The sequence below is a fragment of the Phragmites australis genome, chromosome 1 (genome assembly GCF_958298935.1).
Source record: "Phragmites australis chromosome 1, lpPhrAust1.1, whole genome shotgun sequence".
In the NCBI taxonomy this organism is placed as follows: Eukaryota; Viridiplantae; Streptophyta; class Magnoliopsida; order Poales; family Poaceae; genus Phragmites; species Phragmites australis.
This window is the reverse complement of record NC_084921.1, coordinates 5,186,270-5,252,821: the sequence shown is the minus strand read 5'-3', so window position 1 is coordinate 5,252,821 and position 66,552 is coordinate 5,186,270. Positions and strand designations below refer to the sequence as shown.

Genomic DNA, 66,552 nt, shown 5'->3' with positions numbered 1-66,552 from the left:
TTTTGAAATTAATTATTAGGTTTTTCTGCCTGTGCTGTCATCATCTGCGTGCTCTGGTATAGTTTCTTAATCAGCTGGTCCTCTATTTTTTTTCTTACATTATATTGCTTTAGTGCCACCATCTGACTGTTGTAGCATCGGTATATCTTGCACATGCAAGTTTAGTTATTAATTAATTAAAAGATGAACAGCTAAAAAGTAGAGTTCATAAAAATTTAGATTTAAAAGTGGTTATAATTTATTATAAAAAGATGCAAATCTACTTATTCCAAAGAATAAGAGAAGCTCGCGGCACTACTTCGATCGTTTTCAAGAGTCAGGATCATCATATATATGTCTATCCAGTTGCATGCTCACATTTATTAATTTGCCCCTCGTGTATACCACTACTGCTGGGGTACGTACTCTCTCCAACAATAATGCATTCGATCATAAACCCTGGCTACTCCAATATGAACTAAAAAAAAAAGAAAAGAAGTCTATCAATTTGATTAGATTTTGATAATACTTTTGTATTTATACATAAAATGTAATACACTAAAAAAATATGTGCAAACCACTAAAAACTATATATACCATTTGGATGATCTTATATACTCACATGCTTCATGTACATACCATTTATCATATAAGATACTTCCTACGTAATGAGATACATATATGGGAGTACATATTCCTGGGAGTACATATTCCTGGGAGTACTATATATATATATATATACATAATATTTATCACATGAGATAATCCCATGTGATACATGGATACATAATATATATATATATATATATATATATATATATATATATATATCATGTTTGATGCTCCTGGGAGTATACACTACTATATACGTATATTATAACATAGGGATTATTCTATGTGATAAATATTATGTATATGGAACATATGAGTATATAAGATAATCCAAATAGTATGTATATTTTTTTTAATGTTTTGCACATATTTTTTTAGTATATTACATTTTATGTACAAATATAAAGGTATTATCAAAATCTATTAAAATTGATGGATTTTTTTTTCAATTTTTTTATGTAGATCATATCGGAGTATCTTAAAATAAGTATATAAGTATACTCATAGTGATAATAGAGTATATCCAATTCATTTATATGGTACTATATTATAGTAGGAAGTATGTACTTTTGAAAGTACAGACTAGCTTTCCTAAGGAGAGAGAGAGAGTAAACGTCTAGTTAGTCGGTTAATGAAGTGGGGTTGGGCAGTCGGTTAATGAAGTGGGGTTGGGCAGTACAATGATGGTAGCACTGGATGGTACTACGTGAACTGTTAAGTGTTAACCCAGGATGTGCCAGTGCCAGGTCTTGACAAACAAAGCGTGGCTTTTGGTTTTGGGCAGCTGGACCTCTCACCAAACGTCCTGCAGGCTTAATTTCCACTGCACTTCACGCTGTTTCTCCGAGACTAGACTGAACATATTTTGCCTTGTCAGCTCATCAGCCTCGATCGATCTCTTTGCAGACTGGTGATTACTGTATCCAGGCCGGAAATGAAAACTGGGGAAAAAAATCTAGGTTGGCGCGAGCTCTGAGCCTAAGTTTTAGTAGTAACCTCTAGCATTGGTGTGCGCATCGATCGTCTCCGTGAGTGAGTCTCGATGCAAGCCTCTATTGTTTTCGACATCCTCGATGCAAGCGAGCACGGCATCATGGAGATGGCCGCCGGTTCGAGATCAAGGTCATCCATATATACATTAAACCTTCCCCATACCCAAGAAGGTAGCACAGTTTCTCTTTGGCCTAGTGTATGCATGCCTGGACCTGAAACGGTGCACGCATTGGAACTGCATATATAGGTTCACGCAATATAATTTCAACTGATGAAACTCTGTCTGAGACACCGCAATCGAATGCAGTTGGAGAGGCCTAGGATATCGAGCTCTGGACATGACCATGTTGGCCGGTGCCGGCTATGGATATGGGTATGGCCATGCAGAGACGAGCTTAGACTAGGCCAACAGAGACGTGGCCCCCAGCCTTTTTGCCAAAAAAAAAAAAATATTGGGTATGCAGACCATATAAATTAATTTTATTTAGGTTAGAACTTACTTACTCCAGCTGCTTATAACAAGCGTCGCTGGCTACAGAACAAGATACAAAATGATTTTCTTATCAATAAGTTGCTAGTACGGATTGAGAGTCAAATTATAGATAAATATACTCTGAAGATATAATGAAGTACTTCAAAGATGAAAAGCGTTAAAGAGTTAATATGTAGTGGCTATAGACTATAGCTAGTTGTAATTTTGGTGTTTATATATAGTACTGTTTTTTAAGTTGTTTCTAGGAATTATAATCTATTAATCTCACTTGAATATATATTTTCAACAAGTATGGGAAATGATAGCTATAAAATGTACCATATATTAGTTCAATAATTTAGCACTCGAATATTTTCGAACTTTCTTTGTTTTAAGCCTTTTTTAAGCTCTGTTACTGTAGCCATGTCCTAGCCTTTATCTATATTATTAACTCCGTTCTTAAATAGATATCATTTTAGAATTTGATTTTATTTTCAAATAGATATCATTTTAGATTTTAAGTGGTGTTTTACTAAAATACTCATATTAAAGGCTATTGAAAAGTGAAGTTTCAATTCAATAAGTGTAGTGGATTGATGACTTATGTATCATTATTTTATATTGAAGAAATCAATAGAGGTAAATATGTCATGCATGAAAAAATTATTTCCTATATATTAAAAATTAAAACGATATCTAAAACAGAATGAAGCTAGTACAAGCTACTAAGGAGAGAGAGTGACTGCTCCTGTGCTATTGCGACCTGTTGCTAAAAAATCTGTTTGGAGCGCGCTAGGACAACAACTCATGTACGACGTGGACGACCCAAATCGCAAATGACGGTCCGAGCAAAACGGCCCGAGCGACATGGACGGCTCACGATAGGCAAAGCCCACACGTTCGTGCGCTCACGAGGCCACGTAAATTTTTTTCTCAAAACTTTTTAAACAAAATTTTTCTCGTTAATTTTTTTCTCAAAACATTTGAGCAAAATATTTTTCGTGCAATTTTTTTCTCAAAACCTTTTGAGTTTGAGTACAATTTTTTCTCAAAATTTTTTAAACCAAACTTTTCCAAAAAAAAAAAACGTGGAAGAAAAATATTTCCAAAAATAGAAAAAACAAAGGCTGTCGGAAGATTCACAGGGAAGCTTGTTAGTCCACACTAAATAGCAAGACTCCCTGCATCACCACTGACTCAGAGGCGGCCTGCCAAACTGGATGGCTGGATGGGCCTCAGGCCCACATTATCTTCGCGGGCTCCAAACTTTAACTTGTTCCAATGTTAGGATTCATTAACATCAAGCGTCGATATGTCCGAGTGGTTAAGGAGACAGACTTGAAATCTGTTGGGCTTCGCCCGCGCAGGTTCGAACCCTGCTGTCGACGATTCTCTTTTTGGATTTATTTTTCCCCATTTTTAATTTATTCTCATCCAACTATTTTTGTTTCTCTTAAAAAATAATTATCACAACTTCTTGACGCTTTTGAGGAATGAACTACTAAAGGGCCAAGGTACCTTGCTAACCTTGTCTTGGCTAAGGCCCTAAACTAGATTCAAAATATTGTCATTTTATAACGTCCTATTTTACAGCTACGCATAAATCAACAAAAAAAATTTAAATTTTTGGCAGCATCTTCTCTATAATTGAGGTATAATTGACGATACAATCACCAACAAACCATATAAGATATAAACGATATACAAAGCTCCTCACGACGCAATCATATCATGTCTCATTACAACATATACAAGATTAAATCTCTTTCAAGCAAAACTTAATACAACACAAACGACATACTACCAGAAACAAAGTTTCAAAACGCGAGTTTGGTTATTAACATTGTGGCAAAGTAGTGCGTGCAGCTACTAAATCCCATTTACAGGATGCATGTCAACACCTTAAGCGTACCTATAAGAGAGTTCACGAAAGTGAGATAAGATCAGCAAGTAACGACTATGAATATAAACATATCTCATCTAGTTAAAGAGTAATTTAGAAACAACAATTTACTCATAAAGAAAGGTCAAGACATAGGAATTAAAAAGGGGTATTCTTCCACATGACATAATATCTGTCAACACAACAACACAACAACGATCTCCAACAAAATCTCTCATATATCATAGCATTAAATTATCTAAGATTCTGTATTCTTCAAATATTATATAAATATATGAATTTCATGATGCAACTTCATTTAAGAGTTTTGTGTTGGACGATGCCAGCCTCTCATGTAACTCTACAGTCATGACACGATGACAGTAACCGACATTTATCTCCATATGAAATACAAAAGTGCATATGTATGCATGTGAATTGACGTCAATTGTTAATTTTCTCTTGGACTCCTCATGATGGATAACACCACTAATTCATGACGCAAATGATATGAATCAAATCATTAAAGTAGCATGATTTAATTCGTCAAATGCAATATCATCCATTATTTGAATAAATTAGAAAAGATCAAATACTTCAATCAATTTTTTTTAAAAAAGTAAGATATGAATATAAATATAGCTTTGAATTACACCCATATATTACTTGCCTTTTACTGAAGGCGGTGAAGGAATTTCGCTTAGGCACGATCGGAAATACTACTACCTGCACAAGTATATTTTTAGCATCAAAACGCATCAGTAACACATATAGTACAAATGCACGCTTCTTGCGTCCGAAAACATCGTATTACTTCAAAAGCACGCCGAACAGAATTACTCATACGACAGGAACAAAATTGACACCTCCACCTCAAGATCAAATTAGACCTCTCGTACTAACTAAACCTTACTCAATTAAAATGAAAGGACGAATGACTTTGGATGTCACATCTTTATCTCAACAACAGCTATTGTAAGCGAATCAAACTATCAATCACGTATCCGATGATATTTGATTGAATCAACTCATCCACAAGCATCTAAGGATTTCTTAGGAATCACCTTCATAGAATTGACGAGAATTTCGACGAAATCGGGGAATTTAAAAAAAAATCACTTTTCTTCCTTTCATCTTCCTCCTTCTTCTCTTTCCTCCTTCTTCTTTCTCTTTTTTTCTTTCTCTTTTCCTTCTTTCCCTCTTTTCTTTCCTTTCTTTTCTTTCTTTGTTTCCTGTTCTAACCTTCCGATCTCTTTTGGTTAGCACAAAGAGCAGTGAGGGGACAGGGGAGGAGGCACCAATGCCGGCATGGGGAGTATGGTGGTCGGTGGCGATGCAGGGCAAAGGCGTGTGCGGTTGGAGTGGCTGGGATGGCGGTGCGGGGCTAGGGCGACAACGGCTATAGTTGTAGTGTCGCGGGGAGGGGCGACGCGGCGCAACAGCTAGGTAGGCGATAACAACCGGTGGCAGGTCGGCAACTGGTAGCGACCAGCAGGGAGGAGGCGACGGTGTCGAAAGAGCTACGAGCCGACTCGGCTTGGGAGACGTCTGGATGGATCGGGGTGTGACCGATCCATCTACTACTTTGTCCCCTCTTTTTTTTCTTTTCTTTTTTTAATTGTAAATCAATTATGTAAGTTTAATGTGCTCGCTACCGGTCACAAGTTGTCCGAAACAGGCATTTAAAAAAGCAAAAATTGATTTGTCTCGTCACGGTCTACACATATGTGGTCTCCAATAGTTCATTTAAGCAACGGGTTTAACAAAATCAACTACTTCGTATTCATTCTTCTTTTTTAAACATTTGGTATTACACATTTCCCTCCTCTTTTCATTAGGTTGTTGCCCTGTTCGTAATGGACCTACCAGGCTACCATTGATAATCTCTAACACAGGAATATTCCTTGTCGGCACATCTATACCCCGTGGAACATAAACCATTAGAATCAGCATCTTCACATGGATCTATGGGCTTATCAAACTCAGCCCATTACAATGACATGCACCTGTATTATTATTAGTCTGTGGCTTGCAAAAGACTGTCCAAAAAAAATATTAATGATGGTCAGCCCTGTTTTGTCTAGCAACATATCTGTGCGATTTTATCTGAAATTTTTTACGCTCCATCTCCTCATGATTTTACAAAGGTACGAAAAAATTGTTTTTCATCTTAATATCTTAATAGGAAATCCATGTCCCGAAAATAGGAGATCCATTAAACTAAAAGCAAATTTATACTTATTTTTTGCTGCAGTCCTGTCTTTTCCACTCTACCCAGTTCACCTTACCTTGGAAGAAAAGATTCTTCCTTTCTAGCTCATCCAAGCCAGAACAGAAGCGAAGCCTTCCGCCCACTATTCTAATCTCTCGTGCACCCTAATTTAATCTCTTGAAGCTTAACCGAAGAGGAAAATTGTAATAGTAACTACTGGAAGACTCCTAGCTGCTCTCCTAATCTCATTCCATTCCATCCCAAGAACAGAGCGGACGGAGGCGAACGGAGAAGACAACAGCCAGAGTCAACCAGGTGAGCTGCCTCTTGATTTCCTGATCCATATTAGCTTCTTTGCTACCATCCGTTGGTTCTTGGTTTGCTCTGTCAAGTTCGACCCCTGTTCTTGAATCCATGGACCTTCGATTTGATTATCGCGTGCTATTCACCCCCCTCTTTCGCTAACGAAGCTACATGGAAAATGGGGAGGAAAAAATTGGAATGGAGGAAGTGTCAAGCTTGGTGAATCTGCTGCTTCAAGCATCTGGTTTGATGTCAAAAGAGTAATTTTGGGGTCATTTTAGCGTAGTTTTGTTGAGGGGATGTGGCCCTGGTGGTAGTAATGAGCTGTATCTGATGGGTTCGGTGCTCAAGAAGTGCATGTATTTTTGCTTTGGAAAAAAAAAGGAAGTGCATGTATCGCAAAGGAATAACACTTGCTTCTGATCCCATGTTACTGAGATTTTTGTGTGAAATGGAGCTTCAAATGAGCTGAGTTCTTCCATTACATTGGGCTGAATCTAAAATTTCAACTGATTTACATGGCATTGTGAGAGAGGCCTTAGGGATCTAGTTTAGGTTTTTTAGCCTTTTTGGGAGAAGCATGAGTTAAGCAAATGACTAAAAGAGGTCTCGAAAAGAATTTTCAACAAACTTGTCTTCATTTCCATCAACCTGCTACTAATTTTCGCTTAGTTTTATTCTACTTCTGTTTATCTAAACTGACAAACCAGTAAGCAGGTATGATGTGCCCAGCAAGGAGGCTTGTGTTTGCGCTTGCATTGGCTACAGCGTTTTCAATAGCGGTTGCAAAGAGAGGAGATTTATATAATATCTTGTGTAAGTTTTGAATTTACTTATTTTTATCCTGTTGTCATTTTTTACCCATAGTAATGGTGTTTCTGATGATAATGCTAAGTAGACCGAGTGCAGAAACGGTGTGCAATCTAAAGTGTGAAGGATTAGATTTAAAAAAAAGATAAAAAGTGCTGAAATGAACTACCTTTGAGTTTGATTATGTTGGTCTCCATTAGTGATTCTGCATCCAGTTTTCTGCTTTGATCCAAGTTGCACACTTGCACTGATAGGTAACAGTGTATATATGTGTGTTGGATTACTTTTTCTAAATGTTGTTTCCATTTGAGGAACTTGATTCACATTTGTAGCAATTCATTAAAGATGAATGTGATACCAATGTCACGTGTTCTGCGCACCATATCTTCAGCTCAGTTCATCTTTTTCATATATAAATTCAAGGTCCATATGCTCTGAGCTTATGATCAAACGGTTCTGTTGTATCCGGTTCAGCTAAGGATAGCTTGCCTGATGCAAGCAAGGTGACAGGCCTACCTGCAGCCAATGGAAAGCTGTGTCAACTATGTGAGCAGTATTCAACTGAGGCACTGCTCTTCCTCAAACAAAACGAAACCCAGATTGAGATCCTTAGCATTCTCCACCATGAATGTGCAAATCTTGCCCCTCTGAAACAGCAGGTATGGATACATTGCAATGCCTGCCTTTGATAGCATATTTTCAGTTTCATTAAATTATCTGTGTGTTGATTGTTCACTTCGCTACAGTGCATCACACTGGTCGACTACTATATACCACGTTTCTTCATGGAGGTTTCCATGGTTAACCCTGAAAAGTTCTGTGAATCGGTGCATCTCTGCAAGAAGGGGATGAAGATTCGTCTACCCACACGGGAGGATACTTGCAGTTTATGCCATCATGTTTTTGTTGAAGTTCTTATGATGCTTAAAGATCCTAACACGCAGGTAACAACTAGCAACCATCTTTTCAATTTCCTTCACCTATGTCCTGTGTAATGTCCTTTTTACTTTGTCCATGGTTTATTGCCTTACTACTTGTGCTGTAATTTGCAGCTGGAGGTAATCGACCTACTTGTCAAAACATGCAGCAAGGCAGGCAACTATGCACAGCAGGTGAGTTGAGTTAAAAAAATACCTGGATACATTAAAAAAGTGAATGCATCAGCCTGTAAATAAATGATATTGGATCATGTAATGATATGATTTTCCTGGTAGTTCATACAACAAAAATCAATGATGCGACCTGAACTGATTTAACACTTCAGAAAGTAAACACTTGTATTACTTCAGTACTTTTCTGTTTTCTCCTATGTGCTTAAGGATGTACCGTGTTCAAGACCTTACCTGTTCTTGAGAACTTACGCTTCAACACCTACATAATTATTACTGTAATTAGCTTGTTGCCTGCAGCTTTGTTTCAATCGAATGGAAACGCAAAACACGGGCTTCCTTCTGAAAACTTGACATTTGCAACATTTACAGGTACTAGAGCTAGTTCTGTTCTGTTCATAAGTCTTAACTATCTTCTGTTAACCCTGTGCAGTGCAAGCTACTCGTCTTCAAGTATGCCCCGCTGGTTCTGGTGAAGGGCCAGAAGTTCCTTGAGACGACGGACGTCTGCTCTGCAATACATGCATGCAAAGCAAGCACACGAACATCAACGGGAACCATTCTTCTATCTGCGACTTTGTGAAGATTTTGTGAATCTTTTCTGTAAAAAAAGATGATGTGAATCAGGATAAGGCTTATCTGTTTAGGAGATCGAATTGGGGAGAAAGGATGAAGGTCAGATGCCTGTTGGAACTCTTTCCTCTATTGCTGGTACACTATTGATTGGCGAAAAATTGGCTGTGTAAAAATCTTTGGTATAAATTTGGAGCACTATCTACTGTCTATGAACTATACAGCTACTGTGCAGCTACAACTATCTCCGAGCATTGGATTGAGTGTCATGTATTGTTTGATGCCTGTCGCAAGCAATTATCGCAATGTGTCATGTATTGTTTGTACAACTACGGTGATTTAATTCAGTGTTTCTCAGTTGCTCGGGCAAGTGGTCCGTATTTTTGGAATGGGATCCCCTGACGTAACGTCAGAGAGCAGTCCAATCAATTTTGGACGTCCGATCTGGAACCGACGGATCAGATGGTCTGCTACAGTACCACGGTAAACAGTAAAAGATATACAGTAGCCATGTGAACAGTAGCTAAAAATACTGTTTGGCACTGTAGCTACGTCAGAGAACTGTAGCACCAGACACAAATTACTGTGCTCCTCTGACGTAAAACGAGCTACGTCAGAGGAACCTTTTCCGTATTTTTGTGGGGCGAAAAGAAAGAGAAAACTATTAAAAGTTATAAGAAAAACTTCTAGCTTGCTTCGAAGAGGTTGAAACAAGATTTGAAATTCAGAGGAAGTTCATTTCATTTACCATAATAAATGTAGTGATCATAATTGCATTATTCATCTTCTTCAACCAAACTATAGGAGTGCATTTAAATTCTTGCAGAGTTAGCACTGGATTCGATTCTCTTTTAAATTTCCATGGAGTAATTCCAGTTTCGACGATTCTAAAAATACAAATCACAAATGGCAGTGACATGCCAATAGTTGCAAGAGTATATTTCACACTTGAGCAAGGGACTAAAGCACATCACAAAATTGAGAATAAATTGTCACATAACATTCATAGGATCACAGAAGTTGTTGCAGATCCAAGTCTTGATTCACATCCTAGCACTATACACATAACAGCGTGCCACTATGCCAAGTGGAGTTTAAAAACGCATGCTAATGTGGCCTCATCTCACTGCAACCTCTCCTTTCTAAGCCCCTCAAGCTCCTTCACCATCAGCCAGTGCTCCATCGAAAGACTCTTCTCACCAAAGCTTGAAGCCATTATTTGTGCCATTGTTAGCCATCTGCAGATCAGAGGAAGCGAAGTCAGCTCAATAAAGATTCATAAGCTTCCCAGTAAAACTGTAAGATCGTAGTGTATTAGACGTGCGGCATGGGCACAAACCTGCTAAGCTCGGAACAATCCAAGCTCCTATCATTGCGCATGGCGCTGACCATTTCATCTTGAATCATCTACAAATAAGATGCAAACATTATGCAACCCATTAATCATGACACACAAAATGACATAATCTGGAACTGCATAGAAAGTGAAAAATAAGGATGATTACCTGGCAAGTATCAGGCTCAGTGGACAGAGGAAGAGACCTAACTGTAGCCAAGTACCAACGCCAACTTTCAAGTTCCTCAGGACCTGCATTAACTGCAGGAACGGAGGATGGACGGAAAGGCACTATCAAGTCAGAAGGAAGGATGTTTGATTTTCCCTCAGAGAGAGTAAGTAGCTGCACATCAGTAGCCATTTCCAGTTTGTAGTACTCAAAATCGTACTCAACCTGCAAATAAAATCAAGAAACGTGTGCATTGTTGATAATCGATAACACCTTGCACCTAAGGCCAGCAAGTGCCAGTAACTAGAAATTTGGCTCAATAATGTAACTAGGGGTTAGTACCATCTGCGACTCAATCAAATTCTTGAGCAGCACAGTATTCTCAACACCTTTAGATGTCAATGATCCGGTCTGCAAAAAAGTCTCATCAAAGGTGAGATGAGTGCCTTGAGGTAGTTGCAGAACTCCGGTGACCAACCTGCAGCAATATTTGTGGCGAGTATAGGTTAAATTTAGCTTTAAATGACAGCTCAAGATAGTATCGGTACTTAGATATTCTTGATAGGATAAACAAAATGTGATTTACCTTCCTGACTTGTTGTCTTTTCTAGGTTGAAGTGTGGCTGTGTTGAGGTACTCAATTGACAGAGGGATAGTTTGTGAATATGGCACCAATCTCTGGATCAAAGTATACAATTGATTTCCAAATATGGAAGCACTTTCTCTGTTAAAGCCAGTGAAATTCAAGGAGAGCCTGCCGACGGTAACCATATCCACCCTGTTGCGAAGCTGCATGAAGAATATGAACAAAACTATATTAAATTGAATATGAATTGGTTTAGCAAGAATCATGCAAGGAAAGCAAAGTGTGGTGGTCTAACTATTGGATGTTCCAAACCATAATTTTTTGAATTTCTTAATGCTAGGGCAGATTATTAGTAACGCAACATACTCTGGATAGAAGATGCAATAGCAAACACTGCGCTGCCAGTTCATCTTTGCCTAACAACAGAGTGAGATGTGAGAGCAAAGATTGACGAATGCCTTTGAATAGGTTAGGTGAAGGCTGCATGATCAAAGCAAAGAACAGGATTAGCTCTATTAGCCAATGGGAAAGCTGTGTATTTTACTAAGAGGACAATAGGACCTCAATACATAGTGAAACCAGGAAGCCTACTTCGGATTTCATAATAAAGTTGGTGATATTTACCTCAACAACAGGAGGCCTTGAAAGAAAATCATGAGAAGATAGCTTTCGCCACACCAAACAATGAAGACGGGGTACCTATACAATCATTTTAAGGCAGTAGACGTTAAGGAAAAAAATAAAGCAAAAACACAATTTATTCATTGTCCCGGTTATATATCAGGCACTATGTAATGTGCACACCTTGCTGGGAGGCAGCTGAATTGTTACATCTTCTATGAGGTCCAACATTGTATCATTTTACTGTATATGGAGTCTAATCTTGTTCTTCACTTTTGGCATATTAGATTTCAATTCAACTTATGTCTTCTTATGTATTTTAACCCCAACTCACTCTTAAGTATAAAGCATATGAGTTAGTTCATAAAATTTTATTGATAATTGTATACCAAGCCAAAGTTTGACCATGCCCTGAAAATTTGTCCTCTGTTTGGTTTGAGGCCAAAATTTGGTCATACCCTGAAAAAAATTGGCTTGCCAAAATTTTCTATAGCGTTTCTGGGCAAATCTCGGGTGGCCAAATCGTCCACCAAAATTTTGAGCTGACCAAATTTTGGCTTGTCCTCAAACCAAACGCATTTTGACGACCAGATTTTGGCTTAGCCTGTTGGGGCCAAAAACCAAATAGCCCCTTAGCATTCACGCTTATCGTCAATCTTATATGAGTTTTTCTTTCTTCTTACGAGCATCATTAAGAGCTCATTCATCTTGATACATATGTCTCCTCCATACATCACCTATAAAACAATTTACTAACAAAATTAACAATATTATTAGTCTATAGGTATTTTTATTAATTACCAAAACCACATATAAGTGCTAGATGCACTTTCAGAGTCCTAAAACGTTTGAATTATCTACGATCTAGGTTCTTCCAGCATGGAGATAATCAAAAGAAGAAATATAGACTAACTCGTTGGGATATTCTTGCCAACCCATGGACCAAGGGAGTTTGGGAATTACCAACTTTTTGGTCAAAAATATATGATTCCTAAACAAATGGCTTTTTAAGCTGCTTAATGAGGATGGAGGTTTGGTAACAACTGCTCAGGAATTAATATCTTGTCTCCAAAAAGCTCACTCAAGTACATAGACAGCTAGTAGATCCACACTTCTGGTCTAGTCTTATGAAGATTAAAAATGATTTCCTCAAATGGGGATATTTTCAATACAGAATGGAAAAAAACTCGTTTCTACAAAGATATTTGGTTGGGAAAATACCCACTAAACCAACAATTTCCCATGTTATACAATGTGGTGAGACATAAACAAACCAAAGTTGCAGAAGTAATAAGAAGTATATCTCTCAATTTATCCTTCGACGACCGATCATTAGGGACAAGAGAATCGAATGGCAACAACTGACGTTGCAACTTGTTCGTATCCAACTTACCAATGAGTGAGACATTTACAAATGGGATATACATGGGATAGGGCAGTTTATTGTACAATCGATGTACAAACATGTGCTAAACCCCCCCCCCCCTCCCAATAAGTATACCTAACATGTGGCTTTGGCAACTAAAGCTCATATTAAAAATAAAAAATTTCTTATGGTACATAGTACGTGGGGTGATTTTGACCAAAGATAACCTGTCTAAAACAAAATGGAAGGGCAGCCTCAAGTGCTCCATTGGTAATCATAACGAAAATATCCAACATCTTTTCTTGAATGTTCCTTGGCTAAGATTATCTGGTATATAGTCAGGATAGCTTTAGGAATTAAAAATCCAGGAGATAAGAGCTAAGAAAAAGAGAAGAATCTTAGTTAGGATAGCAGCTTTTTTTTTGTTATATGGTTCTACCGTAATGATATAGTGTTTCATAAAAAAATTAAATGTCATTTATGCAGGTACTTTTTATAGAAATTTACTGGCTAAGATTCTGTAGAATACTACACAGGGAGGATCAAAGGGGAGAGTTTCTGAAGGTTTGCCATACTCTGGAGGTTGTGGCGATGGAGCTCTTCGCCAAACATGGGTGGCCATGTAGTTACATATTACATGCTTCATAACACTCCTCCTGGTTTTATTTATATTGTCCCCTGTATGATGCAGGCTTCATGTGTTTGGATATTATAATAATCAATCGTGAGCTGTATGCATCTCTTGATAAAAAAGCTAGATGTTTTATCTATTTTCTAAAAAATGACATGACTAATTTACACGTGAACCAAACATGCCCCTCCTTTTCCACTTTGGGTCGTGGGTAAGGATGGCAATGCGTCGGGTCGGGATTGGGTGGAGCAAAATCATACCCGACCCGAAACCCACCAGTCACAACCCAACCCGCACCTGAAATGAAAAACGAGTGAAAACTGGCACCTAAACCCGTACCCGTTGAGTGCTCGTCAAGTTTGTGTGCCCATTGGGTTTCTCTTTTTGTTGTCTCTCTTTCCCTCTGTTGTCTCTCTTTCTCTCTCCCTTCCCCTCCTTCACTCCCACCGAGCCAAGCAGCATCAAAGAGCGCAGCTGGCCAAATCTAATGAGCCCGAGTGCGAAAGCCGTGGATCCACCCCTGCTAACCCCAAGGAGCACGAAGGATGTTCGCGGGGAGGCTGGATTTGCTGTTCTAGTGGTCGGGCGATGCAGCGCTGCGATGGGGAGGCCGGGAGTTAGAGTGACGGCGGGGAGGTCGAGGGGGCGGTAGGGTGGTCAGGCGAGGTGGCACGTGGCGGGGAGGCTGGGTAGGGACCGAGGAGGCCGGATCTGCGACCGCCGAGTGGCAGTGGCGGCGAGGAGGCTGAGGGGGCGACGGGGAGGCTCAGTGGGGAGTCAGGGAGGTCGGGCAGGCATCGGGGAGGCTGGGCGGCTGAGTGGCAGCGGGGAGGCCGAGGGGGTTGTAGGGAGGCTGGGTGGGGCATCGGGGAGGCCGGCCGGCAAAGTGGCAGCGACCAGTGGGGAGGCCGAGGGGGCGGCAGGGAGGCTGGGCGAGGTGAGGGAGCGACAAGCCGTAGTGCCGCATGGGGGCCGTCAGGTGTGCGTTTGATGACCCGAGTGAGTTCGGCTGGCTTGACTATTTGAGTTGGGCTGGGTCTCTGTGTGTAAATGATTTTGGTGACTCGTGGGCAGCCGCGGGTGACACTGAAAATCCAATCCCGACCCAACTATTTTAAGGATCCGATCCGTCAAACCTATGGATAAAAATCTAAACCCGAACTTAAAGCCATCGGATACAAAACCTGTGGATAACTAGACCCACAAGTTCAATTGCCATTCCTAGTCATGGGCGATCGCATCTGCACGGGCACATGGTGCGGTCGGGGGTGGCCCAACTCTTGCCCGGGCACCAACGATTGTATGACGGCGCGAGATCCGACGGCTACAGATGCGCTGGCTAATGGGAATCGTATGGTGGGGCAGTTGGCCAGCGTCGGTTATAGGCACACATTTGTTCACAAACGCTCCTGAAGTTTTCACGACATGATATACGGGGCAATGAAGGGAAGAAGAAAAAACATTTGGCTGAGAATACATCTTCCCGTCTGAAGTGTGTAAATTCTTATACAGTAAATAAATGGTCCAATAAATAGCAAACTATAAGCCTCCAAACCTCAGCAAAACCCAACTATTTGGTACAAAAGAATGTAAAAACTACGTGTTGATATCATGTCCAGCAACCAAGTTACAGCGTGAAGCACATGCGGACATACGAAAATACAACAGAAATCTCCTGTGTAGCTAGTTCGTATGTCTAGCTTTCAGGCAGATCACCCGTCTGGAGCAGAGGTAGTAGAATCCTCTCAAGAGTGAGAACCATTTACTAACAGCATATATAAGCCAAAAAAAAGGGCCAAAAATGGAACAGGAACAGGGTTGGCTTCCAACCCTAGTATCTGCCTACTAAGCTGAATTCTGTATGATACCGTACACTAACAACAGAGCACAATCTTCACACCCTCGAGTACTTTGAACTCCACATTGATACCTTCAAAGGTTCATCGTCCGCTGCACGGCCTCCGTTTTCAACAGTGCTTAAAGAGTCTGAGATCAAAGGGTTCGATTCGCTGTCTTTCACCTGCAATGTGGATGACATGCAGCTTCTTGTTAAGTAAATTACTAGAAAATTAGAAAGAAGATAGCAACACTTGCACAATAATAGATGGAATCGGTTGAAAATGCTGCATATCAAGTGAAAAGAATCTGACAAAAGATTAATCAGACAATGAAAATTCATAGAGCTAAATCAGACAGTAGTTACACTGATATTCATGTTAAGCGGCTCATGTTTAATCTGTAGTCACCACACTAAAAAGATTTCAGTTTAAACTTCGCAAAATGTTATCTACTCAAAACATGATTAGAATATCCATGGAATTTAGTTAAAACTCAATCGCAGAGCGTACCTGAATGACTTGTGGAGAGATTTCTGCGGATTTTGGCTGAGTCTCTCTAGTGCAGAAGTATGAATACAATACCATCCCAATCACTGCAATCAGGATTCCAAATATATTTGTCCAGCTAAACGGATCGTGAAGCAGAGCATAGCCAAAGGTAAGAACCAAGCATGTTTTAAGATGGCCAAGGACTTGGTAAGTTACAGGTGATGTCTTCCCAATCACAAGAAAAGTGCTGAAGTTTACTGAGACTGATATCAGGCATGACAACACGATGAAAAACTGCAGCAACGATAAAAGGCAAACTTGGAATCAGATGAAGCGATATCAACAATTAACATAAATTTCCAAAACCTGATTTAACGCTTACCAGAACTTGAGGTGTGTAATCAAAAGCAAAGACATTTTGGTTGGTCAAAAATCCATCGAGGAATGGACCAACAAGGAACAAGGTCAATGCTTGGTATGGGCATGATTGGTACAAAAGCTGGGTTGAAGATACTTTGAACTTCTTCTGTATTGTATTTGTCATCTGATAGCTTGTTAAGGACTTGAGTGAAATGGTGGTTTAGCATTGTAAGAATTTTTATCCCTCAAAATGTGCTGGAAAACTGAATATCATGACATAAAGATGAGTCTACCGATGAGTCGATGCCAACCAGCATGGTATGGCACAAAACTGATCTTACCACCATTGAAAAGATAATGCTTTACAAGACACAATTTAACACATGTTGAAAGTTTATGTTCAAAGGGTAAACTAGAGATACAGTAGTGGAGGAAGTAGCTCTCTTGTTCAAATATTAGCACTCTGCCTTTTTTGCGATACTAACAACCTCAAAACATGTTGCAAGGTTTATGCAAAGTTTTCTGTATGCAAATGAATGAATGATTTGGCAAACAGACGTGTTTCACAAAAGAAAATACAACTACAGTTGAAAGGATACAATTTGAGCAATACAGGTTGTGATGATTGCCAGCAGGGACAGTACAGATCCCATAGCATTGAGTTGCAGATCAGTCACAGTTGCGACACCGACACCAACAAGGAGCACACCAAGGGAGAGCTTGATATTCCGGCTGCACAGTAAAGTCAGTAAAAAGATTAGATGATATATTATTGAGACGCATAAAGCACATGATGTATCATACAAACCTAAACTTCTTCCTGAAGAAAAGGGTCTCCAATATAACAGTACAGGGAATAATAGCCAGCTTTGTCATCTGAACATAAGAGTATTTCATCATGAGCTTGGTGGAGTGATTAGTATGCAAGATGGAGTGACACTAATGGCATTGAACTGAAAGTCTGTTCCTAAGTTATTGTTTTGCCTGTAGTGATATAGCCGTGACAGTGCATCAGGTAAAAAGGCAATTTATAGTTTGTACACCCAAGCAACCATTCGCCTCCCGGATAAGGAACTAGTGCCACACTACAGAACTAACTCGTAAATTTGGATTAATACAAATAGAACTAAAGCAAAAACAATGTATACCTGATAGAAACCAACAGAATTGAAACCTAGACTCAAGTTGAGAAGCCCGATTGAGATGCCATTCAGCACTCCGAATCCCATGACGGTCCTTGCATCAAAAGGTTTGTGCTCAAAGAGCTTCATACATAATGCCACATGGAGAGAACAGAATGTAACCAGGAGATGCCAGCTTGTCAAAGTAGTGGCTGCAAAACAAATACCCAAGTTGAGTAACATTTAGATGAAAACTTATATACTTCACTATTTATTAGCTGTATAGACAAACTATCACTTTGCCACACTTTTTTTTTGAAACCCGCTTTGCCACACTTTGTAGCCGCAGTAAGGCATAGTAACACCAGGGAGATGTACATAAACGTGATCAAATTCCAATACTGAATCAAACGAAAAACATATCCAAGTGTAATCAATCACAAAAGTACAGTGTATTTTACTTCAAACAGACTATTCGGTATCATTTAAGCTGGTCCCTAGCTTATTTTCCGAAGCATAACCATTCCAATAAGACACCTAAGCTATATCATTTAAGCTCACAGTTCATCCATTTTCCAGTAACACTATTCCAACTCACAGTCACAGCACCAAATATTCGACCCACGGCGATTCCCCTCAACAAGCAAGCTAATTTGCACTTCTCACTGAAATCAATCGCGACACCAATCTCCCCATACCAATTTACAGCACATACACGCTGTGTAGCACTGATTCCCACTGCTCCCTGAACACTCCTGCACTAAATCTTAACCTCGCGTTTCAGCAAACAGCGCGAGAGCAAAAACATGGAACAGAAGCATCCAAGAACCAAACAGTAGCTGGCTATCAAGAAGCAAAGCATATCAGGCAAGATTGGATCTCATACCAAAGGTGAAGCCGAGGGAGCTCATGAGGGCCTTGTTGCAGATGACGATGGAGACCGAGGACACCACCGAGAGGCTCAGCGCCCCCACCGTCCCCAGCTGGAACTTCTCCCCGGCCACCCCCATCTCCACCGCCGCACCAAGAAACAAGCACAGCGGGAGAACCAAAAACTTCCCGACCTAAACCACCGAACCACACCGCTGAACAGCACCTGCGCCACCAGAAACATCACATTTCAATCGAGCAGCCGCAGCCAAAACACCAAGAAGCAGCCAAGGACCGAGCTTCCCCGGTCAAAACTACCTCTTTGCTCCCAAGAACATAATTTGGAGGATCGAACCTGGATCTGGGACACGAGCTCGTGAATCTGCGTGGGGAGATAGCAATGGCGCGGGGATCTGAGAGGCAAGCAGGAGCAGTAGGGGTAGGGGCCAGATCGGGTGGGCTTGGCTTCGCGGCTGCTGCGCTCTTGGCCTGCCTCCCCCTCCCCTCAACTGCTCACCGGAGACGGAAACAAGAGCGTTTTATACCAAAGATATTGTTGTCCGGTCGTTTCAGGGTTGGTGGTGGCTGAGGGGCTGCTGTGTAATTATTTTTACGTCAAGGGTGATTAGTGACATTTTTTGGATACATTTGATTACGAGTAAGCATGATTCTTGTACACGTGTTTAATTTGATTTGTGATCGTTAGGCTTGTTAATTTGTCTGGTGTGTTTGGTAACACTGTTCGGTGGACTCGAATCAGGGCCGGTCCGGAGGGGTCGAGCGGTGCGACCTTGGCCCTAAAATTTTAAAGACTCCATATGTATATGTATATTGTGTGTATCGGTCTAAAAGAAAACTGAAAAAAATTAGATCTAAACGATTTATATTTAATAATGGGACCATATTTTTAATCTCGTCCCGGGTCATCGAAATGTCAGAATCGGACCTGACTCGAATCTAAATATTTTCTATCTTTATAAAAGTTTTGCAAGATTTACCTATTAATAGTAGTGGATGCAGCGAAGTTATATAGAAGAATTAATCTTCTTCCTCCTGCTCACCCTCCATCTCACCTCTTCCTTTCCTTTTCTTGCAAAAAATAGAGGAAGAGGAGGGCTCCAGGTCCTCCCGACATCTTAAAGATCTGTCGCTATCTATTGAAGATGGTAGGAAAAATTTATGATCATAGAGAAGGGTGATGAAGGATATATGATTTAATTCAATATAAGTATCTATGAGGATTATCTTTAGTTCGGTTAACTTTGATAACCACAGGAATAGAGTATTTCGCATCTTAATTCTAAAATGCACCCGTCCAAACAAAGACCTAACGCGCCTGATACTAAGTAACCATTCGCCTCGTACAACTTGAGGCCATCTCTTATGGGCGAATTATGGTGTATTTTCTATATGTAGTGGAGGTCATGATTTCCCATTTGCTGATTTGCATATTGAGTCTATTTGCATTTTGTTTTAGTGGTTAACTCTAGTGGCCATCTTGATATATGCTACTTAAGTCCCTACATGTTATAGAAAAGCAGCCAGAACCACAATTTGTCCTCATAATGGTAGTTATCGGGGTGATTGGGTTTAAGCCATAGGTCATAGCTGTTGGAAATAGAAGTAATAGTATTTTCAGATTTAATTTAATTTAATTTTTATATAAAATAAAAAAGAATGAATATAAATAATCAATAACGATTGTGTTCTGACTAGTCCCGACTAAATTCGACTAGCCTTGGGTAGAATTTAACAAGTCTCAGCATGCCTCGACTAGAACATGTCCTCGACAAGATATTTGACTAGATACTCGACCAGCATATGTACTCGAGTAGGATTTACATACGTACTTGATGACGACGTTAGATGCAAACGCCCTCATGGTGACGATGCTCGATGCAGTAGATGATGATGAAGATAAAGTAGTCGATGCAGAGGCAACTGTGATATCGATCCAGTAGGTGATGACAAAGACGAAGTAGTCGAAGTAGATCGCAGTGATGTAGACAAAGTAGATCGTGAGCAGTCGCGATGAGCGCTTTTCAAAAACCTCATTCGCCCTCTCCCGGTGCAAGATCTAAAGGGCGATGGGTTTTGAAGACCTGCTCTCCTGTTCGTCGGTGCATGCCGGCGCAGCGGGATGCAGTATTTAGACTACTTACGACAGTGCAACAGAGAGAAATTGGCAAAACTCTAATTACGTGTTGTGTCTCACGTCTCTCCTTTGTGCTATAGCTACAGATATATAGAGAGAGAGTCGCGCGGTTGAGATGCACCACGATCGGAGTCTCAACAGAGATCTCTTGTCTCTTGTGTTTTAAAGTAGTGGCAAAATTCCTCCATGAGTGAGGCAATTTGGAAATGATGCCTCCAGCCACAAATTTGTCAGGTAAGGTACACTTTAGGAGCTCGAGTTCTTTTACAATGCACTGAATCTCATGAGTTTGCTCGACTACCGATCGATTATAGACCATCCTGTAGTCATGATATTGCTCCATGATATACATCTCGTTGCCTGCATCCAACGTACAGAATTTTGCATTTAGTGTGTCCCAAACCTCATTTGGGTACTTTTATGTGCATGTATACATCATATAGATGATTGGTAACAGAGCTAAGAATACATCCTACAAAGAGTATATTGGCTTCCTCGAATTCCTTCTCCTCATCAAAGGAAATAGTTCCTCCAGATCTGTCAGATGCAACCCAATAGCAGTTCATAGTCGTAAGCCATAAGTGGCTTTGACCTGCCATATCTTAAAGTGCACACCAGTAAACGTGTTCGGCCTCAGTGCATCGGTAAAACCAATAATCGCTAAATCAAAGTGCCTACATTAATGTTTTTGGATTGTTGGAAGTAATAACACTTTCAGATTTAATTTAATTTAATTATTGATATAAAAAGAACAAGAACAAATACAAATAATCAATAATGACTATGTTCTGACTAAATTCGACTAGCCTCGAGTAGGATTCAATAAGTCTCAACACGTCTCGACTACAGTATATCCTCGACAAGATTTTCGACTAGGTACTCGACCAGTAGATGTACTCGAGTAGGATTTACATACGTACCCGATGGCGACGTGAGATGCAGACGCCCCTATGGTGTCGATGCTCAATGTAGTAGATGATGATGAAGATGGAGTAGTCAATGCAGAGGCCACCGTGATGTCGATCCAGTATGCGATGACAATGACGAAGTAGTCGAAATATATTACGATGATGTAGAGGAAGCAGATCATAAGCAGTCGCGATGAGCGTTTCTCAAAAACCTTATTCGCCCTCTCTTGGTGTAAGATCCCAAGTCATCGGTGCACGTCGATGCTGTGGGATGGAGTAAACTACGTGTGACGGCACAACAGAGAGAAATTGGCAAAACCCTAATTAAGTGTGGTGTCTCACGCCTTTCATTTGTGCGGTGGCTAACATATATATATATATATAAAGGGAGAATTGCACGGTCGAGATGTACCACAATCGGAGACAGTTACACCGCCACGATCAGAGTCTTGACCAATACGTTTTCCATATATTTATGAGCAAAAAGAAAGAAATCGCAAAAGGAGGTCGGACCTGCACAAGTAACTGAACCGATTTCAGCGGATCATTCACGCAGGTGTCGTACGCCCATGCCCTCCCCGTCCACCCCAGCCCTAGCCCTGGCTACGCCCTGACGAGATGAGCAAGCGCGCGTGTATTCTTCTAGCCCTCTCATCCACATATGCTAAGTAGGTGGAGGAGAGAAATCATTTTAAGTTAGTCTTCATCTACTTTTATTAATAAGGTGAAAGTAAAGAATACACACGTCCCTCACATGGTTAAGTGTTTAAGATTTTTTTATATAAATATAAAGGTTAAGCCAATATATTCTAACAGTAGATGAATAATTCTGCCACTTCTAATGGCACATCAGTTTGACCCAGCTAAAACAAAATTACTGCACCGATCTACTTTATCTCACACCATTAAACTAGCATATTATTAACAATTTTACACTTTAACTGCTGCTTTAATTTATCAGCTCAATCTTGAGACTGGATTGAACTGCGTCTTGTCATTTGTCAAAACCCTTTTTAGCTTTGTGAAACAAGAAGAAAAAAACTTGCAATATATATTTTTTACAAATTATAGGTGCATAGATTTATGGAGCACAGACAGAAGGGTGTCCTTGTTGCTGCCTTTTTCCCATTGGCACAGTTGATCGCCGTCAAGTATAGTATGGGGGGAATTCAGTGGTCAAGGCTCTGACAGCTAATTGCACTGGAATCTTGCATGTTTGCGGGAATCTCGACGTCAATTTTTCCATTGAATGCAGTGCTCCTACCAAAATGATGGAGTGTTTGGTATCGCTCTAGATCCGGGATTTATAATGGATTTTGGCGAAGTCTTATCAAACGGTGTGACTTTATGTTTTTGTGGAGTAGCCCGTTTTATAGATCATCCTATTTTTCCATTACAACTAATGGAACGGTCAACATTTTGTTTCAGATATAGATTCACTCTCATGAAAACCAACTAGCCCACCAAGTTAAAGGAAATATTATCCACTTTTGCTATCGGTCCAGACCTGCTCCACTATGAATCTGTATGATAAATCTGGAGCTACAGTCCTGTGAAACACCTCTTGAATCCTTGAACTATAGCTCCAGCTCCAAGATGATGTGCAAGGACCAGTGTGTGAATGTAGGCATTTAAACAAAACATGTTTTGAATTGCATGCCTCTGTGGTCTTTTGCGAAATTACCGAGGAAATCGTGTATTCTGAACAGACCCTAGATCAAAGGTTATGAAAAGATGTATGTATAATCTTGGTGTTGTAACTTGAATTGGGATGCAGGTGAGAAGAAACTTCTGTGTAGAATTCCCGGCAATAGATTTTCTACTTACCCTTTTCCCATCGAAGCAAATAGCAATATGGGTTCTAATCTGGTGCCTGATAATCCTTTCTCCCACCAACAAATATATTGCTGTTCCATTATTCGTGAATTCATGTCATGTCACCTTTTCCTTTAAACTCTTTTTTGTCACCTTTCATAAGCACTAATGCAAAAACAAAATGCACATCATGTCATATTGGCTGCATATATTTCCATATCAGAAAACAGCGACAGGCACGTAGAAAATTAATAGCGAATCACAAAAAGAAAAGAAAAAAAACACAAGGACAGGACGCCACAAACCATCGCCAAGATCATCTTCTCCCTCCTTTGGCGTTGATTGCAAACCAAGGTCTTATTTTTTAAAAGAAAAGGAAAATCTCCTTCTGTTAGGCCGTGTGGATAAGGAGGAGAAAGAAGCTCGAAAGGGTTAGGTGGCACGCCATTGTCGTTGCGCAAACCGGATTACTTTAATTCGGGATTAGTTAATTAAGCGTCATGAAAGCTAAGCTGTTGGGTACTAGCTTGGGTTTGGATGGCCTCCACTTCCCTCTCCTCTCCTCTGCCACGGATAGAGATGCAAGTTTTGTAATTTTTTTTATTGTGTTGGTTCAAAACTAAAAAAAATTGAACTAGTTCCTCTGTTCAAAAATGTAAAACACATTTTATTTCGAAAAGTCAAATTTCATAAGTTTTAACCGATAATTAGTCAAATTATATACATGTTTAGTATACAAAATTTGTTTTAATAGATTTATATTTCAAAGTACTTTTAATATGATGTTATTTTATAGCAATTGACAACATATTATAAGAGAAATTAACAGTTAAAATTTATTTTTGATGTTTTTTCAAATAAATACGTCTTACATTACTCAACGGAGGGAGTAAAATTTACTCCCATCTAACTAAATTAAAAAAATTAAGTGATGACTCAAAACTACATATTAGATACTCATTTGCATCACTAGTCACATAAAAACTAAGATCCCATTCCTTTATTTTTTTGAACAATAGAAAAGAGCAAGCCCACCGACAGTCGCCTCTCAAAGTCCATGACTCCATATCCGAGAGTGGAGGTTGACACCGACGCCATCGAAAAAAGTGATCGGGTACACTGATCCTTGCAACGAACAAGGAAGGAGAGAGGTGCAGTGAGACGGAGGGACCAGACTATGGATAATGGATGCAGCGACATACAGGTGCCGACCCTAGGGTTTAGGTGGAGAATTATGCATGGCACCACCGTCCTTTCTTCCGAACACAAAGTTCAGAAGAAAAATGGGGACGAACTGCACGAATTCCACGCGTTTGTGCAGAGTTTGTTGGAAGAAATAGAACTGCCATAGCACAGGAATTCCACGCATTTGTGCAGAGTTTGTGACTCTGTCGTTAAGATAGATGGCTTTCCTGACGGAACTACGTGACCGTGCATCCATGGATATGGTTTCATTTCATTAGGTCGTTAAGATGTCACTGCAAAGGAATTGATTAATCAGCTCGCATCGCCATCAACCGAAACGTCAGCACTCAGCAGCAATCCTGCCTGCTTTCTGGTCCAGTTCGACAGAGTCAGCAATCCCGTGTCTTTCTTTTTCCAGTGTTTGGTAGGCAGTTAGGCGCGCGCGGTCGGTACACCCGGCCCTGACGCAGCTATCTCGACCGTTCATGTGCCTTCGAGGCAGGATGGATATGCGATCCGCATCAACGGAAAGTAACACGCTTCTTAACTGTCTTTCTGTTACAGAAACACCGCGCAGAAAGTTTTTTTTTTCTTTTTGAACGGACGGCAAGAGTATAAAAATAAGGCTCGAAAATCTCACAACCGCACGATTGATTTAAGAGATAATTGACAAAAAAAAAAATACCTCCAACAAAGAAAGTGGCATCAATGGCGTCACCGTTGTCAGTGTTGGCAAGAAGCCGAGCACGGCCTTCGCCCAAAACCCCTCACAACCCGCTGGACAAAAACCAGGCAGTCCCTACCACGTGGGTCAGATCCGGGGGAAGGAGATAAATCCAACGAAGGGGAGGAGCACAGGCGTCGTGAGGAGGCTAGGAGGCGAGCATAGCTGGGAGGAGAGGACAGCCCCACAAATTACAGCAGACATCTCTATGCACAGTAAAGCCACGACTCACTGGTGGTCATGCCTACACACACAAACAAGCGTGGCACAAAAGGCTGACACCACATAGCCAAAGTGGAGGTCGCCAATTCGAAGTCACAGTTGCCATCCCGTAGCCGCTGCCAAGCTCATAGGACCACAACCCGACGCAGGAATCGCCAAGATCTGAAAGGATCCAACAAGTCACCGAGGGATCTCACCAGCTGGCGAGCTCGGTGTTGCCTCCCCCTTCGACCCCAGCCACCGCAAGACCAAAGGACCACCAGATCTACGGGCGTCTCGTTCGAAATGAGACGTGCGCCGAGACTACAAACCCTGACGTGCGTGGCCACCATCTTCTTCACACGCGACGGCAGGCACGAAGCTAGGTTGCTACCAACTCGCTTCAAAAGGTTGCCACCAAATCGCTTCAAAAGGTCACCGACGAGCTTCCTGCGACGCATGCAGGTTTATTGGCGAGGAGGAGGGGGAGGAGAGAGGGAGACGAGGCTGCACAAACGCCGCTTGGCGTTGCCACCGGCGACAGCAATGGCCCTGTTGAGACACGATGGAGGGGGCTAGGGCGCGGTGGCAGCGTCGCACCCCTGAGTAGCCTCACAAAGATAACATGGGGTCACCTTGTATTTCGTCTGCACCCGTCACACAGAAAGTTTAAGGAATGAGTATCGTTAAATCTTAATTAACAGTGGCTAGTTAGATGCAAAACTATTTTTTACGAAGCAAAAACACTGTATGTGCCCACTACGTCATGATTTTCTCTGAAACAGTAGAAGACTACGATATCTATAAACTATGATATTTTATATCCATAAACTGAAAAAACTATGATCTTAAGATACCGATGTTTTAAAAACTGTAAAAATCCAAACAGGGCCTAATAAGTGGTTTCTTGCGTGGATTTAAACTTTTCCTCCCCCTAAACCAACAAAGATCTTTAACCATCTGGTGGCTTTGAGTTTCGTGCCGATACACCAACCTTCCTTCCACGCTCGTTGGATGCACGAACCATTCCTCGCGCTTTACATCGAACGGTCAGGCACGCCCCGGCGGCCGCCTTCGCCTCTCGACCGTTGCCACAGGGAGCAGAGCAGCGGCCGAACCACTTCCCTTCCCTTCCTTCATGGCGTCGCCGCCTGGGCCTCCGGCGTGGTCGGTGACCATGCGCCTGAGGCACCGTAGCGGGCTGGAGATCCGCGCCGCCGCGGAGAACGTGCTCCCGGGGTGGGGCCGCGGCGGCGAGCGCCTGTCCCTGCTCTTCCGACTCCGCCGCCGCGTCCTCCTCGCCGTCACCTCCCAGTGCGGCACCCGCCCTCCCCCGCCCACTAAGACTGGGGCGCCGCCGTGTGGATCCAAGATCCTCCGCTTCCTGCGGAGCAGGTGGGCGCGGGTCACCTCCATCTGGTGGCGCAAGAAACGCGCCGCCGCCGCAGCCATGCCGGGCCGCCGGCCTCAGGTGACCCCATCTCGCTTGTTTTGGGTAGGTTAATATCTCTAACTAACCGCACATTATTCACCCCCTTATTGTATCGAACCAATTAGTTGGCCTGAGACTTCTCTTCTTGCTTGGCTCTGTCCGTGTTGGCTGCAGCAGAACCGGGCGTCGCCGCGGCAGGTCCAGAGTTGCAGGGCATGGACGCCCACGGCGGTGGCGACGCCGCAGTTCACCGTCTTCGCCGTCGCCGTCGCCGTCGCCGTGGCTTCCATAGCGATGTTTCGCCTAATGGTACGCCGCTGAATTGTCTGTGACTTCTTTTGCTTGGTATGATCAGATCATGCTGTGCAATGCTATCTGGGACTGGGAGCAGTTTCAACATTTGGATTCGCCGATTTGACGATGGCTGAACTCTGAATCTAGGTGTGCATCGGGTGCCTTTTGCGCGGTGGACACTGGAACTGGAGAGGAGGCTGCGACGGCGAACCGATTGTGCGCTGCACATCATGGAGGTGCTTCATGGCGACGAAGGTCTTGGAGTTGTTGGAGCATCCTCCTCTCTACTGCAACTACAAGTGGCTGCTTGGGCTGCCAAAGCATGGATTAAAGTGGCTCTTGAGCAAGTAGAGATTCACCCAGGTCAGGTGATGTTATGATTGGGGTTTATATGTCTCAGATGAGAATGGCAAACATTCGAGGAACAGATTGGCTATAGTTACTTCAGTTTGATCTGAGTTTGTGTTTCTGCAAAACCAATTCAATGGCTTCCACAACAGGGACCTGTCAGTGTGGGACACAACAGGGACCTGTCAGTGTGGGAGTTAAAGTTCAGAGTAGAAACTAAAAAGGCCTGGTACATTCTGCTTGCACAATCAGATGGGCTAAATTCCTGTAGTTTTTGAGGAACTTTACTTAATGTTCAGAAATCTAATAGATTAACGCTATATAACATCGCATGACCCTTCCAGAATCATTGACAGCCAAGAATTCACAAATCCAGATTACCGCAGGTGTATAATAAGATTAGCTCACGGTGAAAACCAGCACTACAAAAGCAATGGCGGAAGAAAACTTTGCTCTTTTGCAACAGAGACATTATAAAAGAGTCAGGTGCCCGTAGAATAAGCAAATAGACATGCGAGGGAACTGATTATACATAGGTAGGTGCTTGCTCGTGCATTTGAACGGCTGGCAAATGATTTCAGATAGAACTTCCCTGCATTGTCATTTCCTCCCCTAATAATCACAGGTTGAATCAAGGAACATGGATGAATGTTGGATATACTTCATAAATTATGATTTCATGACTCGCACAAGTCACTTGAACACAAGAAGACTGAAAAAGGCAAGTCATATTCCTGTTGCTTACCTGTTTAGATGCTTTTTGCAAGGGCATGAGATCCAACCTCCACCATCCTGAAGCACATGTCCTGTATAAAAATGTTATAGTCCTAAGATCATAAGAGGATAAGCATCCGCCGGGAAGATAACCAGGTGACGTCGGCTGCTAGAAGAGAGACTAGACTATAGATTACAAAGATAGAATATTGAGGGGAGATTAGATTAATTTTTTTCTTGCTTGTTTTTCTCCTGGAACTCCGCCTATGTTGTCTCGACATAGCCGGTTCCAAGCCCGGGTAAAGGAGGAGGGTTGTGATAGGCTTGGCGAGCCAACACAAAACTCAGTCACTCTTATGGAGATGAAACCCGAAAGAAAATCGTTGGGGCGTAACCCTCTTAGCGACGCGCCACATTGGAACCCGGATGTGATGTTAAATGAGCAAAGGCCGGGCCGTCACCCCCTTGGTGGCACGCCGTATCTTGATCTGGATACGGTGATAAGTGGGCAAGGATCGGGTCGTCGCATCCTTAGTGGCGCGCTACATCGGCGCCCGGGTTAAAAAATGAGCAAGAGTCTTCGCATTTGACTCGACGAGTGCGAAGGGTAAGGAAGCTAGCCGAGCCAAGTAGGATCCGCTTAGGTAGCTGGAACGTAGGGTCCCTGACGGGTAAGCTACGGGAGTTAGTTGATACAGCGGTGAGGAGACGGGTTAATATCCTATGCGTCCAAGAAACCAAATGGAAAGGACAAAAGGCGAAGTAGGTGGAGGATACCGGCTTCAAGCTGTGGTACACGGGGACAACTACAAATAAAAATGGAGTAGGCATCTTGATCGACAAGAGCCTCAAGTATGGAGTGGTAGACGTCAAGAGGCAAGGGGACCGGATTATCCTGGTCAAGCTGGTCGTTGGGGACTTAGTTCTCAATGTTATCAGCGCGTATGCCCCTCAAGTAGGCCACAATAAGAGCACCAAGAGGGAGTTCTGGGAAGGCCTGGAGGACATGGTTAGGAGTGTACCTATTGGCGAGAAGCTCTTCATAGGAGGAGACCTCAATGGCCACGTGGGCACATCAAACACAGGTTTCGAGGGGGTGTATGGGGGCTTTGGTTATGGAAGCAGGAATCAAGAAGGAGAGGATGTCTTAAGCTTTGCTCTAGCCTACGACATGATCGTAGCTAACACCCTCTTTAAAAAAAGGGAATCCCATCTAGTGACCTTTAGTAGTGGCCAACACTCTAGCCAGATCGATTTCGTCCTCTCGAGAAGAGAAGACAGACATGCTTGCCTAGATTGTAAGGTGATATCTGGAAAGAGTGTTGTCCCTCAACATAAGCTTTTGTTGGCTGACTTCCGCTTCCGGATACATGTCCAGCGGGATAAGCGCGCTAAAGTCGCTAGAACGAAGTGGTGGAAGCTCAGGGGGGAAGCGGCTCAAGCTTTCAAGGAGAGGGTAATTAAGAAGGGCTCTTGGGAGGAAGGAGGTGATGCAAACAATATGTGGATAAAGATGGCGACTTGCATTCGGAAGGTGGCTTCCGAGGAGTTTGGGGTGACGAGGGGAAGTAGAAGCGAAGCGAAAGATACCTGGTGGTGGAACGAGGATGTCCAGAAGGCTATCAAGGAGAAGAAAGAATGTTTCAAACGTCTACACTTGGACATGAGTGTTGACAACATAGAGAAGTACAAGGTGGCGAAGAAGACCGCAAAGCGAGCAGTGAGTGAAGCAAGAGGTCGGGCGTATGAGGACCTCTACCAGCGGTTAAACACGAAGGAAGGGGAAAGGGACATCTATAAGATGGCCAAGATCCGTGAGAGGAAGACGAGGGATGTCAATCAAGTCAAATGCATCAAGGATGGGACAGATCGACTTGTGGTGAAGGAAGATGAGATTAAGAATAGATGGCGAGAGTACTTCAACCAGCTATTCAATGGAGGAGGTGAGAGCTCTTCCATTGAGCTGGACGACTCCTTTGATGATGCCAACAGGCGTTTTGTACGAAGGATTTAGGAGTTTGAGGTCAAGGAGGCTTTAAAAAGGATGAAAGGAGGCAAGGCAATGGGCCCTGATGGTATCCCTATTGAGGTGTGGAGATGCTTTGGAGACATAGCAATTGTATGGCTAACTAAGCTTTTCAACCTTATTTTTTGGGCAACAAGATGCTCGAAGAATGGAGGCGGAGTATATTAGTACCAATCTTCAAGAATAAGGGGTGTCGGTGTATTCAGAACCAGGGGTCCCTAAGTCCCGAGACCAGACCGGCCATCCACCACATGTCACCACCCTGTAAGGTAAGAAGAAGCTAAGTCCCGGGAGAAGGTGCTCGGGGCCACCGCCTCTGGTTCCCGAGCACCCTAGTTCCCCGATGATCCGCAGAGCCCAAATACCAAGAAGGAAGTGCTCGGGAGAGAGTACTCGGGGCTGCACGTAGGCAGCCCCCGAGGACTCAGTGCCCCGAAGGTCCCACCGAAGTGCTCGGGAGAGAGTGCTCGGGGCTGCACGTGGCAGCCCCCGAGGACTCGGTGCCCCGAAGGTCCCACCAAAGTGCTCGGGAGAGAGTGCTCGGGGCTGCACGTGGTAGCCCCCGAGGACTCGGTGCCCCGAAGGGCCCACCAAAGTGCTCGGGAGAGAGTGCTCGGGGCTGCACGTGGCAGCCCCCGAGGACTCGGTGCCCCGAAGGTCCCACCGAAGTGCTCGGGAGAGAGTGCTCGGGGCTGCACGTGGCAGCCCCCGAGGACTCGGTGCCCCGAAGGTCCCACCGAAGTGCTCGGGAGAGAGTGCTCGGGGCTGCACGTGGCAGCCCCCGAGGACTCGGTGCCCCGAAGGTCCCACCGAAGTGCTCGGGAGAGAGTGCTCGGGGCTGCACGTGGCAGCCCCCGAGGACTCGGTTCCCCGAAGGTCTCACTCAAGTGCTCGGGGGAGAGTGCTCGGGGCTGCACGTGGCAGCCCCCGAGGACTCGGTTCCCCGAAGGTTCGCGCAAGATCATTCGACGACCCGAAGGGTCCCGTCGTCAGGGTGTCATCCAGTCAAAGGCCCAATGCCGTATTTAATAGGCACGCGCGGCCTGACATCCTGACATCCTGACATTCTCAGCTGCCCACGCCCCAGTGTCAGACCCTGCCATGCACTGGCAGGAGGGGGGCGTGGGTCCATTAAATGCACGGGTCCCGTCCCGTTTCATCCAGGTGCCTCGGGATAACGTTGCCAAGATCGAAGTGCTCCGTCTGCCACCCTGCCATGGCGGAAGAACAAGACAGGGTGGGCGCCCCGGACACATCTGAGGCTGCCCGATGGGCCCCCTTTCTGGCACCCGAGGGCTTCCACAGTGGCGGGTGGTCGGATGCGCGCCGCATTTCTCCACCGCCCCTGTCACTTCGTCGAGATGAAATGATTACGCCTTTCTCCGTGGCACCTTGACATTCGCATCCCCTCTTTCCCATTCAGGATATGTTGAGGTCGGCGCGCCTATAAAAGGAAAGGATGGAGAACACTAAAAAAGAGAGGACCCCCCGACGAACAAGACCGAAGGAACCGAAAGTACGTGAAGAAGAGGACGCAGACGCTCGAACCAGCTCAAGCCAAGCTAGAACACGAGAGCCTCAAGCTCTTTGTAAACGACTCTCCCCTTAGAACCAGATACATCCTTGAAGAATTCCCTTCAAGGATAAATATAGCGCTCACACAGGAGTAGGGTGTTACGCCTCCGTGCGGCCCGAATCTGTCTAAACCCCGGTGCACCCATCTTTTCCTCGCATTAGGGCAATCATCTCCCGCCAGCCATCGCATTTGTTTCCGTTCCCGCTTATTTCCCAAACAAGCTTTTCCAGGATCATCCCCCCGGTCGAATCTCTAAAAAGGGGTCTCTCGGGATCCCTGCGACAAGAGTTCACCCTCCGACAAGGGGGATACTCAAAGTTGTACTAATTACCGTGGGATTAAGCTGATGAGCCATACGATGAAGCTATGGGAGAGTCATTGAACACCGCTTACGAAGAATGACAAGCGTGATCAAAAATCAGTTTGGTTTCATGCCTGGGAGGTCGACCATGGAAGCTATCTTCTTGGTACGACAACTTATGGAGAGATACAGGGAGCAAAAGAAGGACTTGCATATGGTGTTCATTGACTTAGAGAAGGCCTACGATAAGATACCGCGGAATGTTATGTAGTGGGCCTTGGAGAAGCACAAAGTCCCAACAAAGTATATTACCCTTATCAAGGATATGTACGATAATGTTGTGACAAGTGTTCGGACAAGCGATGGTGACACCAATGATTTTCCAATTAGAATAGGACTGCACCAAGGGTCAGCTTTGAGCCCTTATCTTTTTGCTTTGGTGATGGATGAGGTCACAAGGGATATACAAGGTGATATCCCATGGTGTATGCTCTTTGCAGATGATGTGGTGCTAGTCGACGATAGTCGGACGGGGGTAAATGGAAAGTTGGAGCTGTGGAGACAGACCTTGGAGTCGAAGGGTTTTAGGCTTAGTAGAACTAAAACTGAGTACATGAGGTGCGATTTTAGTACTACTAGGCACGATGAGGATGAGGTTTGCCTTGACGGGCAGGTGATACCTCAGAATGATACCTTTCGATATTTGGGGTCGATGCTGCAGAAGGATGGTGAAATCGATGAAGATGTGAGCCATCGAATCAAAGCCGGATGGATGAAGTGGCGCCAAGCTTCTGGCGTCCTCTGCGACAAGAGAGTACCACAGAAGCTAAAAGGCAGGTTCTATAGGACGGTAATTAGACCTGCGATGTTGTATGGCGCAGAATGTTGGCCAACTAAAAGGCGACATGTCCAACGGTTGAGTGTAGCGGAGATGCGCATGCTGAGATGGATGTGTGGCCACACAAGAAAGAATCGGGTTCGGAATGATGACATACGTGATAGAGTTGGTGTAGCACCAATTGAAGAGAAGCTTGTCCAACATCGTTTGAGATGGTTTGGGCATATACAACGCAGGCCCTCAGAAGCGCCTGTACATAGCGGAAGAATAAAGTGTGCGGATAATATCAAGAGAGGTCGAGGTAGACCAAACTTGACATGGGAGGAGTCTGTAAAGAGGGATCTGAAAGACTGAAATATCACCAAAGAACTAGCCATGGACAGGGGTGCGTGGAAGTTAATCCACGTGCCAGAGCCATGACTAGACTTGCAAGATCTTATGGGTTTCATCTTTAGCCTACCCTAACTTATTTGGGACTGAAAGGCTTTGTTGTTGTTGTTGTTGTTGTTGTTGTTGTTTTTCTCCTGGATACGCCATCTATAAATAGGGTGGGTACCCGGGCCGACCTAGAGAGTCCATGCCATATTCTAAATATTACTTTCCTAAACCAACTCATATTCTATTCCTATACTGACTCTATCTCCTTCCTCAAATAATTCTATCTCCTACCTAATTTGAAAACCTCCTTTTTTTTCTTAATCCCTAAACCTTCCTAAATCTCAATAATTCCTTCTTAAATAGCCTACAGTTGTACTGCTACAGGTATCGGGTTACTGTTCACATGAACATGAACCCCTGTGTCCTGCACGTGCCAACTCCACCCCTCCTTCGACACAGCTCGAGGTAGAGGCCATGGCTAAAGTCCTAGGAGGCCCCATGTTGATGAAAGAGCTCGATGATAACATCCCGATCCCTTTGACAATGCCCGTGCTTAATCCCCTGAGACAAGTAGTGCTTTGTCTCCATCTCGAGGAAGGGACATCAGCTCCACCACCTGTTCAAGGAGCACTGTCTCCTCCCTTGGTTGAGAAAAGGACAGAGATGTTGTTGACCCCGTTGCCCGAAGAAGTGATTGGACAACTGCTGCACATGTTGTTCTTTGCGCCACCTTAGCCCCTCCTTCTCCTTCCTCCTTCGAACATAACTAGTCTTCGAGTTCTGGTAGTGGTGCAGACACGAATCGGGCGATGTCACAGTCGGCGTCGTTGGAGACAGGCGTAATTGGGACAACGGAGGCGGAAAGAGGTCGTGCCGTAGGTGCGGCACGGGCAGGAGATCCGGGGGTGCAAGGTCGTTGCGGTCGATGAGGCCGGTGACATCGCTATCGCTCCCTCCCTTCCTCATTGAGTCACTGGTTGGTCTTGATTGCCCAAGACCCCAGCAAGAATAACTAGTAAAAGCGGTTTGTCCTCCAATTCATCGATTCATAGCCCCCTACACGAGCCTGATACAGGTGCCGCTGAGACCAGCACAGGCGCTGCTGTCGAGATCGAGGCTAGCACAAGCACGAGTGCCGAGACCGAGGCTAGCACGGGTCGCACATGCGCCAAGGACGAGGTTGGAGCAGTGATGAAGAGATGCGTACCAATTGATGGTGCTACAACCACCGTGGAGAACTCAGATGACAACAAGGATGCGGCGACACGTGGTATCCCATCCTAAGTCACCAATGGAGATGACTCGTGGAAAGACATAAGGGTGTGATCCAATTTGACAGAGTCTATCACCAGTTTAGCGAGTTGCACCTTGAGGGCAGCAAGCTGAGCTGCAATCTTCACGTCCATCCTAGTGCCTAAGACCGAAGTTTATGATACTAAATGTTGTCCTAAGAACATAAGGGGGATAAATATCCGCCAAGAAGATAATCAGACGGCGTCGACTGCTAGGAGGAAGACTAGACTATAGATTACGAAGACAGAATATTAAAAGAAGACTAGATTAATTCTTTTCTTACTTACTTTTCTACTGGATGCGCCCTCTGGTTACATGGCCGACCTGAAGAGCTCATGCTATATTCTAAATATTACTTTCCTAAACCGACTCATATTCTATTCCTAAATGAACTCTATCTACTTCCTAACCAAATATCTCCTCAAATAATTCTATCTCCTACCTAATTTGAAAACCTCCTTTATTTCTTAATCCTTAAACCTTCATAAATCTGAACCCTTCCTTCTTAAATAGCCTACGGCTGCACTGGTACAGGGCTCGGGTTACTGTTCATATGAACAGTAACCCATCGTGTCCTGCACATGACAAAAAAACCATATTGAACCTTCATTCTACTGGGTGAGAGAGCAAACATAATACAAGCTCATAAAAGGTTATTCTGATAACAACATTTGATAAGTTTTGCCACAAGTGTTATGCGTATCTTTTGGAACACTTCCTTGCATATCAAAGTGACGCAACAGAACAACATCCTTAGGACACATGTAATTCAGACCCAATAACAAAGGCACATAGTCAATCACAAGTTGGAAAATCAGAGCAATATGGAATTATTAATTACGACCTTCCTGGTCTACATCACCTTATCTGGCTTGTCCTTCATTGGTGTAGCCACCACTATCTTCTGAATTATTAATTACGACCTTCCTGTTCGAGCATAAGCTGATACTGAACATCACTGTTGTTTGGTGACACACTTGCTATTACCTTCTTCTCAATCCCCACCTCCTCTAGAGATCAGCAAACATATTGACATGGATGAAAAAAATTCCTTTTAAGTTGACGTACAGACAGAAAGGACAAGCTGTGGTGAAATAGGCAACAAACCTCCAACGAAAGGAGACTGAAACATAACATTTCTTTTAGAATGATCTCCAACATCGCGAATCTTGTTTCTCAAATGCAATGGAGCTTCGAAGTTAACACCAGGACTATCTCTAGCAATGGTCAATGAGAGAGCCTCCAGTAAATCTATGAAACATGCAACAATTTAGAAGAAAGACATTTGATGGGAACACTACTTACAGATTTTCCCTCGTTACACGTCTAACAAGAGCATGAACTTGGAACAATTCTGCTGAGGTTTCTTGAAGACAGCTTAAGTTTGCAGGAATTTGTGTTGCTGCTGGTGCTGTCTCCTTATGCGCTTCAGGATAACTGGACACTTCCGAGCCATCAGAACATGTTTCAGTTCCACTCATCTAATTTCTGTGATCTGCAGAGAGTTTACATGTTTCTGTCACATCTTAGTGCCTGGTTTCTCAGACGTCTCAATCTTGCGTTCATTCTTATCACTGCTTTTTCTTGCCAGCCGATCACTCAACTCAAGATCTACCTGAAAAGTGCCACTACTAACATGCCTATCCTCCCAAAATGTGTTTGGTTCTGACTCCTGAAAATTAAAACCATGACAAACCCATGCCTGAGTGAATCCTTGCCAGAAGGCTGCAAACACGTATCATGTTGACCAACAGTAGTTTGTCTTAAAGAACTCGCTGCTTTCTTTGCAGGAAAGCCATCTGCACTTCGATTGCTGAAAGTTGCAAAATGATCTTCTTGCTTCTTGTATACCTTCTGTCCAAATAAAGTACTCATATCAATGTCACTCTGGAGATCCTTGGCACGAAATGGGTTTGATAATTCAATTTTATCGCCAAAGCTATCTGAAACAGGACGCTGCATGTAAATGCCATCTTCAAAAATGGCATTGTCAGGTCCATGAAAAACAGAATGAACTTGTGAAGGAGATCTCTTTGTTGACTCTACAGTTTGATGCATGCTCAAATCAGGAGCAGAATTGAAAGAAGGTTTATCCTCGTGCATTACGTTGTAACTCAATGGGTGGGTTAGTCCAGTGCTACACCTCAGATGGGAGGCAGGACCCCAATTGGCAAATTTCTCCTCAAGTGACAAACGGCACCTTGGTTCTCGAGCTCTTGATTGCTCAGTAACCCTTTCTGGCCAATAACTTGTTTCAAGTTTATTTTGATCTGTTGTTCTTTTATGATCCACCTTCTCTGGATTGTTAAATAGTGACATCCCATGAAGATGTGCATCCATGTTTAAAATTTCTAGCTTATCCAAGCTTATACGAAACTCATCCCTCTCGTTCATCTCATTCTTTACTGACGGTGATGGTTTCTTGCACTTTATATCCTTCACTGCTTTGAACCGAAAAAAGGGGGGAAATATAAAGATATAGGCTGTACATATGTAACCCCTAGTCTTACTATGAAATATATGAATGTAGAGAGTCTTTGCTGAGGACAAAAGCAAAAGTCAAGAGTAAAAATGACTGACCTGCAGCAGATGTGCATGATTCTTCACTGCAAAGAACAATTTTGAAAGGATCAGCAAGAAAACTCCTAATAATTTTTCATGACATAAGAACATTCAGGAATCAGGAGCACAGAACCCACTCGGACAGAGTTAAAAGTTGATTCTCCAGTACCTTAATGGGCTCCTCCTTTTCTCTGAATCATCTACCATGTCAAAAAACCAAGCAGAAGGATAAAAAGTACTATTTGAGTTGGATATTTTCTTACTTGGTGGGTGCCTGACCAGAATGACAGAAAGATCGGAATTATGCATTAATATAATATGCATGAGGCTTTATTCTGCTTACCTTTCCAGAATGACAGAAAGATCGAAAAGTTCAGAACCCTCATCATCGCCCATCAATGCAGATCAGAAAAGAGGTAATGTGACGATGGAATTCCTTCAACGAAAATTGCAATTAAGAAAAATAAAAAGCTCAGAGCAGAAACAGGGTAGTCATAAACTAATAACAGTATGACAAGTATGCAATGCAAAGCATCCTGCTAGGCTGACTTAGAACTACAACGTAATAGAAAAAAGAGTACATCACAAATTCCAAGTACCTCAGAGATATCAGAAGAAAAAGCAGAACTACAAGTCTATGTTAACAATGCTAGGTGGACCGATGGCTGATGAACTTGGAACAGGTAAAGCAAGTTTCCAACCCATGTTTGTCACCTTGTATGTCAAATCCCTAAAACTTATCCCCATCTCCCTCTTCCTCTCTCTTCTATCTCTCTCTCGTCCCTCCCGTGATCCGCCTGCCCGCGCCGCCTGCTGCGCCGCGCCGTGTTGTCGCATCGTCGACCGGCAGACCTCGCGCCCCGCGCCTTGCCTCGGGCCCCGTGCAGCCGCCTCGCGCCCTGCGCCGCGCAGCCCTCGTTCCGCGTGCCCGCTCCGTCGCCGGGCTATATAAGAAAGTGAACAGTGTCTTCTTCCCCCCACCTCACTCCCACTCTCTCTCTCCCCGAGCCACTCCGCACCTCGCCGCCTCACTCCGAGCGCGTCGCCGCCGGTGAGCATCCCCCCGGCCCCCTTTCTCTCTCTCCCTCTCCCTCCTTTCCCTTCCCCGTAGACATACCTAGGCCACCTTCCCGTCGCCGGCGCCGCTGCTCTCCGTCGCCCGGCCGCTGCCCTCCGGCCGGCAAAACCAGCCGCAGCCCTCCAGCCGGCGAGGCCTGCCGCCGCCCTCGGCGCGACGCCGCCGCCCGTCGCCCCTTCTCTCCCTCCCCCTCGCGCTCTTCGCAGCCGAGCCGCCGGTCTCCTCTCCTCTCTCTGTTTTTATCCCCCGAGCCGAGCCGTTCGAACTTCGAAGCTGAGCCGAGCCGTAGAAGCCGAGCCGTAGAAACCGAGTCGCTGAGCCCACCGACAAAATCGAGCGGAGTCCAATCCCGAGCCGACTCAGCAGAATATTCCGGGAATATTCTCCCCTTTTCTTTTTTCTGAATTTCTCTCCCGGCAAAACTTCCGAAGCCCGTTTCTCCTCTGTCCTAACTCCGTTTTTATCGATTCTTCCACCGATATTCATCTAAATTCGAGATCTACCCAATCATATCAATTTCATAATTTTTGTAAATTGTTTAGTCCTTGTTTTAATCGTTTGATTGATTGTGTGCCTTTGTCGTTGTTGCGATTATTAGAAGAAGGAGCATTTGAGGAAGACCCCGAGCACCCGGAGTTTGAAGAAGGAGCAGACGAGGACTTCAACGAAGGCAAGTCCTACAACCGTTGATCATGTTGATCCTATGTTTTTAAATACAACCCGTAGAGTCATTGTTTCAAGCAATAGGAGTATGCATGATTAGATTAATAGTTGTGATTCTTAAGAAATGCTAGAATAGTTATGACCCAGCTTGTTTATCCCATGCTTTGTCATTGTTACCTATATTCCGTTGAAACCCTAGAAGATTCCCAACATCAACTATAATGATTGTTCGGATGAATGCTTGTTTACTAGTATGCTTAGGATTGCTTTGCTCAAAAGAAAGAACTAGATTATTTACATGTGATAATCATGCTTTACAATGTGAAGTGATGTGTGCTTGGTGCGTGTGCGTGTAAGACTTATGTTCTTGGGAAAACTCTAGAGTAGTGTTGACGAGGGTGAGTAAGGTGCCCCACGAAGGTGAGAACTACCTTGGAGCAAGGTTCGCCTTTGTAGTGTTCTTGCTGGGAGACTCTTGCCTCGGTCATATAAGGACCGGTCTGCTGTGACATCTCACCTAGTATCCACTCGTACAACCACATGGCCTGTATGGGCAGGACTTGACCTAACCCCTCTGACTTAGTGCGGTACCCACCCGGAGGCCAGTAGTGGCAATGGGGACCAGGAGAAGACTTGGGTAGTGTGTAGCTCAAGGTCCGGCTGGTGATATTGTTGAGGCTATGTCAAATCCTTGGGATTGCTAAGTGGTCCTTCCTGCGAATCTTCTAAGGCCCCTGGTATCTTAGTGCCCCATGAGTGGATATTGTGGCTTCGTTGTGAGATCGTTGCGTCTCGTTATGACAGCTTCACCAGTTGCTAAGGTGGGAGCCTGTGTATATCTTGTGGGTAAAGTGTACAACCTCTGCAGAGTGTTAAACCTATCCAGATAGCCGTGTCCTCGGTCAAGGACATACTATGGTTTGGTCACAATGATTAGCTTTTCGGCGTGAGTATCTCCTTGACGTGTGAGTGGGCTGTGTGCTCGTGTTTTCGAAAAAAAGGATTTTGGCTTTGTGCCCTAAGCCTCCTGGACTGTGTGTCCGCTGGCAAAAGACTTGTGGGAACTGGCGGGACGGATGTATCTCCCCCAGGGCCGTCAACCCCCATAAACTCAACTTATGTGTTCTCTTCGAAGGTGTTTTATTTAAAGTTAGTCTTTGCAAAATAAACCTTGCATCAACAAAACTAGCTTTCCGCAAAACCTAAAAGACTCTACAGCCTTATCCTTGATCTACCCTTAAGCATCTAATTTTCCCTCTTGAGGTAGGACTTGCTGAGTACCTTATGTACTCACACTTGCTAATTGTGGATCCAGATGATCCAGAGGCTGACTTCGTCGAAAGAGAAGATAAAGATTAGAGAAGTCGGTTTCGTCTGCACTCAAGCTGCCTGTAGGGCTTGGGTCGCTTTTATGTGTTTCCGTTGTGCTTTGAGGGTTTGTTAATTTATGCCTTCGGGCTTCTGTTGTAATGAACTCTGTGTTGTACTCTATTATCGTATTTATTCGATGTATGTCTGTGATGTCTACTTCTGTTGGAGTTCGTGCGTACCAGCTACTGATCCAGGGACTGCTATGAGCTACACAAGGTGACCCCAAAGGAGGGGTCCAACATTGTATCACAAATTCCAAGTATCTCATAGATATCACAAGAAAAGCTGAATTGCCTGAATGCAGAGCACCGTTTTACAAGCCTACTTCGACCATGCTAGGTGGACCTGTCGCTAATGAACTAAGGTAAAGCAAGTCTCCAAACCAAGTTTGGCAACTTGCTAGATGAGTAATGCTCTACTAGTACTGGAAGTCTGGAACATATGAAATCATGATTACTTCAGCATATCATAGAATAAGTGCACCCTAGTTAGAAATAAATTGGCAAAGTTGAGTAGAAATAACATGGAATGCCCACAGGTTTGTGAAGTATGGGAGTATGGGACATAAAAGATACACAAAATTCTAACCTATATTCTCAAATCTTGTGCTAGATCTTGTTGAGTTTCTGCAGGGGGAAACTGAATTATTTGTGACCAATAAAATTTATTAGGCTTATGAGTAAAACCTAAATATATGTGGAGAAGTAACCTTCGCTCTGGAGAGTATCTATCTTTAAATCCACAGTCAATTGTATCAGAACGTTCCTCTCTTGGAGTAGGAAAATGATCCTCTGAATTAAATTGATCTATCCTCCACAGTCTATCAGAATTCTCATCAGCTAGATTGCCATCTGATCCACTACGCTTTGCTGCTCAGAACGAAAAAGTAGAATAATGAATATATGGTGTGATAATTTCTTAGTCCACAAAACTTGAGTGGTCGCTTGTGAGGCTTAGTAATAAGTTGTGACACAACAGAACTTACATTGCCAATCCTTTTCAGCTTGAGGTTCATAAAACATGCCGTCATCCTCAGGATAGAGGTCAGCATTATGGTCCTCAAATGAATTCTGAAAATAGCATTTAAACTGTTTCCTCCTTTCATATCCTGATTCATCTAAAATACTACCCATTTTGTCTGACGGTCTTCGCTCTTTCAGCACATTGATACTTTTCATAGAATCCTGTTAAAAATGATACCAAAAAATTTCGCGTTCTTACTTTTAAAACGGTAAATTCAATTCACACATCTAGCTATGATAAGAAAATCTATTGTAAATTTGTCATGTACTCTAATGAAAAACACTCGTCATATAAGGTGTATAAGGAGAACTTTTCTCCAAGGAGTTCACCGAAAAATTCTGGGGCAATAAAACTGTACAAAATAATAAATGAAAATGGAATTACCAACTCTCAGTCCTAGTATTGGATCTACCTTGATTACCAAAATCACTTTTTTCTTCTGTAGATTAAACCTCTCTTCATATTCTTTTCTGCCTATCTTTGAAAAAAAAAAAGATTTCATTTCGAAGAGGAAGGTGTCTGAAATTCTCACCAATGCCTTTGTGACATCAAAAGGGATAGACCGTTTTGCTTTATTTGCGAACCGCGTGGCCTTTGGAGGCAAAGGTAAAACCCTGCATCGCCATATTACTGCAATATAGTTGAGATTTGGATGTAGCACTTAACCTGTGTGAAAGCTACAGACATGGCTTATATCACATGTGAGGAAAGATTAAAGGTCTCGACCCACTGTGCTTTACCTTAGCTATAGCCAAGGTGGGCAAACTAGACCATTTGGACCGAAGCCTATCTGAACCGGACCAGTTGATTGTTATTCTATGTCTCGAGGGCAAGATTATGAATACTGATGAATTTGATTGTTGCAATACAAACTAGCCTCTGAAGATAATTTCTTCAATGCAGGATTTTTTTCCCTTGAGGTAAATAAATTAGGAACTGGCAAACTGTTCTATGATTGTCTCACTTTTTGCACCTCTCGATACTTCGTTTTGGTGAAGTCTCACCCTACTTTTCAGAAATATCCACAAACAGAAAGAAGGGTTTATGCTACCATTTTCTGTAAAATCAAACACTGCTTATTATTTAAACTTCCTTGCACCAAATTAACTTTATAGCTGAAATATTCATATGGGACATAAATTAATTAACAATTTAAGCTTATCATTCAACCTTTTGAAGGATCTTGGTGAATGGGGAGGTGTTTCCATCTTGATACGATAAAGGCCTGAAATAGAAGCAGATGGGTGTCTAATGAACCATTATAGTATGTTGTTAAAGGAGACAAAAGGCAGTGAACTAAGGTTGATCAGGGACAACATTAACAACAGGTGGACCACAGAGGTCACACAAACTTCACAGAGAAATGCATTTGCTATCAAACTCTACTAGGATCACTAAAACCTGAATGAAACAAATGTCAACATAAGGATGCAGTTTAGGTGCAAGTCCTTCTGGAAAATACATATAACAATACATCAGTTGTGCTATAACAATGTCAATATAAGTCCAGAAAATGCAGGTCAACTGTGAAGTGATCTGCAAGTATGCACAGTATTTCTTCCAGTTAGCACAGGCAAACTGCTAATTCTAATTCTACCAACTGCAGCAAAACTAGTTCTACTAATAAACAACTAAAAAAAATCCTTAACAGATTTTACGAAATAAGAAATTAAACAAGTAAATGATTGTGCTGGAATCTAGATAATAAGATGATTATGCACTCAATGTTCTTGAAACATGCACCATTAACAGAAAATGAAACATGAGTTTCACGGGCAGGTCGTGCGGTAGACTTATTCTTTGATCCCTCGTATCTGACCAAATCAATAAGTGAAATTACTGCAAGGACAAATCATAGTCAAACCTGAGGTTCAATAATATATAACAAGTGGATCAATCCCAGCTATACAACTTATGCATTGATACAAATTTATGTTTATGTTTGTATATTTCTTCAATTACACAGCTGCCGACATTGCAACTCCTCCTTTAAACTCTAGCTGAAAGAAATAATTGCTAACCAAACTAAGCATTTCTATCAGGTCATATTATTTTAACAATTTTCCTTTTCCGTATAGTTGCACAGATTTGAACAGTAACTCAATCCGTAGGGATGATAGAAACTATTGGTAATAGTGAAGGAAACATCACCACTTTGGAGTACCAGATTTTGATTTTTTCTGCCTGGTGCTATAGTTATGGTTGGGGATATTTTAACACCAAGAGGTTCTTCATAAGAGTTAACAGCTGCTGCAACATCTTGATGACCAAAGGGTGATGACAATCTGCCAAGGTACAAGACTGAGATCCCACGAAACAAGACAAATGCAGGCACACTCTTGCCATACTGTGTGGAGATACTGACCTTGGCTGAGAGCCTGCAGAATAGAAGCAAATAAATTTCTGATAAACTTTACTGTGACAAAAAGGCATATTACACACTTCAGAAATTAATAGCATAATACCTCATTCTTCTTTCAGTAGCCACATATTCAATATAGAAAGACATATATGTACTACTACCTCCAGTCCAAATTAGATGTCATCTTAAAACGTTTGCAGCCAACCTTTTAAAACTTTGGCCACGAATATTAAAAAAAATCGGATATGTTAGATGAAAATGCTTCTGTATTAGTACATTTTTAGTACCTTTTGGCTACCATGTGATCAGGGTAAAGTAATGGTCAAAATTGTACACTGGAGGCTGCATCAAATTCCTAAGCAACACGTAAAAGAAACTGGAGGGAATACCTAGACTGTTAATTTTGTGGATGCATATGGCCTTTTTAATGTGCCTTTGTTGAAAAGTCGAAATACCATATGCACAAGAAAATAAGTAAATCCTAACGAATTTCCTTGACAGACGTACAGAAGATTGCACCCTTACCTGCTTCATTCAAGTTGCTATTGCATAAAGAAGTGATCTTCTTTAGCGCCTCTGTAGGGGAAACTTCTGAAAGAGTGCACTCCACTTGTGTAATAGCACCATCTGCATCTGAATTGATAGTAAAACAACCATACTAAGAAAAATCTGCCAAGAGTGACATTAGTTGTTCTGTTTGGCCAGAAATTATATGAATGACGCTAGAAAGGTAAAATGATTAACCAGAGAAAATAAAATTCTCCAGTGAGACCTCAAAAATCAAAACATATAGGAAACTAACTTGTGGATTCATTGTGATGACTATTTGGAGTTGCCAGATTGTTGATGTTTAGGACATCAAGTGATCGAGGCTCCTGATCATGGGAACCTTGACCTCCTGCTACGTCATTCTGGTTCTGTAGCCCTGGCCTCTGCTGTTGCCGTTTCTTTTGTTCGAAGTACTGCCTTTGTCTGAGAGCATTTGATTGATCAAGGATGCACACTCAGTTCCATCAACATAAAAAAGTGACTAACACCACAACATAAACTTTTACAAAATGAAATGAGCGAAAGTAACAAAGTTACCTGCTCTGTGTTGATTTCCTGGACTGCTCATTCCCGGGCCGAACAAGCAGAACGCAAAACCATCCAAACATAAGCAAATGTTGGCACCATGTCATAAAATGTTAAAACACAGTATCCGCAATGATTATTTTGGAGTTTGAATGCAAAAGTGAAACACGAAACAGTTGAAATCATGCTAATTGCCAAATTAAGTGTGGCGAAGTACAGCACAGAGGAGATTAAGGTAGAGATGTGGGTACTCACGGCGTACACCTTCCTCCTCGAACCGCCCATCCATTGCAGCATTACGAGCAAGCGATGAGCAATCTCCCAAGTCCCAACTGCGAAATAGGCAAGTAGGTTAGGGTTCTATGCCAACAGTCCAACACACGGAATGGACCGATCCCCAGCGCGGGTGGGTCTCCGCTCCACGCCAATCCAATACCAGTAGGGGAGCGGTGCGGAGGACAGGGTAGGTAGAGGCGGGGGAGGAGGACGGCGACAAGGGAAGCGCTCCTTCGGAATGGCTGGCGTGCGTCGGTGGAAGGAGGCGGGCGCCGGGCTCAGCGACACGAGCGCGGACGCGGGCGAAGACGACGATGGTGCGAGTGCTATACTGATAAAAGAAGGGAATTCATGGAACTCAAGGAAGGAGATAAATCAGTGATCTAGTACATGCAAGTGTTCGATCATCTTGCGCAATATACTCAGTATGAGGTTGACACCGACGAGCAAAAGCAACACTATTTTGTCAATGACCTCAACTCAAGATGAAGGATCGGTTGTCCGCACACGAGTTCACCGACTTCAATAAGTTGGTAAGCACGTCTTTTACGGTGGAGTTCAAGCTCAAGAACAACAAAGAGGAGAAGAAGCGTAAGAGAGATTCGTCGCTTTCCGTAAGCGGGAGCTTTTAACGCGCCCGCATGAAGAATCCATCTCCACTGTCTCATATATCGACCTCGACAGCCCCACGTTCGATGTGACTGTTACGGCGTCTATCCTTCTCCGCTCCATAAGGGCAGTCTGCAAGACCCATTGGCTCTCAAGTGAGTGTGATAGGTGGCTCCGGTGGCCCGTGCTACAACTGCGGCCGTATTGACCACTATACTCGAGATTGCCAATATCTGAAGCCGGAAGCCGTGGTGACTGCTCCAAGGCCACCACCTGCTCAGTCTGCGCCGTAGTCCTCTCAGGCCACCCACATCCCCACGCGTGGCCGAGCGTGCCACATCACTGCTGAAGAGGTTCACTAGGGTGACCACGTGCTGATAGGTACGTTGCTTATGCATTCAAATTCTGTCGTTGCTCTTGCAGTCATTCTTTTCAACTCTGAAGCTTCTCACTGTTTCGTAGCAACGAGCTATACACATGACACGAGTTGAGAATCGGCACCACCCCTACGTCTTATCTTATAGATGCACGCAGAGCTAAGGTTCTTATTAAGCAATGCGTGTCCAACGCATCGGTGATTATCAACGAGATACCTTTCTGTGTCAATTTATTGGTGATGGACTCAAAGGGGATAGATGTCATATTAGGGATGAATTGGCTTACCAAGAATAAAGTTGTCATGGACTGTACTCAGCGGACCATCACCCTTAATGGTCCGTCCAACGCCCGAATTCATTTGAAGCTCAAAGCCATTGATCCTTGCCTTTATGCTCTGAAGGCTATCCCCACCATCCCAGATGTCTTTTCGGATGAGTTGCCAGGGATGCCACCCGACCGCGCTATGGAATTCTCTATTGACCTTATGCCCGGAGCGGCCCCAGTTTCGAGGAACTCGTATAAGATGTCTTCAGTTGAGCTAGCTGAGTTGAAGAAGCAGATTCAGGAGTTGATGTCGAAGAGTTTCATATGTCTGAGCTCCTCACCTTAGGGATGCTCGACACTCTTTGTGAAGAAGAAAGATGACAATCTACGGATGTGTGTTGATTACCGTCCGTTGAATGAGGTCACGATCAAGAACAATTACCCGCTTCCTAGGATTGATATCCTATTTGACCAGCTAATCGGTGCCCAAGTTTTCTCGAAGATTGACTTGAGATTGGGCTATCATCAAATTAAGGTCCGACCGGAGGATATTCTAAAGACAGGCTTCTCGACTCGTTATGGTCTTATGAGTTTACCGTCATGTCCTTTGACTTGACGAATGCTTCGGCGTTCTTCATGTACTTGATGAACACGGTATTCATGGAGGAACTTGATAAGTTTGTCCTAGTTTTCATTGATGACATTCTTATATACTCCAAGACTGAAGAAGAACATTCTGAGCACCTCCGTGTTGTTCTTGGCCGACTCCGAGATCACCAACTCTATGCCAAGTTCATTGGCTCAAGGAGGTTGCTTTCCTAGGTCATATCTTGTTAGAGAATGGTGTTGCAGTTGACCCGAGCAAGGTGCAGGATGTGCTCAACTGGGTTCAGCCCAAGAATGTCACCGACATCCGGAGTTTTCTCAAACTCGCAGGTTATTATCGCCGGTTCATTTAGAATTTCTCCAGAATTATCAAGCCAATGACCGAGCTATTGAAGCAAGGTAACATGTTTGAGTGGTTAAGCGAATGTGAGTTAGCTTTCCAGACCTTGAAGAAACTGCTCACGACTGCTCCCGCTCTTGCTCAGCCTGATGTGGGCAAGAGCTTCGATGTCTATTGCGATGCTTCTCGCATGGGCCTTGGATGTGTCCTTATGCAATAGGGTAGAGTTGTCGCTTATGCCTCCCGCCAGTTGATGCACCACGAGGAGAATTACCCAACACACGACTTAGAGCTTGCCATAGTTGTGCATACTCTGAAGATCTAGCGCCATTACCTAATGGGCAACTTGTGCCGTATCTACACGGATCACAAAAGTCTCAAATATATCTTCACTCAGGCGGATTTGAATATGAGGCTGCGGGCTTGAGCTAATCAAAGACTATGAGCTGGAAGTTCATTATAACCCTGGTAAAGTGAATGTGGTCGTCGATGCTTTGAGACGAAGGGCTCATTGCCATTGTCTTAGAGTCGAGCCTGAGAATGCCACACTTTGTGATGATTTCCACCGGCTCGAACTTGAAATCGTTTCGGATGGTTTTCTCGCCAATCTAGAGATCAAATCCACTCTCCTGGATGATATCAAGGTAGCTCAAAAGGGCGATAAGAGAATGGCCAGATTCTGAAGGACATGCTCCGGGCTTGTGTTCTCACTTATGGGAAGAGGTGAGACATTTGCTTGCCATTTGCTGAGTTCTCATATAACAATAGCTTCCAAACGAGCATTGGCAGGTCACCATTTGAAGCTCTATATGACCGATGATGCCAAACGTCGTTGAATTGGTCTGAATCCGGCGAAAGGGTTTTTCTAGGCTCGGATTTGGTCAAAGAGGCCGAAGAGCATGTTTTAGCTATTCTAAAGTGTCTTCTCATGGCACAATCACAGCAGAAGAGTTATGCGGATTGCTGCCACTGAGACCTCGAGTTCGCAATTGGAGATTATGTGTATCTCAAGGTTTCGCCTCTCAAAGGCGTTTGACGTTTCCAAGTGCGAGATAAGCTGGCGCCACGCTATGTGAGGCCTTTTCAAATTGTTGGTCGGCATGGAGAGGAAGCCTATCAATTGGACTTGCCATCGTCTCTCTCCGTCATGCATGACGTATTTCACGTCTAGCGGTTGAAGAAGTGTCTCCGAGTTCCAACCGAGGTCGTTGATGTTGCACCTCAAGAGTTGCAGCCGGATATTACATATTGTCAGCGACCGATCCGAATATTGGATGTAGCGGAATGCAAAACTCGACGTCATTCCATAAAATTTATCAAAGTCCAATGAAACAACCACACCGAAGATGAGGCAACTTGGGAGCGTGAGGATAAAATCCGCTCCGAGTATCCTGAGCTTTTTGAGAGTTTGTAGGCATTGTGTAAATTTTGCACAATTGGAACCTCTTGCATGTCTATGCTCATCACTATGTTGAATAAAAGTATTACATTAGGTTCCGTATCTCACTGCGTGGTTCCTAGATTCATCGCCCTCTCCCCGACTCGTACCGAATCTCGGGACGAGATTCTTCTTAGGGGGGGGGGAGGTTTGTCACATCCCAAATTCTGTAATCGTGTGATTAAGCTTAATCATGTGTCATTAGTGTCATAATTAAATTAGAGGGAAATTATTTTGGCACATTAGAACAAATTGTTTAAAGTTATTTGGATAAGAGAAAGAAAATTGGGAGAGAAAAGAATAGAAATCGCATTGGAAAATACCTCCTTTGTCTAACATTTGGGCCCCACCATCGCAACCACTCAAGTGGGCAGCCCCACCTGCTCTCTCTCTCTCCTCCCTCACTCCCCACGCCACCACCGTGCAGCCAGCAGCTACAGCAGCCCCCTCCCTCTCACTCCCCGCTCAGGCTCTCTCACTCCCCCTTGGATTTCTCTCTCTAGGAGCAAGGCCAAGGTATGCATGTGGCATCATTGCATTCTCTAGCTCATGAGCTGCTCATCTATCTAATTCATTTTTTATTTTTGTGGAAGAATCGAGTAGTTCTTGAAGTTCTTGGTGTTCTTGAACTTTTAGAGCAAAAATAGAGTTTTGAACGAATATGAGCTCTAGAGTCGTGTTGCTAGTTTATGAGTAAGTTCCAGGACCCTTGGACTATCCCTAACACATTTCCTCTAGGCTTGGGAAAGATTGCAACTCGAATCGACCAAAAATACACTCGAGAGCAGTTTCTGGGTTGACCCGGATATTCTGGCCTCACCCAGATACTCCGGGTTCAACAAAAATCGTCTGTCGAATTGTGTTTAAAATTAGTTAGGGTTTAGGGTGCAAGTTGGGTTTAGAATCCTTTGGATAGGGCATATACACGTGTGTGTAGCACAGATTTGTAAAGTGAGTCGAATCGACCGAGGGAAAAATTGTGAAAGAACCTAAGTCTGTATCACTTGGATAATCTGGGTAAGCCCGGAGACTCCGGGTAATTACGTTAGCGAATAACCGAGAGCCTCTCCCGGAGCCTCACCCGGAGTGTCCGGCACATCCCGGATAGTTCGGACCAGCCCGGAGGTTCCGGGTTAAGTTAGAATAGTGGCTAACCGAGCACCTTCACTGAAGGATGGCCCGTAGGCTCCGGAACTCGGATATTCTGGATTCACCCAGATACTCTGGGTCAGTCAAGTAAAAGGCAGTAACCGAGCGCCTCTTCCGGAGGTTCACCCGGAGGGTCCGAACCCGAATACTCTGAACCAACCCGGATACTCCGGATGGCTATTAGTTTCTAGATTTCGTTTAGATCATTTAGTATTGCATTGGTTCGCATGTCTTATACTTCTAGCATGTTGTTTAGCATTGAGGCATACCTTGTTGCATTCATTCATGCTCATCATTGCACGCGTTCTTGTTTAGCGAACAAGGAGCCGGAGCGTGAGACGACCGTGGTCAAAGATGACTCCAATGCTCCGGATTTCTGCGAGTGTTGCGTGGGTAACTATAGGCAGCCACCTGAGCAGTAAGGCAAGCAACTAAGCATATTGTACCTTTGTTCAATCGAATGAAGTCTAAAATTGATAAACTATGCTTATGAATGTTTGCATGTGTCGAGCCAAGATCGGGTACAAGTGGGTAGCTCCTATATTGAATGCATTACTTCTACCTTGAATTGTTGTTCATATTTTCCTTGTCTCCTTGAGTATATTGTTGGTGTCTACTTTACAAGTTAAATCGAAATACTTTGCAATGCATAGGTCATTCAGTAGAAGTCGAGCGGTGAATTTTTCATCATTCGCGAGCATAGGTGTTACTTACTTTCGTAATGATCACAATGCTGGATATGGGTTGATGATGGTTGGATGAATGGTGAGTACGAGACGAGATGTGGGCGGTGCTAGGGGTGTTATCTGCTCCAGAGGAAAGTCTTGGGGGCAGGCTGGGAGAGGATCCCGGGCACTGTAGACCGCTTGCGTCGTTTAAGCACCGATCGTCGATGTAGTCAGTTTTATCACTTATCTTACTCATCACATGCCGATCTAATGGTAAGGCGATCCGAAAACCTTTGTAGCTATGATCATTTGGGCGTGAACATCGACGGTGTGAGTGAGCGGGCTTGTAAGAGGTGCTGGTTTGCTCTGGGAGTAGTTCTAGTACCTCCGCGCCGAGCGATGCATGATCCAAATGGTTGGGACTTATTAGAAAAGGTTGATATGAGTACCCCTTGTATGAATCTGTGTGGTCATGCAAGCCGTATGGTACTCAAGTCGTGTGGGTCCAGGAGTATCCCCTGCAGGGTGTAAAAACATTTTGAAATGTCGTGCTCTCGGTCATGAGCATGCTTCTGTTCATCTGCATTGGTCGTAGAGTTTTTGCTTGTGGTTGATGGTTGTGATATGTGGGAGATGGTCGAGTTGGTCTTTGTTACATGTATGTTCTAATGGTTCCAGTTATGTATGTTCAACGGGTTATGGCAGGTTAGATTTATGTTATGTTGGTTAAGTTAGTTGCTCACATATATATGTCTAGATTGCTTACTGCTTATGTTTAACTTAACCATGTGGCTTTTCCTTGCTAATGGCTCAATGCATAATCCTTGGAGTCGAGCTATGTATATGTGCTCTATATAGTTTAAGTCTTGTGAGTACCTTCGTACTCATGTCTGCATTTTTAGGTGCTGCTAGGGAGGAAGAGCCGGTGTTTGGCTACTTTGTGCCTGCCGATCAGGGTGGCGGGCAAGAGTAGTGCATCCTACTCTCGGAGGTCTTGCTTTTGGGGTGGAGCCTAAGGGCATGTGGATCCACTCTTTTTTGTTGTATAGGTTTATGTTTTCGCTGCGTAGATGTTGTTGCCTTTTGATGTAAATTGTTGGAAATGGTTGTATGTTAAAGACTTGTGATATAAATGTTAATTACTTGCTCTTTCTTAAGCTATGTTGTGATGCTAGATGTTGTAAGGCATGTGTTCCGATCTTGGGCATAAAACACGTGCCGGGACTACCGAGATGATATTCTGTTTAATCATCGAGGTTATGATTATGAATAATAATCCTCGCGGTGATTAATTAGAATATTATTTGGACGGTTCCCCACACCCAGGCTAAAGGCCAAGCGGGTCACGAACGACCTCCCTTGGCCCCCTCGTCGGCTTCATCTCCGGGAAACGCCACAGGACTCTGAGTGGCCTTGCCTCCGGAGCCTCACCGCGGCTAAAGGCTCAGGGGGTCACGGACCACCTCCCTCGGCCCGATCATCGGCTCAACCTCCATCAACCGTTGTGGAACTTTAGATGGCCTTTCCTCAAGAGCCTCGCCGTGGCTAAAGGCCGAGGGGGTCGCAAACCGCCTCCCTAGGCCCTCTCGACAGCTTCATCCCCAACAATCATCACCGAGCTCCGGATCGATTGCCTTGAATCAGAAATCTGGAACAAATTTAGAGTGGAGTATGTACCGACTTCGGATAGAAGAGAGGGCTCGCGGCTCCAGCTATCAAACAACCGCGACATGCGAAAAGGCTAGGGAAGGTACCACATTTGGGGATCGAAGGCATATAAAACACACGTCTGGCCACATTTCGACCCGAGAAAATCCAACCAAGAGCACATTCAACAGCTATGTTTAGGAAATTCACAGCTCAGTTTCCCATTGTTGATATCAATATCGTACGAAATCTTTAAACAAATGTACAATAATATTAGCAACAGTTACAAGGGAATAGATATATAATAATTAAATAGTCCTTATCTAAAATCGTAAGCATTGCAGGCAGAAAAACTTTTGTCATGGTAGATCTACAATGAAAGCAAAGTATTTTTGTGGTCTCAATTCATCATTCACCGCCATTTATATATTACATCACATTGATGGTCTCAATCGAGGCCAAGTTAAATATAAATTCATGTACTACACAAGGCTTAAGCAAGGTAGCTTTTCAAATTATACTCAAAGCTATATATATCTTACACTTTGAAAAATAAAATTGTATAACAAAACATGAAGCAAGAACAACAATTAAGATAGTAACTGGTGTTTGCAATGATGTCTTTATCCTGCACAGAAAAATATCTATTGTCTAAAGAAAAAAGTTAGTGTAATTTGTAATTGTACTCCAGAATGTGAGGATGAACTGAAACAAAAAAAACATGTGTATTGATAAGCCATTCATAATTAATTTCCTAAAAAAACTCAGTGATTATAAGGAAATAATTCTATGGAAAAACTCCAATATCAACACAATAACATGAACTTTGGAACTTCCAATAACAAATTGCATAATCTATTTCATAACTTCTGATCGTATACACAACAATTCAATTGAATTACTTAATGAATTGAACTTCATGAACAACTATGTATACTTATCATGCTGGTGGCGCGAACCAGTTTCTGTATAGTTTTGTAAATTATTTTGATCATTATTAGTTGGAAGCAAAACAACCAATGGCTAACATTCCCCAAATTGACGCGTCTGAAAATGGTTCTTGGAGATATTCGATGATGTTATTGCACACCTCTTTGGACTTTTCTAGATTGGCTGCATGCCCAGCGTTCTTTACAACTACTAATCTAGAATTCTCCTCAAGATGCATGTAGAGTATTGCAATACAATTTAGCAATGGATAATGTGCTTGGTACATGAACATGTCATTCAGGACCAGAGAGTCAGAAGGGAAGCACCAAACTGACCTCTCCAACCTATGTACCAGGCCGCCAGCTCCATTGGGAAAACTTGATCCTGCTCCCCCCAAATGATCACTGTTGGCAGCATACTTGAGCCAATAACACCATCAATGATTGAACAATCGTATTGTTAATAGAGTTCCCCACTTGTTTGCCGGCATTTAATTTAATTACAAGGTTTTCGGAGTTACCTGCGATGAGAAACTACCTGGCTTATCTTTGGAAGATCTGATAGCTTCCTATCATTGGTCAGAGCATGCAAAAGCTCGGTCTTCTCCTGAATATGATATGAGCCCATCACCTGATGCGGTCATCAAGATGGAATCGTAACTATGCAATTAAACAAAGGCAAAAGAAAAACAAAATTAATGAAGAGATTAACAAGAGAGGAGCTAGCTGACGTTGATGTAGATCTTGAGGAAGCGGGAGGGCATGACGGGCGGTGGCTGAATGAAGGAGAACTTCATGAGCCGCCGCACGTCCTCTGGCTACCTCCCTGATGCCGGTGATGGGGAACATGCCAGTAGCGAGGTGTCGGTGGATGAACACCGCAAGCAGGGATCCTGAGGGACCCCCTTTGAGATTCGGCCGGGGGGGGGGGTGATTCTGGATCTACCTCGTACATGGATTTAATACGAATATATGAGATCTAGGCGGGACGGATGATCGTCGGCTAGTGAGAGTAAATGCTCAGGAGATTTTAGATAGGTTCGGGCCGCACTGAGCATAATACCCTACTCCTGTGTGTATGATATGCTATTAATGCTCTTGGAATGCCTTTCTCTGGATCTCTGTGTTACAAGGTTTTTCGTCTAAGTCTTGAGCACCGGTCTTTCTCTTCAAAGCCTCTAAGACTTGTTCATCGAGCTTCAGACCTGTCCTTCTACGGAGTGCACCCCCCTTTTATCCTATCGAGGGAGGCTCGACGTGGCCAGAAACGGGGGCACGAGTTCTCATGAGTCATAAATGGAAAGCAACCATCATGGAGCTACAGTTTGATGTAACAGGGGTTGAAAATGCGCCTTCGGCCGGTCCCGTCGCCCATTACGCCCAACTTTTAGCAGGTGCAGGGGGGCCCACCGGGCAGCCACCGAACTACCCCGCATGCCCGCTCGGTCAGAGCGGATCTAACACAGCAGCGGGGCATGCGATACGCCTCGAGCCCAGCGACGATATCTCCAAACCGTTTCCCTTATGGGCCCCGCAGGGTGATGTGCGATGGACCCGTCGCATTAAATGTCCCCACGCCTTCCTGCCACGCGGTGGCAGGGATTGACGTACCCAGTACAACAGACGTGGGGGGAGTGGTTGGATGTGACCGGCCATGCTCCCTCTTAATTGCAGCATCGGGCCTCCCACCGATTGACACCTCACCGTTGAGCCCTTGTGGGGTCCACCAGCAAAGGGCTTCTCAGGTCCTCGGGGAACTCTGGATACTCGGGGACCACTGTTCATAGCCCCGAGCGTCCTCTCCCGGATATGTCTCTCCTCGGGTCCTCGGGGAACTCTGGGTACTCGGGGACCACTGTTCATGGCCCCGAGCACCCCTCCCAGAACTGGCTCTTCTCGGGTCCTCGGGGAACTCTGGGTACTCAGGGACCACTGTTCATGGCCCCGAGCACCCCTCCCAGAACTGGTTCTTCTCGGGTCCTCGGGGAACTACAGGTACTTGGGGACCACTGTTCATGGCCCCGAGCACCCCTCCCGGAACTGGCTCTTCTCGGGTCCTCAGGGAACTACGGGTACTCGAGGACCACTGTTCATAGCCCTGAGCACCCCTCCCGGAACTGTCTCTTCTCGGCCCTCGAGGAGATGGTCCCCGAGGGAAGACGCTATGTTGCATTCTACTGTCCTGGCCTCAGGACTCGGGGACCCCTGGTTCCCATGTCACCGACACGAGGTCTCCGTCCTCGATGCACACGCCCGCGGACAAGCTCCATGGACTCCGTGTATATGGCCGCCATCCAGTACCCCACGAAGTGGCCGTAGCTAACGCTAACCATGGCGAACCGCTGCACGCCCATCCTGTCCATGGGCGCCTTGGTAGTCCTGGCCTGGAAGACCTCAGAGCGATCGGGGACTGTCGACGAGGAGGCGCCAAAGAAGAGGAATTTGAAATGAGAGAGGAGAGCACAGGGGGCCTAAATCGCTCACCTCGGCAAACATTGACGAAGAGGGTGGCGACCTCGACGGTGGCGGTGGAGGAATTCCCGGTGGTGTAGGTGGAGAGGAGCGCACCGAGGCTGGCGACATCAATAGGGAAGTCGAGGAGGAGTGGGTTAGCGGAGCAGGTGGCAGAGGCAGCCCTCCCCGTCCCCGCTGCGTGAGGGGGAGCTCGCCCAACCACTATGGATCTGGCGCCGCACTACATGTGACCGTGGCTCGAGCTCGCCCCGATCTGGATCTAGCGCTGCACACCGAGTGGGTTGGGAGTGGGGATGCCGGTGCATTGGGGTGAATGGGTTGGTGGCGACTGGCGAGGAAGGAGGAGGAGGACGCGAGCAATGCGAGAGAATCAGGAGTGACGCACACAGACGGGGAATGAAGGGGCTCCCCTTTCGCGCGCGATGTGGGCTGGTGAACGATGTGCAATCTGATGAAGAATCCGGTTGGGCGGAGAAAGATGTGGGGGGTGAGGGGGGGACGAAAGAGTAGGACGAAGAGGCAAACGATGGTGCGGGCGGACAAAGGAGTGGACTTACGAATTTATTGGAGACTTTTTAACTAGTAGAAATACCAATTCCTTCACCTCATTTCGAAAATTGGGATTCCATGTTGATACTCAACAACTCGTCAAAAAAAAATCACAGGTCCACACGGTAAGTAACAGTAATATGTTGCATCGCATGGTCGTGCTAAGAATGCTACTCATCAAAAATAAACTTTGATATTTAATTTTTATTAGAATATATTATCAATTGCTATAAAATTATTATCATATTAAAATTAATTTGAATTGGTATAATAAGCATGCATATAATTTAATTAGTCGTCGGTCAAAACTTATAAAATTTAATTTTTTTAAATAAAATACGTCATATACTAAACATATATATAATTTAACAAATCATGGATCAAAACTTATAAAATATGATTTATATATCTTACATTTTTAAACGAAAAGGGTATAACACATGGCGCTGCCCTTGATATCCCCACGTAGCAAGGAAATGACACTAGCACATTGTACAACAGCATTGCAGAGCTCTAGCACTCGAGTCTAATACTCTTCGTGCAATTGCGCTGCAGACTCGACATCCTCGTCTCTGCCATGCTCATTCATTTCTTCTGCAGCTGCACTGAACGAGCCAACCGATCGACATGTTGCCGCGAGGAGTTCGTCGTTCTGGGATCTGAATTCTGGATCCGAGGTGAAGCGTCAATGGCATCGGCGCATCACCCCGTTGCAGCAGGCTGAGCGAAGCAGCCGGAGTAGATGTCCAGCACCTTCGTCAAGTCCGCGGCGCTGGCCGTCCACACGTGCCCCGGTGACGCCTCCCGGAGCTTCCCTTCCCGCCACAGGCTCTTCACCAGCAGCGCCTTGGTGGGCGCGTCGGGCGCGATCCCGGACGTGCGCATTTCGTCGAACACCCTCAGCGCGAGCGCCGCGCGCTCCCGTTTGCAGTAGGCCCTGACCAGCACGCTGTACATGTACCCGTCGGGCTGAAGCTCGCACTGCCGCACCAGCCCGAGCAGCCTGTGAACACCCTTGAGGTCGCCAGCTCTGGCCAGGTGCTCCATAAGGCCGGAGAAGGTCTGCAGGTCCGGGAGCACGTCCCGCGCCATCATCTCCTCCAGGAGCTCCATGGCGTCGAGGCCTCTCCGGCACTTGGCCATCGTTCGCAGCAGCGACGAGCAGAGCAGCGCGAGGTTGGACCTAGACACGGGGCCGCAGATGGACTCGGCGTCCCGAAACACCCTGGCCGCCGCGTCGGCCTTCTTGGAGAGGCCGTAGAAGTCGATGACAAGCCGCACGGTGGCGAAGGGGAGGACGATGCCGTCCGACCGCACCTTGGCGAGCAGCCGCTCCACCAGCTCGACGTGCCCGGCGCGGGCGAGAATGGCTACCATCCTAGCCACCGTATGGCGGTCGTGCGCGAACCCGCCGGGGCGGCACGCCACCCAGCAGAAGAACTCCCACGCTGTATCGGCCTTCTTGAACGAGCGCAGGAGCTTGCACACCAGCCGCGGCGTCCAGACGAGCCCGACGGCCTCTAGCTCGGCCACTTCTCGCGCGTCCCAGCCGTCCAACGCCCTGGCGAGTTCGCGCGGGTCCAGCCATGGCTTCAGGGTCTGTTTTTCTCTGTTGCCTCTGTCCTTGTAGTCATGATTGACCCCGCCTTCGTCGTCGTCCTCCTCCTCGCTGTCTCCCTCGCCCTCGACGTCGTCCACGGCGTACCCGATCCTTGCGTCCGGTGAAAGCTCCTCGACGAAATCCTCCGTGCCATCGATGTGCCCTGCTTCCCGCATGGAGGCGATGGCCGCCCTCATCTGCGGCCCGGGCAAGACGCCGTCCACGGCCGCCATCTCGCGGACGAGCCACCGGAGCTGGTCAAACCTCCCCGCCGACGCAAGAGCCTCAGCGAGCACGTTGTACTGCCGGGTGGTCCGCCGCACGCGCAGCGACGGCAGGATGCGGAACACCTCGAGCGCCTGGTCCACGAACCCCACGGATGCGAGGTGGGCGATGGCGACGGTGTAGGTGCGGGCGTTCGGAAGCGCGCCCTCGCGGACCATGACGCGGAACGCCTTGACAGCGGCGGCGTGGTCGGCGGCCTGGGCGTGGAGGTGGATGAGGACGTTGTGCGCCTCCGCAGGGCGGCGCGGGGCGGCCGGAAGGGACGCGAAGGCGTCAAGTGCGGAGGCGCGGTCCCCCGCGGCAGCGAGGAGGCGGAGGCGCGTGAGGGGCGGCGCGGGCAGCGGGAAGGAGGCGAGGAGGGCGCGCAGGTCGTGGAGTGCGGCGAGGGAGGCGAGGCGGGATGCGAGGGCGTGGAAGAGCGGCAGTGGCGCGGGCGATGGGAGGGCGCAGAAGAGGGAGAGCGCCGAGGACGGCGTGGGCGCGGCGCGGATGGCATGGAGCGCGACGACGGGGTCGTCTGGCGGCGGCGGGGGAGCGGGCGCGGAGGAAGGTGATCGGAGGCGGAGGCGTAGGGAGTCGATGAGGCGGGCGCGGCGGAGGTAGAGGGCGACACGGGTGGTGGGCGTGGCCGGCGGGGGCATCGCGTCGGCGGCGGCCGAAACAAGAGGAGGACAGTAGTGCAGCACTGCTTACTACGAGTCTGCCACCCGCGAGGACCTGGACGGTTGAAGCGGCCCGGGAGGCCGGGACCCGTCCGATCATCAAGTTTGGAGGATGGACGGCACACAAATTTCGAGCCATTTTAATTTTCCCGAGAAGCCATTAGCACGCACCAGGTATTCATATCACCGTTGTCAATTTCATCAAATTTGACCTTGAAATTTTACAGAGTTTTTACAAATGTAATCAAATTTGATCTTGAAATTTTACAGGGTTTTTACAAATGTAATCAAATTTGATCTTGAAATTTTACAGGGTTTTATAATATCACCTCCCCAACATACGATATCGTTTAAAAAAATCAGAACTTCTATACATGTTTACATAAGTGGTTCCACGATTTCACTGAAATAGTTGTCTCTAACTGATATCTTGCCATAAAACAGCATGTCAGACAACATCTTGAAGAACAGTATTAACACAGTGGGTAAAAAGAAAGAGAAAAATTCACAGGTCACAGCCGTTGTTAACAGACAGAAGGCATTCTCAACAGAATTCCACAAGTCATACACAACACAAAAAGCAACAATTACAATCAGAAGTTTAACGAAACAAAGGAACCCTGAAGAATGATCAGTGAAGTCGATCAGCAGAGGAGAAGCTGTTCGAGTCCTGCTGGACGGGATCCAAATCCTATGCATTAAGCTAGGTTTAAAGCAGAGAAATACTATTTGTATAGTGAAATGTGTCTTATGCTACAGTACTCTATATTAATTAATCAATTTTTACTATAGCTACGGTGGATCACCATATTGTGCAGGAACTTTTATACTGCAACATTTTTATTGTAGCAGTCAATCCGAAGCGTTTATCACGAATCGGATGTCTAAGATTTCTCATCACTACAGATCACTATGGATCCTGACTCCTTCACCTGCCAAAGGATCCGGATCGTCCTCGACGCCGGTTCTCGCTAATTTCACTATCTAAGTCTTCCTTACTGTATTTTACTTAAAAAAAAAGATTAGCGGAACACTCATCTACAACTGAAGGTTCCATTTTCTACTCAACATTTACTTGCATACCGAGGTTGCGATGCCCGTCACAGATGATGCCAGCATCAACACTTCCCTTTCAGTTTCTTCCACCATTCGTTGCAGTAGTTTCAGATGATTCTGTAGCATATGATACAAACAAGAAAGAGAAATGGTACAGAGGGAGATGCGATCGGCACTGCCGAACCCGAAAACTAGTAGCAGCAGAAAGATGTTACCGCAGAGAAGCCCTCTTTTACCGATGAGCCTTTCCACCGAGAGAGACGACTTAGTGCTGCATCCAAGCGCAAGCTCGGTTGGTAAGGACGGAGCATCGCTCTTGAGTTAGCTCGTGTTCAAGTGCGGGTGCTTGTACGGGTATGCGCCAGCTCAGGATTTTTCCGGCTTCCTTGCAGGCACACATGGAGCGTGGGGGGCTTGACTCCATGGTGGAGTTGAGCTCCGGCGGGAGTTCCGTCCCAAGATCTCCAATAAAGATCGTACAGATGGAGTCGTAATGTAAAAAAAAAGAAGATAAGTTAGTGTTGTCTCGTTTTGAGGTGAAAAAGAAATGGTGTAAAATGCGAAGCGGAGCAATTAGATGGATGAACCAGAAAATGGATTAATTCAAAGGTAGTTGGAAAAATATCGATTTTTCAAATTGCCACTATTGTTAGTCCTTGGGACCTGGCAATGGTTCACCATCTTACAACTCTCCAAACGGCAAAGTTGAAAACATATAGTCTCAAGTCCCAACTCCTGCTAGATATCAACAATACCAGTATTAGGACTGAACTAGCAGTGAAGACAACAGTAAAATGCATCAATGCATTGGGACTGAACTTGCAAATGCACCAGGGGTATTCTGTTGCCAAGTAATACGTTCAGTGCATATCTCATATAGCATCAGTACATCACCACCATCCATCGTGTCACAATAATAAATTCAGCAAAGATAACGGAAGTATACTGACGTATGGTATATGTATGGAAAAAAATGTTGCTAACTTGCTAAATTCTAGCTACTGATATTTCGGATAAAACTCGGTTATCGGGGAAAACGCTACGTCCTCGCCCCACAACTTGCTCCAAGTCCGCAAACCATGATTTCAGCTGATTTTTCTCTTGAGCAAGACTCTTAATCCTGGATTTCAGACCTTCAATACTCATCTGCATCGTAAGAATTTCAGTTTCATGCTTGAACTTATCTTCTGAAAGCCTTTCAGCATCTTGGGTTAGTTCCTGACTATACTTATCAGCTTCAGTATTTGCTTCCTCCAGCTCCTTAACATGGTTCTCAACTAGTAATTTCTCTTCGGAAACTTTCTGTAGTTTGAACCTGATGTTTTCAATCGTTTCCTGCAGCTTAGTTACCTCCGCACCGTTGGCGGACTTCTCTTGCAGCAACTTTTCGGAAGCATCAGTAAGCTCTTGCTTGTACTTGCTGATTTCAGCATCTCTTTCGGATAGTGCCTCTTCAAATAGCTTTCTCGTTGAATCTGCTTCTTCCTTCAGATTGACAATCTTCTCTTGTGAAGATCGCAGCTTCTCCCTTGTCGCCGTGAGCACCCCCTCTATGTCTGAAACTTTTCTAGTTTGATCAGCACCGTTTCCATTCTCTTTATAATCACAATGGCACCTCAAGCTCTTCTCCTCCAAAGCCTCAAGTTTTTCATTTGCGTCACGCATTTTCTGGTTCGCCATATTGAGCTCGTCCTCGAGTTCGAGAACTCTCTGATGCAATGTGTAGGCAATGCCATCATCCTCACCTTCTTCAGACTTGGCATCAGACTCTAACTGCGACGCCAAGTCCTCGGGCTCTTTCCTTGATGCTGGCGAGTCATTGTTCTTGTTGCTCAGGAAGAAGTCGAAGCCGGCAGCTCTAGGACTCTGCTCCCTTGTCCATGACCTCTGTAATGGTTCAGGAGATGGTGAGGGCGACCTCTGCAGCTCAGAACCACACTCTGAACTGGTTAAAGATCCCGTTGACTGCAGCCTTGTAGGGATGTTCTTGCGCAGTTCACCGGTGACGTTGTCGTAGCGCTCAGCTAGAGCACGGTACATCCGATAGAAATTCTCGACATGGGTGATCAGCATCGGACGCTTCTGGTAGTACATCTGCGCTTTCTTCGCGAAGGAGTCACCATCCTCCTCTATCAGCTGAAGCGTTTCCTTCACTTGCTTATCCATCTCTACATGTTTCAGTTCAGGGAAACATTAGCAGCATCTTCATTCAGTTCATTGCCAGTTTGTGGTAAAAGAAGCAACGTGTACAGAATTTCGCTTGGACAATCACAAAAGGCAACTAACGTCTACGGCTATATGGCTAACCTATATGAACAGCAATTAGCAACAAATGAACAAAGCATGTGTAGTCGTAATTCATTCACTTCAGTACCCATTCTTGGTCATTAGTTCAATACTTCAATGGAACAATCAGATGATACTACTGTGCCATAGATACCACATGTACATCAAGAGCATCTAAGTACTAAGAAAAACAGATATTATACTTCCTTTGGTTTATTATTCATTTATGCTCATGTCAGAACGATCAGAAAGTGGCACTGTATCATAGAAGCATTGACAATGAATGTATAGCAGTGAGTACTAAGAAGAGCAAGGCATGTAGAAAAATTTCCGTGTATAGTTTCAGCTCACCTTTGAGATTTTCGGCAAGCCATTTTGAGTTCTTGGGGCTAACGTGGCTGTCCCACCACCATGAATGGCGCTTCTTTGTAGGATTCCTCTCCAATGGTGGCTTCATTGTTCAGAAACCTTCCAGGGAAGTTAAAAGTTTCAGAGATTAAAGAACTATCTGAAAGGGAGAAATGTGCATGGTCAGGAAGGATAACTATCCCAGTCATAAATATCATAGCTGAACTGAAAACACCGCAAAATTAATATAGTACACATGATTTGATCTTTTGCCAATAATGGAAACAATACATAGTATAAACTCAACCTGAGCCAATCTAGACTAGAATAGTGTGGCATCAGCATGTAAATGACAATAATGGCAGCACCCTCTTATTCGATAAAGTCTGAATTAAGAGATTAGTGTATCCACCCATTGGAAGGTACCTAATCCTTGTTAGTTGGATAATAAAATGATTCTGAATTAGAACAAAAGTACCAGTTACCATGCAGTCAGAACCTAAAATGCAATGGAACAACATCAATGTATTCTTGAGGGAAGTCTATCTTAAGATGCGACTAAACACTAATGTTACATGGGAACCAATGCTAACTAGAAGCAATGAATGATGATATATCAGGCCAGATCATCAGAGTGATGGATTGAGTTAACATGTGTAACAAGAAAGAAATCAGCACAGTTGCTCATCTTGTACAAGATGTTATCTGACTGTATTATCAAAAGTTCTCTTTTGCCGAAACGGGGAGGAACTCAATGATCAGCAGGAGGCATTTGACTGAAGTACATTCAGACAGAAATGGAGCTGGCCACTAAACCAAAACCAGATCAAACGATAGCCATCCCTTCAGAAATGCTGCGAGATCTAGCTAGGAAAGAACAAGCCCTCTCCGAACAGTAACTGAATACTGCGTAAGCAAGCAACACCAATAACTCAATCTCACCTGACAAAAAGGCGGCTCCTTCAGAATCAGAGGCCAGGATCCCGCACCCAATTTCTCAGCTTCTGTTCATTCCCACCAAATCTGACCATTCAAAACGCTGCACAGACAGGCAGGGGAGGGAAGAGATCAAGAACAGGCAGCTGGATTTGTTCTCCGGTCTATGCTTAAAGCAAACGCGTGGGAGGGAGAACAGAGAGAGATGCGGAGCATGCAAGGCGCGAGAGAGGTGGCAGAATAGAAGATGACCACTGCCCACCTACTCCTGCAGTCCTGCTACTATGTGTGTTACTACCTGAAGAATCCAAGATCTACTGTTGCGCTTAAAGAACAAAAATGGAAACTGAAAGAGAGAGAGACAGATATGGAAGTATGAACCTTTTTGTCCACACTTGGGTGTAAGTACATTGTTCTTGTTAGGCCAGAGCAGAAAAGGAAAGGGGAGGTTGAAAGCAAAGGGATGGAGCAAAATAGACAAGAAATATATATTTTTTAAAGATCCATAAAGGCTTAGATTAATTAAGAAGGAGGGGGTTACAGGCAGCATGCAAGGCACATACTGCATGCAGAGAAATCCGAGCGATCAGTTGGAGTCCCAAACCTAGCGCTCCACAACTCGAGAACAGAAAGGACTATAAGCTGCACCTTAAGCAACCGGAGCTACAAGCTAATAAACTTAACTAACCAACGACTGTAACTATGAAGGAAGGAAACAACTAAGACACGCTAACACATGGTAAGACATGGTAATGGTCGTCACCGGCAGCATTGCAGTTAAAGTTTTGCACCCGCCATTGCTCACTCCCGTGCCTCACCTTGGATAGAAGAGACAACCGGTCTATAGTCTTTTCCTTGTGATTGAAGACCCGATTGTTCCTCTCTTTCCAGACATGCCAAATGACCAAGATGCATAAGGATCGAAGCCCTTGACAGCGTGTTCTGAAACAGTTTGGGTGAGAGACTTGTACCATTGGAGCACAGATGACCCAAGTGGAAACAATTGCCAGTTACACGGCATCATGCAAGCTTGCCTCACCCATAAGCCAACCTTGTTCTAGATTTCATTTGTAAAAACGCAACCAAAGAACAAAATTATCCATGTCTCCAGGTTACGCAAACATAATTGGTAGAAGTAACAGTTCGGCCACCCACGTCTTTGCAGTCGATCAGCAATCCAAATGCGGGTTTGGAGCATTAACCAAAGGAAGAACTTACATCGAGAAAGAGCCTAAGGTCGTCATACTAATATGTCCATCTCGTTCAATTCCGTGCCCTCGAACTAAAGGAGATATGCCGATCTGGCGGAATGCTCACCTAAAGTTGTATGGGTCCAGGTGATCGAGTCTGGAGAAGAGCTACACATATTCATCTGTTTTGGTTGTATTAGCATCCAAAGATCAACATATTTAGAAATGAGTGTCGGGGTTAGATTATGGTCAAGGTCCTGAATCCATTTATCTTCAACGAGGGCATCAGCTAATGTCCGTTTTTTTACGCTTGTTGTGTTGGTATAGGGAGGAAAAAAGGTACGCTGGTGTTGAACCCTGCATCCAGGAGGACAACCAGAAAGAGGCCTTTTTGCCATCACCAATATGGACCGAGGTAGCAGCGTTGAAAAGAGCAATGCCAGCTGAGCTGACCGGTAGGTCCATGCCATGCCAAGGACGCTTGGGGTGCCTCCACTCATACCAGAGCCAACGCAGTCAAAGTGTGCGGCTAAGGAAATTGAGGTTTGTGATACCCATGCCACCGTTCGCAGTGGGACGACATACACGGGACTAGTTTACCTTGCACTTGCCACCAGTAAGCTCTTGGTCACCCGTCCAGAGAAAGTGTCGCCGCGCCTTATCTAAGTCCTTGATGAATCGTTTCGGTGTCTGGAGCCCTGTCAATAGATAGGTGGGTAGTGCACTCAGGATGGTACGGACGAGCTCCCGTCTGCCAGCTGGCGTGAGCAGCCATCCCTGCCAACCCGCCAATCGAGTCTTCACCCTATCCTGGAACGGCTGTAGGTGAGCAAGACGAAGGTGGCCAAGAGTGAGATGCAATCCGAGGTATGTGATCGAAAAGGTTGTCGGTAGGCCAGGGAAATTCTCAAGCAATGCCTCCATGTCAAACCCTTGGCAGCGAATGGCATACATGACGCTCTTACTGAGATTAATTTGCAACCCAGTAGCTAATCCAAAGTAGTGCATAATGGCTATCATCGTGCTGATGTCCCGCTTGTTTGGGTTTGTGAACACAACTATGTCATTGGCATATAGCGATAAGCGTAGGCTTGCCTGCCGCCCACGTAGAGGGGTGAGGGCTCCTTCCTCTGTGGCCATCTCAAAACATTGCAGGGTGCCTATGCCAAGGATGAACAAATAAGGGGATAACGGGTCGTCCTGCCTTAGTCCTCTCGCATGCTGGATCTCTGGACCGAGAACTCCATTTAGAAGGATTGAAGAAGTGGATGAAGAGAAGGGAGCAGCTAACCAGCTTCTCCACCACGCACTAAAACCCATGTGTTGTAGGAGCTCAAACATGTATCCACAGGATATTGTGTCGAAGGTGTCGGTGATAGGATCGCGCTAGATTGAGCAGATACAAGAAGTTCTCATGAATGCACCTGCGCTTAATGAAGGCGCTTTGCGAGTAGGATATCAGGCGGTTGATGTATTTGGAGAGGCGGAGAACAAACACCTTGGATACCAGCTTAGCGAAAGAATGGATAAGGCTAATCAGCCTAAAATCCTTGGGTGCAATGGCCGCCTCTGTCTTCGGAATCAGAGCAATGGCGGCCTCATTGACTGTCAGGAGAGTGGATTCACTAGCCATGTGTTGCGGTTGTGGCCAAGATTGCATAATTTCTAATCAGGAAAAAGGAAAGATTGCAAGATGGCAGGACCGCAGGAGATGAGGTGTATATGAACCATGCGTTGAATTCTTGCCGTGGAAACGAATAAATGAATGAAAAAAAAGAAGATAAGGAATTTGCAGAAATAAATATAAGACAAGGTTTTAAAAAAGAAACAAAATAATAGAAAAGGAGAGGAAATAGGTGATATAGCAGGAGCGGTGGAGCTTGCTTATTGATACATTCTGAAAATATGCCATACTCAAAGCTTCGGGGCATGGAGTTGACAGAGAAACAGAAGCAAAATTCGCATATGTCGAAATGCTCTGTCAGAACTCAGAAGGCTAGTAAGAAACCAGCAATCCATGTGTGACCATTATATAGCATCAGAGCTCAGCAGGAAGTGCCAAACTAAAGGATAACGAGAGAGCTTCACCGTTGGATACTGGATTGGACGGCAGATATGCGTTGCTAAAAAAAACTGCTGGAAGAGAGGCATCAATGAGGGAGAGTTAGCCATATTTCTGATGAGAGTTACGGCATGTTTGCTAGTGTT

General features: G+C 44.6%; 8 protein-coding genes, 1 non-coding gene and 1 pseudogene across 13 annotated transcripts; 3 read left to right on the top strand and 7 right to left on the bottom strand.

Annotated features, from left to right (window-relative positions):
- The first annotated feature begins 3,362 nt into the window (after window positions 1-3,362).
- Window positions 3,363-3,444, top strand: TRNAS-UGA (transfer RNA serine (anticodon UGA)). Its single transcript has one exon. It is a non-coding gene; the product is annotated as a tRNA-Ser (tRNA).
- Window positions 3,445-6,192: 2,748 nt separating this feature from the next.
- On the top strand, window positions 6,193-9,274 carry LOC133886056 (uncharacterized). Of its 2 annotated transcripts, none has more exons than XM_062325819.1 (6): window positions 6,193-6,465; window positions 7,171-7,269; window positions 7,738-7,922; window positions 8,010-8,207; window positions 8,316-8,375; window positions 8,806-9,274. In XM_062325819.1, exons 2-6 carry the CDS (start codon window positions 7,173-7,175, stop codon window positions 8,953-8,955), a joined length of 690 nt encoding a protein of 229 aa, XP_062181803.1. In that variant the 5' UTR covers window positions 6,193-6,465; window positions 7,171-7,172; the 3' UTR covers window positions 8,956-9,274. The 2 variants fall into 2 exon arrangements, with proteins under 2 accessions (XP_062181803.1, XP_062181865.1); XM_062325881.1 differs by having other exon boundaries at window positions 7,164-7,269.
- A 626-nt stretch (window positions 9,275-9,900) lies between these two features.
- LOC133930481 (mini-chromosome maintenance complex-binding protein-like) lies at window positions 9,901-11,897 on the bottom strand (the record flags this gene model as incomplete). Its single annotated transcript, XM_062377138.1, has 8 exons — window positions 9,901-10,183; window positions 10,285-10,352; window positions 10,451-10,675; window positions 10,793-10,928; window positions 11,037-11,239; window positions 11,403-11,516; window positions 11,661-11,735; window positions 11,841-11,897. Coding segments are annotated over 8 exons (993 nt in total), but the record flags the coding sequence as incomplete, so codon positions are not given.
- A 3,330-nt stretch (window positions 11,898-15,227) lies between these two features.
- LOC133885887 (UDP-xylose transporter 3-like) lies at window positions 15,228-18,861 on the bottom strand. Of its 2 annotated transcripts, none has more exons than XM_062325735.1 (8): window positions 18,651-18,861; window positions 18,349-18,558; window positions 17,490-17,674; window positions 17,150-17,217; window positions 16,941-17,073; window positions 16,364-16,525; window positions 16,003-16,275; window positions 15,228-15,674 (listed from the first exon to the last, which is right to left on the bottom strand). In XM_062325735.1, the coding sequence occupies exons 2-8, from the start codon at window positions 18,470-18,472 to the stop codon at window positions 15,549-15,551; spliced, it is 1,071 nt and encodes a 356-aa protein (XP_062181719.1). In that variant the 5' UTR covers window positions 18,473-18,558; window positions 18,651-18,861; the 3' UTR covers window positions 15,228-15,548. The 2 variants fall into 2 exon arrangements, with proteins under 2 accessions (XP_062181719.1, XP_062181671.1); XM_062325687.1 differs by having other exon boundaries at window positions 18,688-18,861.
- A 7,532-nt stretch (window positions 18,862-26,393) lies between these two features.
- On the top strand, window positions 26,394-27,504 carry LOC133885580 (uncharacterized). Its single transcript, XM_062325341.1, has 3 exons — window positions 26,394-26,815; window positions 26,927-27,061; window positions 27,194-27,504. The coding sequence occupies exons 1-3, from the start codon at window positions 26,459-26,461 to the stop codon at window positions 27,395-27,397; spliced, it is 696 nt and encodes a 231-aa protein (XP_062181325.1). The 5' UTR covers window positions 26,394-26,458; the 3' UTR covers window positions 27,398-27,504.
- Window positions 27,505-27,600: 96 nt separating this feature from the next.
- On the bottom strand, window positions 27,601-43,070 carry LOC133930471 (uncharacterized; annotated as a pseudogene).
- Window positions 42,986-45,269, bottom strand: LOC133885673 (uncharacterized). 3 transcript variants are annotated; one of them, XM_062325582.1, is made up of 7 exons: window positions 45,090-45,269; window positions 44,666-44,985; window positions 44,382-44,551; window positions 44,105-44,212; window positions 43,583-43,595; window positions 43,382-43,502; window positions 42,986-43,056 (listed from the first exon to the last, which is right to left on the bottom strand). In XM_062325582.1, exons 2-7 carry the CDS (start codon window positions 44,758-44,760, stop codon window positions 43,054-43,056), a joined length of 510 nt encoding a protein of 169 aa, XP_062181566.1. In that variant the 5' UTR covers window positions 44,761-44,985; window positions 45,090-45,269; the 3' UTR covers window positions 42,986-43,053. The 3 variants fall into 3 exon arrangements, with proteins under 3 accessions (XP_062181566.1, XP_062181499.1, XP_062181426.1); XM_062325515.1 differs by lacking the exon at window positions 42,986-43,056 and having other exon boundaries at window positions 43,257-43,502; window positions 44,666-44,688; window positions 44,909-44,985; XM_062325442.1 differs by lacking the exon at window positions 42,986-43,056 and having other exon boundaries at window positions 43,257-43,502.
- Window positions 44,950-55,320, bottom strand: LOC133930460 (uncharacterized). Its single transcript, XM_062377117.1, has 7 exons — window positions 55,219-55,320; window positions 53,689-53,775; window positions 53,479-53,588; window positions 53,306-53,376; window positions 53,057-53,198; window positions 45,090-45,255; window positions 44,950-44,985 (listed from the first exon to the last, which is right to left on the bottom strand). Exons 1-7 carry the CDS (start codon window positions 55,318-55,320, stop codon window positions 44,950-44,952), a joined length of 714 nt encoding a protein of 237 aa, XP_062233101.1.
- A 1,027-nt stretch (window positions 55,321-56,347) lies between these two features.
- On the bottom strand, window positions 56,348-58,708 carry LOC133885486 (pentatricopeptide repeat-containing protein At5g66631-like). Its single transcript, XM_062325243.1, has one exon. The coding sequence runs from the start codon at window positions 58,505-58,507 to the stop codon at window positions 56,684-56,686; it is 1,824 nt and encodes a 607-aa protein (XP_062181227.1). The 5' UTR covers window positions 58,508-58,708; the 3' UTR covers window positions 56,348-56,683.
- Window positions 58,709-60,398: 1,690 nt separating this feature from the next.
- LOC133885389 (protein NETWORKED 4B-like) lies at window positions 60,399-63,535 on the bottom strand. Its single transcript, XM_062325137.1, has 3 exons — window positions 63,161-63,535; window positions 62,222-62,378; window positions 60,399-61,752 (listed from the first exon to the last, which is right to left on the bottom strand). The coding sequence occupies exons 2-3, from the start codon at window positions 62,325-62,327 to the stop codon at window positions 60,572-60,574; spliced, it is 1,287 nt and encodes a 428-aa protein (XP_062181121.1). The 5' UTR covers window positions 62,328-62,378; window positions 63,161-63,535; the 3' UTR covers window positions 60,399-60,571.
- Between the last annotated feature and the right edge of the window lie 3,017 nt (window positions 63,536-66,552).

What these genes read in the sequence shown, in the direction of transcription:
- LOC133886056 (XM_062325819.1), top strand. Translation starts at nt 7,173, where the DNA reads ATGATGTGCCCAGCAAGGAGGCTTGTGTTTGCGCTTGCATTGGCTACA. An exon ending in TTAAAGATCCTAACACGCAG is followed by an intron (nt 8,208 to 8,315) that starts GTAACAACTAGC and finishes TGTAATTTGCAG; the next exon opens with CTGGAGGTAATCGACCTACT. An exon ending in CAGGCAACTATGCACAGCAG is followed by an intron (nt 8,376 to 8,805) that starts GTGAGTTGAGTT and finishes AACCCTGTGCAG; the next exon opens with TGCAAGCTACTCGTCTTCAA.
- LOC133885887 (XM_062325735.1), bottom strand. Translation starts at nt 18,472, where the DNA reads ATGGGGGTGGCCGGGGAGAAGTTCCAGCTGGGGACGGTGGGGGCGCTG. An exon ending in CAACCTGTATTGCTCAAATT is followed by an intron (nt 16,526 to 16,940) that starts GTATCCTTTCAA and finishes ACAAGCTATCAG; the next exon opens with ATGACAAATACAATACAGAA. An exon ending in TCTCTCCACAAGTCATTCAG is followed by an intron (nt 15,675 to 16,002) that starts GTACGCTCTGCG and finishes TCCACATTGCAG; the next exon opens with GTGAAAGACAGCGAATCGAA.
- LOC133885580 (XM_062325341.1), top strand. Translation starts at nt 26,459, where the DNA reads ATGGCGTCGCCGCCTGGGCCTCCGGCGTGGTCGGTGACCATGCGCCTG. An exon ending in CCCCATCTCGCTTGTTTTGG is followed by an intron (nt 26,816 to 26,926) that starts GTAGGTTAATAT and finishes TGTTGGCTGCAG; the next exon opens with CAGAACCGGGCGTCGCCGCG. An exon ending in TAGCGATGTTTCGCCTAATG is followed by an intron (nt 27,062 to 27,193) that starts GTACGCCGCTGA and finishes CTCTGAATCTAG; the next exon opens with GTGTGCATCGGGTGCCTTTT.
- LOC133885673 (XM_062325442.1), bottom strand. Translation starts at nt 44,760, where the DNA reads ATGACATGGTGCCAACATTTGCTTATGTTTGGATGGTTTTGCGTTCTG. An exon ending in AGGAAATCAACACAGAGCAG is followed by an intron (nt 44,552 to 44,665) that starts GTAACTTTGTTA and finishes AAATGCTCTCAG; the next exon opens with ACAAAGGCAGTACTTCGAAC. An exon ending in TCATCACAATGAATCCACAA is followed by an intron (nt 44,213 to 44,381) that starts GTTAGTTTCCTA and finishes CTATCAATTCAG; the next exon opens with ATGCAGATGGTGCTATTACA.
- LOC133930460 (XM_062377117.1), bottom strand. Translation starts at nt 55,320, where the DNA reads ATGGACAGGATGGGCGTGCAGCGGTTCGCCATGGTTAGCGTTAGCTAC. An exon ending in TCCTCAAGATCTACATCAAC is followed by an intron (nt 53,589 to 53,688) that starts GTCAGCTAGCTC and finishes TGACCGCATCAG; the next exon opens with GTGATGGGCTCATATCATAT. An exon ending in GGAGCTGGCGGCCTGGTACA is followed by an intron (nt 53,199 to 53,305) that starts TAGGTTGGAGAG and finishes TTGCAATACTCT; the next exon opens with ACATGCATCTTGAGGAGAAT.
- LOC133885486 (XM_062325243.1), bottom strand. Translation starts at nt 58,507, where the DNA reads ATGCCCCCGCCGGCCACGCCCACCACCCGTGTCGCCCTCTACCTCCGC.
- LOC133885389 (XM_062325137.1), bottom strand. Translation starts at nt 62,327, where the DNA reads ATGAAGCCACCATTGGAGAGGAATCCTACAAAGAAGCGCCATTCATGG. An exon ending in GCTTGCCGAAAATCTCAAAG is followed by an intron (nt 61,753 to 62,221) that starts GTGAGCTGAAAC and finishes TGAAACATGTAG; the next exon opens with AGATGGATAAGCAAGTGAAG.